General features: G+C 42.5%; 1 protein-coding gene across 1 annotated transcript; it reads right to left on the reverse strand.

Moving 5' to 3' along the window:
• Positions 1–6,593: 6,593 nt before the first annotated feature.
• Positions 6,594–21,881, reverse strand: LOC116455813. Its single transcript, XM_032134100.1, has 2 exons — positions 21,801–21,881; positions 6,594–8,639 (listed from the first exon to the last, which is right to left on the reverse strand). The coding sequence occupies exons 1-2, from the start codon at positions 21,879–21,881 to the stop codon at positions 7,626–7,628; spliced, it is 1,095 nt and encodes a 364-aa protein (XP_031989991.1). The 3' UTR covers positions 6,594–7,625.
• Between the last annotated feature and the right edge of the window lie 50,208 nt (positions 21,882–72,089).

Genomic DNA, 72,089 nt, shown 5'->3' on the forward strand with positions numbered 1-72,089 from the left:
GGGGCTGAAATAATAATGACTTGGTTAATAGTCTCTGGCAGTAACCTGCTGCAGCACTGCTTAGAGATGACAGCTGGATGATAGAACAAACTGGTTGATTTACCAAGTGAATTACCTCTGGAAATGCACCCAGACCTCAAACTGTGATTTTTAACTTAAGAACAAAGTTTGCTTCCCACCCACACAACGCTGGCTTGCTTACATTTTCATTACCTTCCGCTGACAGATCTCTAAAATGAGAAAACCACAAACAGAGGAAACGTGGTGATGGGAAAGCATTAATTGAATTAGAGGCATGAAAAAGCATGCTCACTATCAAGAGGAGAAATAAAAAATATCTTCCACACCTCTGTTCCTAATACAGCAGTCTTGGTTTGTTGGGACGAAGAGGTTATTAAAAGTGGTTGGCTTTACTTCTGTCTGCCCCTGCTGAAGAGGTTGCTCTGCTGGCTGGGTACACGTGGCACTGATGGACAAGGTGTAGTGGTGCACTTGGTGGGTCTGGGTTGATGTTTTGTTGGATTATCTTCAAGGTCTTTTCCAACCAAAATGATTCTGTGATTCTGTGATTCTCTGACTAGACCATGGATTATCGCTGGCATTCATGTCTAGGAAGAGTGTCAGGGCTTCTCTCTGTGCACCCAGTGGCACTGGTGTGGCCACTGGGACTCATAGATGGAAAAACACTCACAGCCAAAATGCAGCCTCTGAGAAGACAGAAAATCCACAGTGTGATCCGTTACCATCCATGTGGGCATCCCGGGACAACTCTGGAGTGTACTGGGTGTACCAGAGATGCCCAGGAGCTGCTGCCATGGAGAGTCCCAAGGGGAGCAGCCGTCCCTGAGAGGCTGCAGCCCAGGAAAAGGCCCAGCCTGGGGCAGGGGGGAGGGAGGGGCATCCCAGAGGGGCTGAGAGGGACTGACTGCAGTGCTATCCCACCAAGGGGCAGAGGAGTCAGGAGTGAAGGGGGGGAGGGGGACTGGGAAAGACCCTTGGGTGGAGATAAGGTGTTGCTTGAGTATTTGTGTCTCACTGTCAGAATCTATTTTAATGTATTTTTTTCTTTCTGTTTCAAATCTCTGTTGCCCTTAACAGTAATTAGTAAGGGATTTTCCTTTCCTTACCTCAATGGGCAAAGGGGAAATGCAAATATAAGGGAAAAAGCTCCTCCCAAACTTCCATTTTGCAGCAATTTAACAACAGGAACTCCACACTTCCTTCTCCACTAAGTAATTAATCATCAAGCAAATACTTTTCAGTAATTTGTCCCCCATATTCTGTGCTCAGTCTGCACCTACATCTTAAAATATGCAGCCTAGACAGAACAACCACAAGCCAGATAAGTCAGCCAAGTCACCTGAAGCTGGAAGTGTAGAGAGGATGTAGCTTACACAACCCGAGTGAATTCCGCTAGGACATTCTGGGGTTTGCTTTTCAGGTGGTTTTAGTGCCTCCAGTCTGAGCTGAGATATCTTCCCCTGTGCATTTGACTCATCTCTAACATTCTATGTAGTACTATCAGAACAAATCCCTGTCTAGGTGTCTGTCAGGAGCTGGATAAATGTAACTGCAGGAGGCCTAAGTAAAAAGGTTACCTCAGAAATTCATTGAAGTCCTGCTGATTGATTCCCATTGATTACTTTGCCACATAAAAAGTCTTGGTCACACCAAGGCCTCGTGTACTCTTTGCTCACCTCAACTTTATTGGACTTTTTGGATCTTTCTTGCTCTGAAGACATGGCTGATGCTTGCATGCTCTTTTCTGTTCCTTACTGGGACAGGAACACTTAGCGGGCCTTTCATAGCTTCTGTCCCTCTTTCCATCAAGAATTAGCAGGAAAAGAAATATGAGGAGGAAGAAGGCTCTGTGTGTTTTGTACCTCTAACAGCTCGTCTGGGTTTGCTTCTGGGTTTAGCTGGTGGCTCCACACATCCTTTATTTTAACTGAACCGATTTCAACTTCCACTGTTACAATAAATTTCAAGAGATAGAAGTGTCAGCAAGCTGCCTGGGTAGAAGACAATGTATTCAAGGAACAAAGTTAAAAGTACTCCCTGCTAAAGATTTTCAAGCACTGCTCCTTTTATTGCTGTTCCTGCTGCAATTGCCTGAAAGCATGTCACCCCTAGAGCCTCGGTGAATATCCAGAGGAAACAATTATGTTTAAAATCATGTCTCTCACACTGAAAATTAAGGCAACCTGTTGGCACAAACATCCTGAGAGCATCAGCACATGGATCTCAAAGGCAAACATAGTGCCAGCTCGTTCCTGAAGTTGTAAGGCAGTTTTCCAAGGGTTTAGTGTGCCCAGGTTACACCAGCAGGAGCAATCAGAGCCAGTGTTTGTGCTCTCCCAGCCCCACAGCAATAACTAGAAATCTCAATTTAGTATAGCAGGATTTTCCCTACTGCTGCTAATTGTTGAGCTCTTCTGGAAAGAACCCTGTGGCTGCTTAAAGTCAGGCAGTAGCAGTGGGATCACAGACTCCGGAGTGGGATCCTGCTCCCTGTGATTCACCCCAGAGAAGTGCATGGACAGAATCTTGTGCAGTCGTTGATTCATTATTTGTGGGCCTGACTCAGGCTCCTCCAGACTGGTATGAACTGCAAGATGGAGACTTTGGGATTTTTAAAACTTCTAGATTTTACAATTTGAAGAGATGGGAGAAAGTCTAGAGCAAGCACTAATGGCAGTCAGAATGAAGACTATCTCTGTAGTTCTTGGATTTGTGTTCTGGTTCTTACCTTTCCCTTCCTCTCATCTGTTGATGACTGTGTTGTCATTTCCTGTAATTCTCCACAAAATCCATATGACAATCCCTGAAAATGTAAAGGCAATTGCAAAGAGACTCTAATAATAAGCAACAATAGAGAATAAAAAAAATACTTTTTTTGTAAAAAAAGGGTGCTCTTTTAGATCCTCACCTCTAAAAGCTTTCCTGAATCTCTTCTCTGTCTTCCATCCAGGACTGAGTTATCCTGTTGCTGACTGAAAGGAGAACAAACTGCAAGCAAACACCCAAGCAGTGTTTTCAGGGACATTTCTGCACAGTGGAGGGGACAGCCAAGACATTTGGCTATTTCACAGTGTTCCTATCCATTACAAGTCGTGACTGGGATCCAGTTATCTCTGGGCTGTCCTCTTCACACTTCCAGTGAGGGACCATGTCTGGCTCTAGAGGTCGATGAATCAATCAAGAATTTACCCTTTTTTTTCTCATCCCAGTGTTATCCTGTTCTTCTGTGAAGCCTGTAAGACTCTGTGGGGGTGGAAGGTGCTGTTTGTGAAACATGTGCTGTTCCTAAATTAGGTGATTGTGACATTAGCCTGTAAATTTTGCTCATGACTGATTTGGAAGGGATCTCACTTGTCTGTGTTTGTTGTGTCTGCCCACTACCTCTTTATTTTACATTGAGGCTAAAATGTCTTTGGAGTGGAGACCATCTTTGTGCCCTGCTTTTTCACAGCCTAGGGAAAAGGGATAGAAATTGTTTTTGCATTATACAAAACAAATCACCCACTGGGTTCCTGAGCTGCAAAAACATTGGAAGCAAGAGCAATGGAATATGCAATCAAAGAGGTTTTCTCTTGGAAAAACCAACTGAACAGAGACATGGATATAAATCCTTAAAGCACATTTATTCCTTTATTAAATTTATTTGCATAAGAATGGATCTCCCTCATTATTAAGTTGCTACATTTTTTTCCTTTATTCTCAATATTTGAAAAGGTCTTTACAGATCAGTTAAATCTCAGCTCCACTGATTGCATCATCCACAGTTCAAACGCTGTGGTTTGAAGTTCCTGAATCATTTTCTGAAGTCAGTCTGAAGATAGGGCAACTGAATTGACTCAAGGGACTGATATTCCATGTACAGCATGTAAATGGGAGCAGAGCTTGGTTCCCCTTCCACAATACTCACCTTGACATAGCCTGAGTTAGGTTGAAAAAAACCCAGCCTCTTTTGCCCTAATCTTGCCTTTTCAATGGGATTCTTCTGAAATTGAATTTGCCCTCAAAATGTTATTTTATGTGTGAACAGCACTGCTTTTTCTCTTCTCACTTTACACACTAGCAAGCATTAGGTAACATTGAAGCACACTTTTTTTACTAGAAAAGGGCAATACTTTGGAAGCATTAGCTCTTTTTTGTATAGGCACCAGAGTTCCTCTGATGCTCCCACACTGATACAATTTGGTGTTACGGGAAACATTACTTCCATCATGTTTCAGACTAAATAGATTTAAAACCTTAAAAACAGTTGATCAGAAGAGTGAACAGATCCAGAACAGGGAGTGGAGCAGCCAACACTGGACAGGCATTTCTAAACCAAGCCACCATTATTCTTCAGTCTCAGAAGTCTGAGGGTGGAGCCCAGGTTGTTCAAGTATTTGTGTCATGTCACAGAGCCCACTGTGACCCTTGGCACTTCAGTGCAGTAGTTTACTGCCTTTAGAATATAATTTAGATACACTTCAGCATGACAGAAGACCAGTGAGTGAATGTGTGCTTCCCTGTCCTTGCCTCCTTCATACTGACTCAAGCACCAGTGAATCAATTCGCTAAATCAAGCCTGGTGCAAACCCCAGTTGAATACTCATCTTTTGGGGGAATTTTCTATGTTAAATTCACTGTTCCGGATCACTGTGCTGCTGTTTGAGAAGCAATGCCAGCATAAGGGGGTGGTGAGAAGGTCTAAGCAGTGCAAAGAGCCAGGGCAGGATGCATTTATATTGGACAGCAGCCCAACTTAAAATGCTGCACCCAATTCCTATATGAATTTCTCAAGATTCAATTTCTGCTAAATTATTTATATCCTTTTTTTCCTTCTTCCTAAAATACCTTGTACAAACTACAGCTCAAACTTTTTCCCTATCTCATGGAAGATTAAGTTTCCCAGAATTCAGATGAGCCCTCTATCACTTTTCCAGTAAATGAAGGTGCTCTTTGAAGCATGGGACACAGCATGAAATTCCTTGTAAAGCTGGATACTGAGTCCTGGGGGCTTCCATTTCCTCAATGACCTTGTTATGCTGGAGATCAAAAAGCTTTTAGTCCCTTTCCCCAATCAAAAGTCTTCTACCTGTTTATCCAATAACAATTTGTCATTGCAGCCACAGGAGAAAGTTGGGACCTCTAAGTTCTTTTCAGTCTCATTGGTTCACATTTTTAAAGCATCACCTAATCATTTGTTCCTTAAAAATTTGTTTTAAGGCATTTACTTGCATGAAAAGAGCTCACTAAAAGAGTAGAGGAATAGAAAGTCATTCTGACACCTGTAGTGGCCTTCCCACAGACAGCTGAAGGGGTTGTTCATCCTGGTTGAGTTGTCACTGTATTTCCAAGGCAAGAGACCCAACCAGATGGGCTCAAACACCCATTTGAAGGACCTTCTTACATCATGGCTTAACGAAAGGCAGCAGCTTCTCAGGTAAGCCAGACCAAGCTTAACTCAGCTGTTGCCTCATGCCATCCATCTACTGAAAACTGAAAGTCTTAGTAGCATGTTCTTTGGATATCCCATTAATACTGTCTGTCTGGGAACTTGTGAGATGCCAACAAAATGCACGGGAATTGCAGTTTCACATTCACAATTAAGCTGCACTGAGTCAGAGATGCAGTTGAGTTTATTAATTAAATTTTTATTTCTTCTCACTGCCTAGACATCACAAGGAGGACATACATCTCTTTTTTTTTTTTTTATTCCTGGTTTAACATCTCTTTTTAAGTCCAAGTTATTTGTTCAACTGCTACAAAAATTCTTATTCACCTGGAATTATCTGGCCTGCATAGTTGTGAGCCTCATTCCCCAGGTATTCTCAGCATAGAAAATTGACAGATAAAGGTGGTGGCAAGTCACAGGGTGACTGATTTGTATAAATTCAGCCACTGCTGCTGTGACAAGCCTGGGAAGAGTTTCAATCCTGGCAATGTCTGTTTTCTCTTCAGCAAGGAACACTCAAGCAAATTCCAAAAGAATCTCTGAATTGTGGGTCTTCCCTTACTAAGAGAACAATCAGGAAACAAACAATCAAAAAAAAAAGTTTCACACTTTCTGATATTGTTGGAATGCAGAAAAATACTCAAATATTTTTCAAGCCCTCATCTGCTCTTTCATTGTCTTCATCATGTACATAGAAGAAAGAATTAGAGGCAAAAAAGGCTCACTTCTTTTCTATATCAAAATGTCTTCATCTTCTTTTCTCATCTCCCACCAACCCCAGCATGTTTAAAGACTGAGCTCTGCTGCTTCTACCCACCTTTTGTTTCTCTAGACATCCATGTATTTTTACCAGCTCTTGGGGTTTTATGGCAAGTCTCACCATTGGTTTATTGAAGTCCCAGCCTCTTAAGATCATTTCACCACCTTTAATAGAAAATCAAACAACTGAAGAAGTGAACTACCAGAAGACATTGAGCATCCTAATTCTTTCTGTAAAAGTCATTTATAAAGCAAATGTTATCGTATGTTAACCTTATTAATAATATTTGCACCATGCTAGAAACTCTGCCACATTGTTATAATACCTGTCCTAAACCCCACGAAATAGGTTTTTCCTCCAAAAAAGATTCTAAGGGGGACTAAGTTGAGACTGCATAGGTTTGGTTTATTCCGTATTATACATAAACCCAATACTCAATCTTTACAAGATGACTAAGATCTTAAAAAGTGACCAAAAGTGAAAAGATAAAAAGGGCAACACAAAAAATATATGGATGAACTGTTCCTCCATTTACCAAGAAATTGTGAAAGAATAAACAGAAGTCTGAAGAAACCAAGGGAAAGCAGCACTAGATGCTTCCTTCTGAAGAATTCAGTTAATATCTTGGCACAAGCTGCAAGACAATGAAGAATCAGTGAAAAGTGAAAAGTTGCATTTATTGTATCTTTTTGCACTACATGGCTTAGTATGCAGCCCCACAGGTAGACAACTGAAAAGATAGACCATACAATATAAGAAAATTGAGACTGAAGGACATTACAGATCATCCGGTCCTTGTGTGTGAATGAAGGATTAATTCATCTGAAAACATCCTTGGCAGGTGTTTGCCTAATGCATTATTAAAAATTTCAGTGACAGAGATTCCCATCTTGGTAAACATCATTCTTCGGTGTCTGTTGTACCTAAAAGTTTTTCTCCTTTTCTGACTTGAATGTCTCCTGCTAAACTAATGCTAATTATTTATTGTTCTGCCAACAGTAGATATGAAGAACTTTTTAATCTTTTTTTCTGAAACAGACTTGCCACATCTGAGAGTGGAAGAGCTATATTCTCAGGAGCAAAAAGCCCCAGACATAGCACTTTCTACATTCCTGTTTTTTTCTTGATCCCTCCACCCAGTCCACATCCGTAGTTTTCCTGCATGGTCCATATGTGTCTTGAAAAGTTATACTCTGTGCTGGGCTCAGGATATTTGAGGCCTTTCTAGTGTTGAGCAGAGCGAAATGTTATTTTCTCTGAGCCGCTTGTTTGAGCATCTCAGCAAATGATAGAGTTGTTCAACAATATCGCCTTATTTTTACTTGGTGGTCTACTAATGTCTCCAAGCACTCTTCTGAAGACTTCTAGCTAAGCAGTCATTCTGAAACATTTTTCTGGGTATCTGTGCTGTAACATTCAGTCATCATCCACCTGTATGATGTCTCCCAAGGCCATCCTTCGAATGGACTGCCTCCTCCCAAGAGAGGCTTCATCTATTTCCCTTTGCTTTGCTCCTCGTTCCTTCTGCTTTTTGGATACATTTTCAATGAGCTTGCTGGCGTCACTGAGGGTTTTTTGTGTCCGCTGACCTGCAGTTTTCTTCGTGCCTTCTCCCACACTTGGATCTGTGGCCTTTAAGGGTTTGGCTTTCCCGTGGTCTTCCTGCTGCTCTTTCGTGTGTCTTAATCTGAATCGGCGCCGAGAAACATTTTGGCAGGGATCAGGGATGCTCTCGGGGCTGTTGGACTCTCCATGCATGTCAGACACGTGGAGAGTGGGGATTAATGGCTTACAGAGTGTCTTGGGAGCCTCCTCAGCACCTGCTTGTTTAGTCGACTTAGAGGTTGTCTCTGAAGGCAAAATAATTTGGATTTCTCCAAGGGGTTTGCTGCTTTTAGGGGGTAGGGGATCATCTTTGCTCTCCAGAGCAGCCTTCTCACTCAGCTTGATCTGTTGAAGGTTTCCCAGCTCCCCCTGTGCCAGATTCTTTACCCGTTTCACATGGGGCTCATTCCGCACGGAGTTGATCACCATCAGCTTCTGGGCAGCCATTTGGGCTTCTCTCTGGATGCTCATAATCTTTTGGAGCTGGGCTTCTTTTACTTCCACAGGGATCTCCAGAGGGGCCAACTTCACTGGCCTCTTCAGGCTAACATTCTCTGTGCTGCACAACTCACTTGCATGATGCAGGCTGGGAGACAAAACTCCCTCCTTTTTCATCTTTTCTGGCCACAATTTTTTCTCTCCTTGGCATAGCCTCTTCTCTGAAATCCTTGGAGAAGGAGGCTGGAAACCAAGGTTTCTATGTTCACTTCCTGGCTTCCCTCCTGGCAAGAGGAGAACTGGATTTTTATCAGGCTGCAGGTTCACAATCGTGACTTCACTGACAGTGCAGTTATACTTGGGCTTTTCTTCAGCCATTGGGGCACTCTGAAAGAAAAACAGATGTGGAGATCACTATCCTACATTGTATTAATCCTCAGTTAGGTTTTCATGCAATGTTTGGAAGTTTGAAAAGAGTGAAAACTTGGTGTCTCTTGAAATGTACTCCTCAAAACCTTAAATCCTAATCACTGTGCTCCTTAAGCTGTCTCACCCCAGGGTAATCCAAAATAAAGGGCAAATTTAGTCTCCATATCTGGACAACAAATTAACCTGTCAGCTGAAGAATCAGGGCATGTCTCCTCCATGTCTGTCACCAGTGCAACTCAAACATTACCATTCCTCTTCCTACTCTGTCCTAAATATTGAGTCCTTTCTAAGCAGTGAGCAGCACCAGACTGTACACTACACTCACTAATTTAAAGGAAGTTTAGGGTCTCTAAAACACATGGCAAATACCAGAGAATATCTATTAATTTGGGGAATCTCGTAGCTGAGGGTCAGGCATGAGGTCCTTCTCTTTTCCTCTGACATTCTGTAATGTGGACTTTTGCATATACTGACGTGCTTAATAGGGTAGGGAAAGTATCTTCATTTCCACCAAAATTCTGCCTAGTTTCACAAGGTACTTTTCCATAGACTGTCAAACTGGTAATGGTTTTGCTTGTGTCAATGGAAAAGACCCTGAAATGTGCCAAGATGCTGTTCAGAATGCTGTGGATATTGTTCAGTTTCAAAAACAGTGCATCTGGGGTATTAACTAAAGACACTGCTAAATGGCAGATGTGGCAAACCTGGAGTTATTTATTTGCCATTGTTCAGAGAAACTTTATGTCATGGTTGGGAAATAATATAAGAATCAATAATCAATAATCATTATTGTCAATAGTGTAAGAATCTCATGGTAATCAGGCCTCTGATGTTCAACTTTCTAGTCCTGCATAGGCAATGACAGGCTTATGGGCAGCATCAGGAGATGGGCTCTGTTCCTGCTTCTGCCCAAACAAGGAAGTCCTGTTCTCTAAGGTACCTTTTCCATTCCCACTCTGGTTTCTGTACAGACTATACATTTTATGGGACAGACAAAAACAATATTCTTGCCTGTATCTCAGACTTCCGGGCCTTATTATCACAAAGATATTTTCTTAAATTATAGTATTAACCTGCTTTTTGTCTGACAAACAGAGAACATGAGCTCCTTTCATCTCATCTAATTAAGTCTGTATTGGTAATTCCCGTTCACTGTTATTGGTGGGATTTTTATTTTTGGTTTAAGTACCCAAGCTTAGTATCATTGTAAATAAAAATGATACTTGTCTTGCCCTTTCTGTGTCTTTCTCTTTTCCAGGAAAACACTTAAAGCTGCCCATGACTCTGTAAATGTGAAGTGAAATAAAATAAACATAAATAAACCCTTGTCCTAAGATGTAGGCATATAAAGCAATGGGACAGAGTGAAGGTTCTAATGCAGATGGAGGTATGGGTGTGGAAACAAGAAATGGTAAGCAACATAGTAACAAAGTTTTGCCATTTTGGAAGAGATTTTAGTTAAAAAGCCTTTTATTTGCCTTTAAAAATCTAGTACCCATCTAAAACCCAGCCACCTAGCCAAGCCTACAGAACAACCTGCCTAGGCAATCTATCTTTCTGCTCATGACCACTTTTTGTTCTCCTGCTGGTTTCAGACAAGAGTGACCAAGTGATTGGTCCATTCCCTGTGCACTCTTCTGAGGAAAATTCAGACAAGCTAAGAAGGCTTGGAGAAATGTTACACACCACCTAAATCCAATTGGAGTCCTAATGTTAATACACTTAAACCTCACCCAAGGCTGATGTGCAAGATAAGCTGCATCCTCTGTTGTCGTGCACACATTACCCAGTACCTTCCAGAAATGTCCATCTGCTATGTATATCCTCCCACTTAAAATTTAATTAAGTAATTGGCCCAATCTTGTGTGGGTAATTGCTCTGTGCCCAAAATTCCCTTTGCAGTCAATGAGAGACTCGTGTAAAGAATGACTGCTTCAGGTTCTCTAGATCAAAGTATTATGATAGTGGTATTATCAAAGGGACCATCAGCCTTTATTTAGAAACCACAACCTTCATGTAATTTAAACAATTTCTTTCCCAGTCTCAGCTTGCTGATCCTTCTGGTATAAACTGCACAGTAATGGGACAGCAGAAACAGAAGGGTCACAGTATATCACTACTAATTAACTAAATTTATTGTATGCCCAGTGGCAAATTGGCGTTGAGTGGTTTCAGATCTAGGAAGCCTGGTGTCCCCCATAAACAGGAATCTGATGTCCCTCTAAAGCCAGTACCCAGACTGGATGGTACTCAGAGAGAGGTGCTCCAACTATTTTTAATTAATTTTGGTTACAGGAGTCTGCTCATTGCAGGGCAATAAACACTTGATTTTGGCTGAAAGTGAGATTTGGAAGAGTCTTATAGAAACCTTGTTCGTACACTTGATGACTGGATCAAGAGAAGGCATTGAGCTGAGGTTCCTTTCCAGTATTGGTCCTCACCTCTGTTGTTCTACATCTGAAAAAATCAGATACAAAGCAGCCTCAGGCACCCTGAGGTGTCCTATTGGCATGCATCTGGCAGAAATGGGGAACCAAAGTGAGCCAAGCACATAGCATGTGTTTAGATAACCTGACAACCTGCTGGACTTTAGCCAGGAAGTCAATCTGTCAGCAGGGAAAAGCAGCAGGTTGTTGTGCTGCCACAAAGCTCTGCAGGGCTTGAGATCCAAACCACTGTTTCATGCACGTCACTTCCCCATATGGCTCCAAAATACTTCACCGATTCAGTCCTGTCGTGGATATACTTGTCAGGAGGTAATATTTGGTTGGTAGCATACATGATTATAGATACATCATGAATGAAGGGAATCCTTTAAAAATCTTAAAGTGTTCAAGGTCAAGTTGGATGGTGCTTTGAGCAATCTGGTCTAGTGGAAGGTGTCCTTACCCGTGGCAGGGAGCTGGGAATTATCTTATCTTGAAGGTCCCTTCCAACCCAAACCACTCTTTTATTCTCTGATCTTCGCTTCCTTTAAAAATCCCTGTTTTCTTTATCACCTTCGTGAGGTTTCCTCTCCTCGCTCAATGAAAACAAATTTATAGTGCATTTCATAAGAGTTAAAAGAAAAGAAAAAACGTGCACACACACGCACACACGCGCAAAACCACCACTCTAAATCCCAAACTCTTCCTACATAACAAAAAGCTTTAATCTCATTGCTACAGAATAATCTGTAGTGATAAGCAGATGTTACACAACTCTGATGCTTTTCCTTTCCATCATCACGTGTATCAACTGATTGCTGCAGTTCAAAGGGGAGGACAGAAATACCTAAGAAAGGAAGTTCACAGATCAAATCCTCCAGCTTATCTGGCTGAAAGCTTCTCCCAGAGTGGATTTTATTTTAGTTCAGTTCCAAAATAAACACCAAGCCTTCAGTGTGCCTTAATTCTCCATGTGATGCCTGAAGCACTGCCACTGAAAACCCCTCTGGCATGTGGAGATCCATTACACATGCTGTCATTCATCAGGAGAAAGAAACAATTCAGTTTAAACATCTAGGGATGAATGGCTTTGCTTCCACTGCAGATTATGTATGTACAGTAAATAGCGCAGGTCACCATGAATGAACAATGCAGAAAACAGAGCCAGCACTTGAATAATTCCCAGAAAAGCCTTAAATATGCAGCCTTGCTGTTTGTCAGATGGCATTAATTATCACACCTGCAATGTGAGGGACTTATATCATCGTTTGCTGCGCTAGAAAAATTTAAGTTATATTATCTGTGAGCCAGTGAGTCTGAGAAGGTCAGAGGGTCCATTGGGCTGGGGAAGATAAAACATAACCATGTTCATAATCATCAGTACTGAACACGGTGCTAACATCACACCTGGCTGTCTTGGATCCCAAAACAAACAGGTACCAAGGTGGACTGAATACAGGAACTCCATACAAATAAATTCCTGCTGTGTTTCCTCAGTGGAGGATCCAGAGATCCTGTGTCATACTGCTACAACTCCCTTTGCACCATTGGTATCTTAAAACAGCAGTGGCAGCAAGAAGAGTTTCCAAAGAAAACAAAGAAAAGATATTTGAGTGGTCTGAAAAACAGCTCATTATCAGGGAATCTGTTTCAAATCCCTTTTCCACCACAAGCTGCTCATGGGATGGCAGGGAAGATGTTTTGTCCCTCCCTGACTGTATTTTTCGCCTGCAAATTTGTACTGACCCCAACTCCTGGACTATAGGGCACTAGAGAGCATAAGCTACTCAGCAACAGGAACTCACATTAGTTTGAAATGAAGTTACGTTAGTTTCCAAAATAGGTTCCAAAATAGGTTTGATTCCAGATAACTTAATTTTCAGAAAACAAGTGTTTTATAAAAGGTGGTACCTATTGAATGATCAAAGACCGAAAGAATCTATAATCACTCAAAAATTGTGTCAAGTACAAGTTTTGCTTATAGAGGAGTTGTTCTTACATTATGGGTTTTATTTTGTGAGTGACTGAAGGTTTGGGGCAAAACCTAGTATTTGCAATCATTAATCTGAAAATGCTTAGTGAAAACATTTAAAATTTGTGCATAAAATTTGGGGGATCTTAAGAGGAATCATCAGATTTTATACAGTTTAGAACACTCTTACTCCTAATGTTATTATTACTTTAATAGCTCCTCCCTGAATTAATGAGGAGACCAGTTTGAATTCTAGGAAACCCACAGCAGATTGTCCCTTGCAGGCACACTCAGTTTCCGAACCATGGAGTCTCCAGACTTCCCATATGCCTCCCAGATTTTACTGAGCAACCTCTGTCTTTGGAAGCTTCTTATTGGGATTTGCAGTTTTGCAGGAAAGAAGAGGAAGTGCAGAACTCCAGTCCTAATGACAAGTCATGTAAACTAACTTTTCCAACTTCCACATCTAAATAGGGACATTGTTCCTTATTTAGATCAAGACAAAGATTTATAAAAAATGAGCAACTAACATAGACTTCTAAATCCAGATTTAAGATATAAATAAATGACCTCTTTTTCAACAGTGGCACTGGATTTTACTCCTTAAATTCAGCCAACTTATTTAAGGATCTTGACTGTAACTCAAAATTCCACCTTCAGCTTCAAAACTCTTAGTGTCAGTTGTTAGAATAAGGTGATTGATTTCCCGAAGTTCTGAGCACCTCCAAATCCCTGCCATCTCAACAAGACTGTATGAGAAGTAAAGGCCTGTACATGCAGTTGGACCACTGCTGACCAGGGTGTGTGTCTGACATCACAGCACAAGCCTAAGTCTTCTCACTGCTGTGAGGGAAGAGGAGCAGAAATGAAAAATGCAGTATTTCCTGCTAACTACCAGCTCCTGCTTACATTACATGCCCAGAAAGATCACAGCACAAGCAGAACGTGCAGACAAAGCGATTGAGCTCTCCCCTTGATGTTTTTTTCTTAATTTAGAGCTTGGCACTGTAAAATCCAGACTGATGGAGCTATCTGCTGTGGTGGAAGCTCATACCTAGGAATTAATGTGGTACCCTGCCCTATCCCACTGATAACAGAGGCCAGCACCTTGGAGTCAGAGAGAGCAGCTCTGCCATCATTCAATGTCTGTTCTCTAGGTGCCACTCATCCACTGCACTCAGAAATACCAAGGAAGACAAGCACCTTTTCTCAGTTCTCCCAGGCAATATTTCATTCAGAACAGAAGAATGAGCATCCCTGTCTTCTGAAAAGGAGGTGTCAGCAGTGCAACTATTTTTCTTAAAACATAAGGGCTAGAAAATTCACTTTCTCAAACAGAGACCCTCAAGCCGACATATCCTATCTCTCCACAGAACCGGGGGTTCATATCTCCTGCCAGAATTGTTCTTTTGTGTTTTCTTTGGCCAATTAGACCAGAAGTGAAAAAATGACATGACTGCATGGTCTGGTAGTAAGGGCAGCTTTGGATGAACCCTTTGACAAGGACAATTTAATACAATTTGCTTCACTGCCAAAATCTTCTAGAATGTCCAGTTATAAGGCTAAAAGCTCCTCTCTCACTTTCTTACCCCTTGCTGCAACATGTTTTTATCTCCACATCTCTAGCAGAAGGATTTGAGGTTGTTTCTAGCCCAGGATTGTCTCATGTTTTCTTTAGGACATGCTGCTACTGGGTTGCTCCCGGTTTAATTTCATCAGAACTGTGGATTCTGTATAATAGGAGAGGCTTTGTGGAGGCATCTGGGAGCTATTTGAAGGCTATGAACAATGGACAGGAGCCAGCTCTGCCCTCTTGAGCTGAAAGAATCCAGTCTGAGGCAGATGCCTGAGGTGCCCTCCACTCCAGGACTGGAGAATGACCAGCTCTCAGACTCTGAAAGCAGATATTCCAGACATCACCTCAGACTATGAAGTGGCTCATTTTCCAGGAGATCCTGTCCAATTCAATGATTTTGTGGCTAAAGGTAAAGAAGGGAAGCTAAGACCAGGGAGCCAGCAGTGATCTGGAGCCTGCAAAGCAGACCCCAGCCCTTTAATGGCTGGGACGGGCCCTGAATTCTACCCTTTGTGATAATTTTCTTACCCACATTCCATGGCTATTACTGACTTCAGACTGTCACTCCTTAAATACATTTTTCACAAGTTCCTATTAAACTCTGAGTAGCATATAATGTTATACCAGTATTGATGTTAGAGAATTACCTGCTAGTCCTGCTAATCCACTGATGCTTTGACAGCAGGAATCTTACAAATAGAGATTCTTCATGAAAAAATGGTTAAACATGACCTGAAAGGCCGCAGCTTTCCAATTCTCTGAAAACTTACCATTTCCTTGTTGAATGCTGTAGCATTTAAAGCTAGAAGAATCAACGACAGCCCATCCTCTGATCCACTAATGACATGGATATTGAAGGATTTTGATGTCACTTTTTTTATCCTCAAGCCTATTATCTCTCTCTTCTGCCTTTCGCTCTTCAAACAGAGGCCGCTTTAGAGAGATTGCAGTGGGCGGGCAGGGAATGTAGGAACTGTTCTACTTTTTGTATGGACTTAGTCCACAGCTAGAGACAAGTCACTGAATATCTCTGAGCCTCACAATCAAGGGATGTCCTTTAGAGATCTTTTAGGAATTTAGTCTGTTAAATCTGCTATAACCTCTTTCAACCTCTTTAAATTGCTATAACCTCTTTCAACCTAAATTTACCTCTGGCTTCAGCAAGACAGTGTTTGGTGTATTCCACTTGGCCCAGTGGTCCTAAAGTGATGCAGTGTTGTTCAGTTCCTGTGCTCTGACCTGGGAAGGGCTACATTTCAATGGCATGTGGATCGCTGCACCATTTGGAGACCACTGTAGGACGTTCCAGATGGTAGGCAGAATTCATTCATCTATGTCATGAAAATTTAATTTATATGAAGGTAATAAATTGCTTATGTATAAAATAGGCAGGACTAATACATAAGCATTCAGGGCTGAATCACACCAGGATACAGTCACACACAGCTCACAGTGAACTCAGCTTTTTGGCCATTACAACAACAATCAATTGAACAGAATTATTAAGTGCAGATACTCTGTATTTGGGTAGAATATGCCAACACAATAGCTGCTGCACTGTTAAAACAACCCACCCCTCCCCATAGTAATTTTAACTCAATCTTAAGAAGCCAGCAGTGATGGAAGAGAGAAAAAAACATAATAATAGAGAGAGCATCTAACAGCCTGGGCTTGCTGCTGCATTTGCATTGACGTCAGAGCAAACAAGATTAAATGAAGGCAAGCACAGCTACAGAAATGTGACCTTAAACACAGCCTCAGAGTTGCAGATAATGCCAGAATCTTAGCTGTAACTCCACCTGGCTGGCTGACGTAGGCACAGAGATAAAATCTGTGAGAAGCAGCCGGAGACCCCAGTGGCAGCTGGCACGGTGAGAGTTCTGCTCACCATGGAGCTCAGGGCACGGTGCCACAGAGAGAAGCCAGGGTGGGGCAGAAGGGATCGTGCTGACTCTGTCCTCTGCAAGGAACCGTTGAGGTTGGCAGAATTTGCAGCAGCCTCTTACCGCTGGGGTTGCTTCAGTCTAGTCCAGGATTAGGGAAAAGATGGAAAAATGCTTGATCTCATTTTCCCAGTCAATCACACTCTTTCCCTTTGCCCAGTGTAACCTTGTGTAGTGGGTTGAACCTGAGTTGATGGACAGTCTTTTAGACTAATGACACTTCTCACAATTTACATATTTAAACCACACAGAAAGGTGGGAATGGTTTTTTGTTCCAGCTCACCTGCTGGAAGGTGGGGGGGCTCCGAGCCTCCAGGGCCTGCCGGGCCGGGCCGGGGCCCCTGCCCCCCCCATCTTTCCCAACGCCGCGGCACGGACCCTGGGTCACTGGGGGGGAACTGTCCCAGAGCCACAGGCAGCTCAAACCAGCCATGGACTGCCACACAGCTAAACCAGCCATGGACTGCCACACAGCTAAACCCAGCCATGGACTGGCACAGAGCTAAACCAGCCATGGACTGCCACACAGCTAAACCCAGCCATGGACTGCCACATAGCTAAACCCAGCCATGGACTGCCACAGAGCTAAACCAGCCATGGACTGCCACAGAGCTAAACCAGCCATGGACTGGCACACAGCTAAACTCAGCCATGGACTGGCACAGAGCTAAACCCAGCCATGGACTGCCACAGAGCTAAACCCAGCCATGGACTGCCACAGAGCTAAACCAGCCATGGACTGCCACACAGCTCAAACCAGCCATGGACTGCCACATAGCTAAACCCAGCCATGGACTGCCACACAGCTAAACCCAGCCATGGACTGCCACACAGCTCAAACCAGCCATGGACTGCCACATAGCTAAACCCAGCCATGGACTGCCACACAGCTCAAACCAGCCATGGACTGCCACATAGCTAAACCCAGCCATGGACTGCCACACAGCTAAACCCAGCCATGGACTGGCACAGAGCTAAACCAGCCATGGACTGCCACAGAGCTCAAACCAGCCATGGACTGCCACACAGCTCAAACCAGCCATGGACTGGCACACAGCTAAACCCAGCCATGGACTGCCACACAGCTCAACCCAGCCATGGACTGCCACACAGCTAAACTCAGCCATGGACTGCCACACAGCTCAAACCAGCCATGGATTGCCACAGAGCTAAACCAGCCATGGACTGCCACAGAGCTAGCTAAACCAGCCATGGACTGCCACACAGCTCAACCCAGCCATGGATTGCCACACAGCTAAACCAGCCATGGACTGCCACAGAGCTAAACCCAGCCATGGATTGCCACACAGCTCAAACCAGCCATGGACTGCCACAGAGCTCAAACCAGCCATGGACTGCCACACAGCTAAACCCAGCCATGGACTGCCACACAGCTCAAACCAGCCATGGACTGCCACACAGCTCAAACCAGCCATGGACTGCCACACAGCTCAAACCAGCCATGGACTGCCACAGAGCTAGCTAAACCCAGCCATGGACTGCCACACAGCTAAACCCAGCCATGGACTGCCACAGAGCTAAACCAGCCATGGACTGCCACACAGCTCAAACCAGCCATGGACTGGCACACAGCTCAAACCAGCCATGGACTGCCACACAGCTCAAACCAGCCATGGACTGCCACACAGCTCAACCCAGCCATGGACTGCCACACAGCTCAAACCAGCCATGGATTGCCACAAAGCTCAAACCAGCCATGGACTGCCACACAGCTCAAACCAGCCATGGACTGCCACACAGCTCAAACCCACCCGGCGCGGCCTCCTGGGACCAGCGGGTCCCTCTCCTCTCCACGCGGAGCCGGCGGAGCCAGCGGGAGCCAGCGTGGCCTCCTGTCTGCAGCCAGCACACTCCACGCTGAGCTGAGGACACCACACAGCCAGCAGCACAAAGGGAGCGAGACTTTCTCCACCGTAAAGCCTGAACAAGAACACTCTTCATGGTGGCTTCAGAGTCAGAAAGAAAGTGAGCCATGTGAGACGGAGCTGAACACGGCGATGGGAGAAAAGAGGGCGGTGCCGCGATTCTCGTGTGTAGCTTAAAAAACCTCCTTGCATGCCGTGGTAAGAAACTGTAATATCACAAACTGTTTGTCTCTTTAATCCATTTGGAGTACATGGGGGGGATGGAGAATTCACGTGTGGCCCATGAAGATTTTGAAGAGTGCCTATGCCAGGCTATATAGAAGCATTGAGAGGATTTTTAGAGACTTGTGGCCAAAAAAAGCCTTTGTGTTCAGGCCAAAGTAACTCATCCTTAAAAAGATTAATAACCCTGTGTGATAGCCTATGTTTGGCAGTGTGAAGGAACTGTGAGGTTTTTCATGGGAGAGATGTTTTACACCAGAGCAGATTGTTTCTTTCCAGGCAGGTCTGCTGTTGGTGGCAGTTTAGGAACCATGTGCAGCTGAAGAAAACCCTTTTTTCCTTAAGCATATGAACACTGACTAAAATTCCATGTTCTTTTACCCTTTGTGTGAGTTGGGTAAAAGGAGGAAAGTCCTGGAAAGGAGGAGGGGATTTGCTTTAATTTCTTGTTATTTCTCTTTTAGTTCTTTTAGTAATAAAACTCTTTCTTTGTGCTGCAACTGTTAAAGGTTTGTGCCTGCTTTGCTTTCTCCTAATTCTTATCTCACAGAAGGAAAATAAGTAAGTAATGGGTATTTTGAACCAAACCACTGCACCTTGACACTTCTGAGATCCAGACTTGGAAAGCCAGAGAGAGAACCAGGCCACTGGGAACAATGGCTAATGGCACCTTCAAACAGCTAAGAACAATTGCAGCTAGAAGTTTGTTACCATAGGAGCAAAGCCCATTCAAGTCTACTCAATCAAATAAAGCATGATTACATGGTGACATTGCCAAAATCTGAACCACTGTTCACTGAACAAAACCACAAAAAATTGTCCACAACCAATAAAGAAAACTCTCTGGCAAGAGAGCATCCCTTCAAAAATCCTAAGCAGGTAGATCCCAATCTTCCCAGACACTATGATTAAGAGTGGATGAAAGTATTTCCTTTGATTTGAAGGACAGGATTACCTGTTGGGCATCATTCAAACCCCTCAAAACCAGGCCGAACTGAGATACAGAAGATTTAATGACTTCACTGGATCTGACTGCTCTTAGCATTATTTCATTTTACATTTGCCACAAAAGAGATTCCACTTTGGATCTGTGGGGTAAAGCACCTTTCTAAAGGCTCAGATGGAATCAACCAAAGCAGCAATTTCAGGCTGTTTCCCTGATGTGGAGAAGATATCCAAACACAATGATAAGTCTTTTTTCATGTCTCTCTATTGACAACTTCTGGAGTGGTTCAAGGACATGGGGAGAGCTTTGGCAGACAAGTTATGTTGCAGGACCTTCCCCAATCAATTTGTCTCAGCTAAAGAAAACTGGAGATAGTTTATCTGTGAACTGCTGAGAATTCAATTTTTATCCCATTTTCTCCTTAAGGCATCTGCAGACAGCTGGGCAATTTTGTGTCACCTGCAGCTTAGAGTTCATAATAAAACCAGGTAGGTTCCCTGGTGGGGGTAGAGATGCAATAATTAAACTTAGCCTAATAACTACATTACACTCAGGGCTCCAACCAGATTCTCCTGTTATGGGCCAAGCACTGTGCAATGAGGAGCTAAAAACCCTTTCAAAATTTTGTCCCTGTGGCATACAGAGTTCATGGAGGCTTACTGCCTGTCTGGTCTTGTTTCAGGCACAATATTCAGCCAGTATTTTTGGGAAATGCAGGAGCTTTTGAGAGTCTTTTGGGTCAGATTGCAGGATCTTGTATCACTTTCTGATCCCAGCATGAAGAAAAGGAGATTGTTGTGTTATGTTGTTTTGGTTTTTTTGTTTGTTTACCCATGCGTCTTTGTGGGTACAAATACCTCTGCAGGGATATTTGGCTTGAATACTGGTAGGTTTGGAAAATCCAGTAAATCTCTGATCTAATCAAATTTCACCAAGCAATTGTTCCCCATCCTTTGGAGCCCAGGGATCTAAGCTGTATTATGCTACCTGGCTTATTACTGAAAGGTCACTGAAGACTCAATGGATCCTTTGCTGCATTTCTTCTGTCCTCTCTTTGACATGTCAAAGAGCTGTTGTTGCAATAATTGCAACCAGTCCTGTTTTAGGACCAAAAATCTTAGAATATCCCATGCAGAGTGTGCTGATCCTGCCCACATGGATCACTGGTGCTGTCCTGGAGATGCTTAATGTACCATTGAATGCCATAGAGCAGCAGTTTTTATTTCTTCTGAACCATGAGGTATGAGATCTTGGCACTTGTGACTTGTGCTTTCAAGCCTTTTCTAGTCAATCAGCCAAGAGTTGCTTTTTTGATTCAACATTTAGCAGCTGACTTTACTTAATTTGGAAGCACAAACAGACCCTTTGCTTCACTCTGTGTGTTCAACTCTTGGCCAAAAGACAACCAACTTTAAACCAGACAAAATTCCTTGCAACTACAGCACTTGCTCCCCCCTCTGTCTCCTGACTTATAAGGAACCATGTTATTGGAATATGGACCACCTAATCCACTAAGCCTGGGAGCATCTGAATTTTTATTTTTATGTGTTGGTGACATTCCAATGTGACCTTGCCAGTGAATAGGACACCCTTAATTGCAGATGCCCCCATTAGTCCAGGTGTTCATGTGGGAGGAAGATCTGTTAATTTCATTATGGAATTTCTGAATCTAGTCCTGCCAGCTCCATAGGAATTTTGATGACTGTACTCATCTCCACTAATTTATTTATTTTTCTCCTGGTTATCAGCATTGCTTTGTGCTCACGAGTTAGGATGGAAAGGAAAACAGCTTTTTGTAGATGCTAGCAGGGCCTGACAGAGTAATTTTCCTGTGAAACTTTCCTTTCTCGTAAGAAAGCAGTTAGAGAAATCCAGCTTCTCACAGCTTCTCTGTGAAAGCTTTAGTTCTCTTGAGAACTGGATGGACAACAGTTTGTAAGAATGTAAACCATTTCTGCACCTGCAGGTTGTTGTGAGAACACTACAATTATTTTCAGTTTTGTGAGAATGATATTTGGAAATGGGTGTCTTACTGCTCAACCTATCACCTCTGGAGGTGGTGGGCCAACAGGCCAATCATGTAATTTCTCTTTTGCAAACCATTCTATAAAGGTTATGAGTGATTAAACGAGGTCTCTTCGGCCATACCTTGCAACCTGGACTTGTGTCGTGATTTGCCGTTCTCTGGGGAATAACAGTGGCAGCTTTTCTCATGGAAGTTGAGCACATCTCACTGCACAGGACAAACAAAGCCTGGAAAAAGAGCAGCTTTCCAGCACAATGCCAGGACTAAGGCACCTGTGTGCTTCTTCAGGTAAACTGCTGTCCTTCAAATTCACAAGGACATTTTCTGCTATGTGAGCTGGTCATGGAGACAATTTCAGCTCTCCTGGAGAGCATAATTTAAAGTTAGACCTTCTCCAGTATGGTCCATACCACCAATCAAGGTAATTGTATTGTCCATAGGTTTCAAGACTCTCATAAAAATTTGGTTTTGTTCTGCCCTTGTGTTCAGAAATTCACCTCTCAGTGGAAATCTTTATGTTCACTTTGGTGGGTTTTAGCAGTAAACCAGCAAGCAAATCTTCAGTATTATCCACAGTTGGATGTCTGTACTGTAACACAGAGCTACACCCTGGGAAATCCTTCCAGATCCCAGAAGGACTTGATTCTGCTCCCTTCTATAACCAATGATGGTACTGCCCTTGATTTCAACAGAGGCAGAATCAAGATGGGGATTGTTTCAAATTCACCAGGACAATTCTACAAGTTGTACATAGTCTTCACCCCATTTTACATGTGGTTAAGGAACAAGGATACCTCCTACACATATTCCTCTTGGGCATTCCATATGTCTCTCAGCTGAGGATCCGGTGAAGCTCACTCACTACATATGTGCAAACAGTCCATTCAAGAATTCTTAAAAGTGGAGAAAAGTGAATATGAAGCCTGTCCCTGTTCAGAATTCCATGCAAGGCCTCAAATTCAAGTGTTAGTATACTGAGTCTTGTTTCCTTCTGATTTTCTGGTAAGACACAGGGTTTTCCTCATCAGTAGAACTGTGCACTCATTAGTTTGAGTAGGATGAACATCTTTGGTCTGTTAAAAGTATCTCTGTCTATACCAACAGTTTTATTTTCAGCTTCAAAAAGTCACCCAAACCAGCACTATCTCCCAAAGACTCAGATGCTTGCTCTTGGCACTGTTTAGCACCTCAGCTTGTTCTTAGCTCATGGACCTTGAGTCCATCTCCTCAGATCTGTGGCTCTCCTAGCTTTGTCTCACCACAGCTTCTGCTCCCGAGCCCTGCAATTTACTTGAGAAGGAGGCAATTTCTCCCTATAAGACTTGGAATGCTTTTGGGACTTATTTTCTCTGATGAGAGGTACAGTGGGCTACCTTAGCCATTGAGGTGGTGTGTCTTGGCACACCCACACATCTTTTGTGTGCCTGTATTGCTTATTCTAATTCAGCAGCCTACTGCCTTATCTAGTCAGAGTGCTTTGAAAGGCAAATCCTATCAGAGCATAATGGGAAGGGAAGTTAAAGCTATTAACAGCAGATTTTTAGCGGGTCAGGGGGCAGAAGAGGAGCTCTCTAATCATCTTCAGATACATTTTCTTTCCTTATAGGCTTGAATAATAACTAAATCTCAGCTCCTCTAGATAGCTTTAGATGCTATTAGCACATTCAATCAGTAACTCAGAAAGGGATAGAAAAGCACAAATACATAAAATCACACAATCGTAGAATCACAGAATGGTTTGAGTTGAAAGGGACCTTAAAGATCTTCTAGTTTCAAGCCCCTGCCATGGGCAGGGACACTTTTCTCAAGAACAGCTTGCTCAGAGCCCCATGTGAACAGGCGTGGCAGGCCACCAGCTCTGGAGGAGCACTGGCTGTTCATTCCCTGTCTCTAGAACATCTTCAGGGGAAAGGGCCCGCTCTCGATGGAGACATGTGCTGGCTGTCCTTCCTGATAATTGTGTTTCTGGTAGAAAAGAATAGAGGCATGGAGAAGCCTAGAGTGAGCTGGGAAGGGACATCATTCCTGTGAAAAGGAGGCCTCACTGAAACAATATTTGCTTCCCAGCATTATCCTCTGATCAGGTAACAGAGAGTCCTCCTTCTGCTGTCTCCTTCATGGCCCTGTACTGTATCCCCTGGCTGAGCTCCTCCCCTGAGAAGCTCTATCATAGTGACAGGGAGAAATTTTTCCATGGCTACTGTCATTAATTACCACGATAATTTCCCTCCTTAAACTTCAAGTCTGAATTATTACTCATTTCCCATCCTGCCCAGCCCACTATCCTGCCTAGATATCTCATTTGGCAGCTAGACCGTATGAGTGTTGCTCCCTTGATTAAATAGTTGGTACAATGTGTATCTTATTACCCTCAGGTAAGTCCCTGGTCAGGGTTTTTTTTAAGCATCTCCTTCCCAGGAATGGTTGGAGCAAGGGTGAAGGTATTCAGGGGAATCAGGGAAGGTTGTCAGCATCATTCAAGGTAATCTTCAGCCATTTTAGAGCAATGAACAACACCTTGCGTACTGGAGGTGTGTATAAACTGTATACTAAACACAGGGATTTTAGTTCCTCTTGCCATACCAGACCAATTTTGGGCGTAAGCCATACCTCTTACTTGTTTTGAATAATTAAAAATCAAGCCCTCTTGGTGCCTTGCAGGACATTTGGTCCACTCCATCATGGCAGATAAAAAAAAAAAAAAAAAAAAAAGGAAGGAATTAGTAGATATCAGCTCTTAATCTCCAAATGCTCAGACTCAGGAGCATAAGGAGACAACATCTTTTGATGTGGTTCCCATATTGCAAGCAAACTAAATAAATATCTCTGGGGTCTTAAGGCTAACATCCAACCATCATCTCATAAAAATAAGATGCTGACTGAAAAGTGTGTGTGTGTATACTGGGGAAAGGTGTTCTTGTGGATTGGTCTTACTTCTGTCAGTTTGTGAGGAAACATTCCCAGAACACCACCATCGTTGTCTATGTTGTGATAGCAGCACCACAGCCAGTCTACCTTGTATTATCCAAGAATTCGGATAGTACCACACACCTGCAAAGCCGCCAGCACCCCACATCCCACATGTGCAGGTTTTGTCTCACAACACAGTCCTGAAGGGCTTCTTTATGCTCATGAGCTGTGGAAGGCTTGTGTAGTTCAGGTAGAGAACGTCCCCTGTGCCCTCTGCCACACACAGATTCCCTCTCAGCGTTGAGCCCCAGGCCTCTCACAGTTTTTTGAGTGCTCTCCCAGTTGCTGGGAAAGCAGCATCACTGAAATTAGAATAGAAATGCCAGCTCTTTCCCCATTACTCCAATAAGCACCTGAAATGCTTTCCTCATTTGGAAAACCACCCAGTAAGACCCCAAGTTTACAAAATCCCTGTGTGTAATCACCTTCTTGTGGGGCTTTCCTCCTTATCTGCATTTTCATATTGTAGAAATAAGACCAGTATTCTCATTTGTGTCCCATCAATTTCTTTGCTCAATTCATTGATCTTGAAGATCTCCTTAAGGAAATTAGGCAAATCAGGTTTAAATTTCTCCTGAATCCTTTCCCTGATAATGAAAATCTGATGGTGGTTGTTATTAGCAGCTTGGCTTTAGAGTTACATAAGTGATGGGATAAGCTGGTCTATTTTAGTAGCTATTTTCTAATCTATCAGAAGATACTGGAGATCTCAAGACAAATACATCATGAAAAGCTATAAGCATGCTTTACTTATAGAAAAATCCTAGGGAAATGTCGTGAGAAAGGATACAGGACAGTTGTACTTCCACCATCTTTAAGATACATAGAGTTTAGTAGAGCTCTCCTCAGTTTTGCACCCATCCTAGAGGACTGAATAGGAAGACTAGACATTCATAGATTCATAGAACGTGTTGCAAGAGACCTTAAAGATCATCTTGTTCCAACCCCCTGCCATGGGCAAAGACACCTTCCACTAGACCAGGTTGCTCAGAGCCCCATCCAGCCTGGCCTTGAACACTTCCAGGGATAAGGAGAGTCCACGACCTCTGAGTGACCTGTGCCTGTATCTCACTACCTTTATAATAAAGAATTTCTCCTAATATCTAATCTTCCTGATACCCAGTCTAAGTCTACCCTTCTTCAGCTTTGCTAGGATTCAATGAAGTTGAGGGGAAGTACTTTGCTTTCACAGATACAGGCCTCTTCCTCTAAAGAGGATACCAAGTGGTCCTTCACGGAAAGATGCCAAAGGCTGAACAATCATATTGTATAATGGGAGACAGCCTCTGCAGATGAAGAAATTTTTAGAGCCTAAATATCCAGTTTCCAGCTGTGTGAAATTGTCATGCTGTTCATAATGATCAGAAGGATTGAGATTGAAAACTTATCTGGCATCTTTTTTGCCAGCACAATTTTCAATTTTTACATGCTTCAAAGATCACAGGTTCCTGTTCACAGCCCCTGTTAAATATCCTGAAATACATCTCTTCTAGAAAACTGTTTTGTTTTAGCCATTCTTTAAACTAGATGCTTCCATGAGGAGGGATTTTTGGCCCATTTTTGCTGTACAGTTCATTGTCCCTAATCTCCCCATTGCCATTGCTATAGCAATCAAGTGCCTGTCAGATGCCCCAACTAGAAAATGTTTTTTTTTATTTCATTAGCTCCCAAGTTGAATCCTATTACTTATTAATAACCTCATTCCACCCATGCTCTGCATTGATCCCTCTTATCAGCACTGGCTCCTGCTGACTTCTCAGCTTTCTCAGAGTAATGTTTTCAAAGGTAAAAATTTCCAGCCATCTCTCCAAGCAAGACTCTTGGGCAATCAATAAGAAGCTCATCACTTCCACACTTACCAGCCGCCCCGGCAGCTCTTGCTTTGCTCGTTGTTTTATCATTCCCAAAAGCGTTTCCTCCTCCTCCTGATGAGATGGATTTACTCAGCAATACTCAGCCTGCTATGGCAGGGAATGCAGGGACCAGGTGCCTTGCTTGCTCAGGAGGACTGAAAGGCTCAGAAATCTTACAGAGAGATAAGTGGGAGATTAGGGTCAGCATTACTGCAGGCACTTAGGGGCTGAACAGATTCCTGTGGCAAAAAAAAAGCGCCTGTGAATGTGTTGTATTCTTCTCCTTCCTTTAAAGAGAGGAGTATTCTTACTTTAAGTACACATCTTTAAAGAATCCCCCTCCTCCACCTTTCTCCATCATGTCCTTTTTCCATCCTTTCATTCTTCTTGCTTCTCTTCTGTGCCCTGCTTGTCCTTTACCTTGTCTTTGCTCTCTTCTTACAGGCCAATATGGCCCCAAAATCCTCACATCTTGTGTGCCCTGCAATTAAGGTGTTGATTCCTAAAATTATGCCCCCACATTTGTGTTTCAACATGTGAGTAGAAACTGATTTTCTGCAGAACCAGTGATGGGGATTCCAGGCATGTTTGGGTTCTGAAAGCCCAGTAATTTATGTTATATCCTAATTGCAGTGCATGATTTGGGGGGCCTAAGTCCAGGGAAATCTGGTAGCCTACAGTGAGGAATGTTGAGAGAGAGGTGCTTCAAGCCTTAGCAAACCTTACTTGCTCAGATACATTACGAACATCCATTGCATGGAGTATAAAAAGTTTTCTAAGATCATACTGAAGGTGCAGCAAGTTTTAACAGCCCTGATTCCACTGACAGCACTCCCAGCTCTGTGCCAAAAGGGAGCAAGGCAATATGAGTGGCCAATGAAAGCCACGAGATTGTATGTGTTCATTGGGTCAGGGTCTTCACTTGGAAGTGGACAAACTAAGAGGTGTGGTTTTCACAATATAATGAGCTAAGTCCATCTAAAGGACACAATTTTTTCTGATTTATCTAACTTGCATAAAACTTATGGTACATTGCCAAACACAGAATCGAGTGTCTAATTCAAGGTCTCTGTTCGTTATCTTTTCACTTGTTCCAAAATGGTTCTGCAAGACCTTACTGGTTAGTTTCTACTGTTTTCTGTGATTCACTGTGCAAAATCTTTTCTTATACCATTCATCTTTCACCACCAGCGGTCCTTACAAAGCACCAGTTGGAGGCATGACATGTGAATCCCTGCTGTTACTTGATAGCTCCGCTGCAGCAAGATGGGCACCTGAGTTTAGGCTGATCCTTCCCACTTCTTAAACCAGCCTCAGTTTGCTGTATTGTTTGGCTGTGTTTATTTGGTGCTGCTTAACTACCCCTGAGTGTCACTTATGCCCAGCTCTTCTGAATTGTCCTCTTCCCGTGTCCTGCCACCTCCAGGCTTTGCTTTCCTGTAACACAGTCCCGGTCAAGGTCGTCAGAATTACATGGATCTCCTGACAGTACACAGATGCTTTGGTCTGTGCTGCCTCACATCATGAGTCTTTAAAAAAGAAAAGCCTGATCTTCAGAATTTTTAAAAATTTTTTTCCACCGATCCTCATTTGGAGAAGATGCAGATGTTTCCCATTTGGCCAACGCCTCCACGTATCCACTGACAGATGCTCGGCAACGTCAGTGCTTATTTCCAGCCTCTCCTCAGATGTACTGATGAATGTCATGTTTGCAGCAGTCTTGTCTCCAATGTTTTTCTAAGCCATGCTATTGTGGCAAGCAAACCTATTCACAACTGCTGTCAACCAGTGGGTATAGCCTTAGAGTGGTTCCTGAGCCTATTTATTTTTGTTTCTGTCTTGAACAGCTACAGGAGCTGGGGTTTTGTCAGCACCAGCAGAAATAGATAAATTCAGTACCAGGCATCCAGCCTAAAGGAAACATGAGAACTTCAGAAACATTCTGGAATTTAATCAGGCTGAATATACACTAATAAATTAAATACGCTTTGGTTCATTTTTTTTCAAACTGAAGCCAGCTATTCAAAGTGCAACCTGCCAGGCCTGGACTGCTGATCACAGTGGTATTGTACATGGAGAGAATTCAGTTATACAGCCAAGGACAATGTCTGTTGTCACTAATGCCACTGGGGAGACCAGTGCCCTCTCTCTTCTGGTTTGAAGAGTCCATGATCTTAATCTGAAGAGACTTTATTGCTTTTGTAGGGGAGTGTTTTACAGGGAGATAAATGAATATCCAACATTTTCCCTATATTCTCTTTATTCTGAAAGGTCAGTCACCTTCTCTGCAAATAAATAGAGGCTATATCATCACTCCTGCTATGGTATCCACCTTTCCCATCCATCACTGGGTAGGAAGATTACTCTGCCACAGGTATGCAAGCCAGGGAAGCTGCGAGTATCTCTGAGTAGCAGCAGATGAGCCTTGACTTTCACCAATAACCACAGTAAACCACATCACCCAAACAATGTGGGACAGCACAGACAGGACCCATAATATTCCTCAAATTAGGACTCTGAAGAGTAACTTGCTTAAGTGCATGTTCCTTCTGTCTTCATATCAACCTGGGAAAATCAGGGCTAATGATACTTTTGTTCTTAGACAGTTTGATTCAGGAATGAAAAATTCACAGCAGTACCAATTCCTAAAGGCCAGCTTCATCCAGTTCACACACCCAAACATGAAGAGCAAGAACGATTTCAGAACCTGAATGTCCAGCTGTTGGCTGATGTGGGATCAGTGCATGCAACCCCCAACTTTCCTGTGGTCAAGTCGGCCACCAGGAGTTCCCAAAAGCTCCTGGGCCCCGTCATGCTGGGCACAGTCTAAATACCACTGAACAACAACCTCTTGAACATTTACAACCCAAATAGAAAATGCAGAGTCTGGGGGAGGATGTGGAGGCAGCAGAGGGGAGGTGATCCACTCCAGTCCCCACAGGAGGTTAATTGTAGCCATTCGGCCAGCCCAGATGATGCTGCCTTCCAGCTCCCCAGCTGATATGGACTGTGTGTTTCTAACCCTTTGGACTCTGCTTCTTACTTGTCACAAAAGCATTTTTCTTTGGATTATTATAATTACTATTATTATTGTTATCATTATTATTGTTGTTATTATTATTTTATCCTGAATGAGCTGGATGGTGCATGATAACCTTGGAAAACTCAATCCTGGGCCAGCCCTGCCTCCAGTGAGGACCTGATGCTCCTGAAGGTTCCCAGGGCTTGGCTCTCCCAGAAGGACCAGAATGACTTCCCAAGCTATGTTGTAACAGATCCTTCCAAACAGTGGTGCTTAATGGCTGTAAAGATTCAGTAGTCCCCGTGTCACTTTAAAAAAGCAACAAAACCAGGATATATGATTTTTCCAGAAATAAAGATCAAATAAAATACTGCATTTTGCTGTTAACATGATGATTTGAGCTAAGCACAGCACTATGGAAAATGGCTGTTTAAGAGAGTATGTTCTTTGCTACAGGACTTTCTATTTACTGTGCCAGGGTCCTTTCCACAGATAACAGTCCATAAGACAAGTCCTTTAACCCCTGTGAAAATGGGCTATTGATTTATATTTTAATTTAAAATGATGTACTTTTTCATCCCTGATGTGTTTTTCTGTTTTTTGTCCAGAGTTCACTAAGTTGCACTGAAGTGAACAGATGAGAGATATGTGCTTACAGTTTGGCAGGGAATTGCTGAGGTGGGGAGTTTTCAATAGCAAAAAGAAAGATTGAAATGCCTAAGCAGTTATTTTAATCAATTGTTCTTTCTAATGAGAGCAGCTCAGGGGGTGAAGTAAGCAATTCAACATTATGCATTAATGTTTAAAATCCTCCTAAATCAAAGCTTGGAACAGACTCTCTGGATTGGGAGCCAAACAAAAATAATCAAGACATGCCAATGCATTTTCACCAAAACTTTTTGGGAATCCTGGCTTGTGTAAATTAACATGAATGTGTACGTTAACATGGATGTGTATAATAAAACGATCTCTTTTTTTAAATCACAGGCTTTAAAATATCTGAAAAGCATTGTGGAAACAGCAGTCAGCATCTCTGGGTCAGTGCAGAGGGTTACTGAAGGCTTTACCTTTTTACATGAGCAGATAGTGATAGACAAGGGGGAGAGGTTTAGATTAGATATGTGCTGGTTTGGGCTGGACCCAAACCAGCACAAGATACTAGGAAGAAATTATTTTCTGTGAGGGTGGTAAGGCACAGGTTGCCCAAAGAAATTGTGGATGCCCCATCCCTGGAAGTGTTCAAAGCCAGGAGCAACCTGGTTTAGTGGAAGTCCTGCCCATGGCAGAAGGGTTGGAATGAAACGAACTTTAAGATCCCTACCAACCCAAACCATTCTATGATCCCTTGGTTATGTGATTCTTGCTGGCTCCTCACAGCTTTTTCAGAAACATCAGCAGCAAACCCACTCCATCAGGCACACTCACTCTCTTGCTCGTGCTTGTGTGGACACACACAGAGCAACAAGAGCTCAGACACATTTGGGCGTCTCAAGACAGTGCTCTTTCCTGGTTTTTCCCGTGCCTTTGAGAACTAAATATTCAGAAATTGCCTCAGGCACAAGTGGGTATGGCTCTCAAAAGATTACATGGGGGAAAAGAAAAGGCTTTTGCAAGAGAAGTTAGAAAGAAAAAGATTTCAGTTTTTCAAAAGAAACACTATACACAATCTTGTTCCAAAGAATATGTGAGGAATAAAGGAATAGCAAAAGACAAATTGCTCTGAAGACTGAAATACAATGAAGCTGGGGTTAATCAGCTTATGGGCTGCTTTCATACAAGAGAGAAAACCACGTGTAATTTTCAGAGACATTTTCAATTCTCACTACCTTCGAACAACATCCTTATGTAAGCAGAGGCTCTTCAGAGCAGACCTCTTCTGTTTTCTTCTTTCATTTGCACCTTTATAGACATTCGTGACAAATCTGATCAGAGTCTTCTATTATAATGAAAATGAGAAGTAATTTCAGCTGCATCTGTTGCAGACTGCATGCTAAATTACAGATTTGTTACTATTTGCACAAAAGAAGTCTAGATGACCTCTTGCACCTATGTACAATGATTAAGTTAACAAATTATTATATACACATGAATTTTCTTTTCAAGTCAAGGACAGTTTTTTATGTGGGTTTGACTTCATGAACTGCTTGCTCAAGGAAGGGGGACTTATTCTCTTCCTTTTCTAAAAGCTTTGCTCCGGCCTAAATGTTGTTGCAGCCAGAAGTTAGGAAGTTTGAAAGCAGGCGTGAAGAGGAAAAGCAGAATCAAGTGCACTCTCCTTGGCTAAAGTTCACACTTTTATGGTAACTAATAAATTAAACAGAAAGCTAGCCAGAAATATCAACAGAGTGTCTGCACAGGTAGATTTTTTCTGGCTAAGACTTCATACAATATATTCCCACTCCCCAGAACAGACAGATCAGATTTAATCTCCCATACAGTTTCTCTCCAGGCCACTACTTAACTCACAGGTCTCTGGTGTGAAGCCCAGGGAACTGGAAAAGAAAGAACCAGAATGCTCACTGGTACTTTTTATAGATTGATGATGGACTTCTAAGCTGTCACACTCAGAATCCTGCTACGGGTAAGGAGAGAGCATACCTCACACAGACAGGGAGCTACATGAATCCATTGTTAATCCAGTCAAAATTTTCATAATTTAAACTAAAACAAAACTCCATTTTTTTTAGTATCTGTGCTCATTCTTTCAATGCCTGTCTGGCTCCTATGGCTGACCCTCTCATCCTTACTCAGGAAGAATGGGAGATGGGTTGTGACATGTTGCCAGTATCCTGAGATGTCTGTCACAGGAAGTATAGTATTTGTGATGGGGCTTTCTCCACCTTTTCCTTTGGGAGATGTGTGAGGTTGATGCTGATACTTTGCTCTTCCTCAGTTTAGGGTCTGCTTGGGTTTATTTTTATACATTTTCTTAACACAGTCCTTCTTCTAATTATGCTCATTATGCAGCTTTTCTCTTTTTGTTATCTCCAAAATTAGCCTTTACCTGAGCAACATAGGGCTGCATTTCTGCAGTGACCACTGACTGATCTTTGAGATTTGTGCTTACAGTTTGGGATCTCTGTTATCATCCCATGCCTGTAATCTTTTACACCGCATTTTATTTCGAACTTACAGGCTGTTGAATCTGCACTGTAACTCCTTGTTATCACTGTGAACTGAAGCTGATCTGAAACAGACATGGGCCATACTTACCTGACTGTTAGACAATTGCTACTGTTAAAAAAACAAAGTTAAAATCAACTCAGCCTGGCAAGAAAAGACTAGCCATCAGTCTGGACTGACCAAGCCTCGATGGTAAGGTCAGGGCAAAGCCTGTCTTTAACTTGTATCAGCAGAAATCAGAGTTACCGGGCTGCAAAGTCTCTCTGCTCTACATATGTCAAGACCTGTCACAGAAAACTCTAGAAGAACACATTTCTTGGGATGTTGCCATTTGTAGGCCCCAACCATCTGATAAGCCCTGGCAGCTCCCACCAGCTCAGCTGTGGTACCAAAGCATCCCTGAATTCACATCAGGTGGCTGCTCCTTGGCTGCTCTCTTGCTGCTTGGCTCCCATTCACAAGATCAGGAGGAGGATTTTAAAATCTCCCCACTTTCTAAGTGTTTATCTGCAGCCTTTAATCACTGCAAAAGACCCTCTCTAACCTAATGGATTAATCATAAGGTTGGTTTGCCAGAATTTTATGTTACACTGCCATGCTTTCTTGTACTTTTAGCATTGATCTCACCTGTCTCTAATTGCAATACAATTCTGTGGTTCTTCCTGCATTTCTGTGTGTCTGTAAATCGTAGAATCAAAAAATCATGGAATGGTTTGGGTTGGAAGGGACCTCAAAGATCCTCTTGTTCCAACCCTCCACCATGGGCAGGGATACCTTCCACTAGACCAGGTTCCTCCAAGCCCCATCCAACCTGGCCTTGAACACTTCAAGGGGCATCCACAGCTTCTCTGGGCAACCTGTTCCAGTGCCTCACCACCCTCACAGTAAAGAATTTCTTCCTTACATCTAATCTGAACCTACCCGTTTTCAGTTTAAACCATTCCCACTTTTCCTGTCACTACATGCCCTTGTAAATTATACCTTTCCTTGTATTACAAACCTAATAAAAGAACTCTTCACCTCATAATCCTCTTAACTAACTCTTGCTTCTGTCTGTTTCTGTCTCACTACAGTACTCCAGTCTTTGTGTGGGTGCAAGCTGCCATGAAGCAGACACTGACTTTTCAGCAGTTTCTTTCATTTCTATTCATAAATTTGAAAGTGTTACACAGAACAGCTCCCAAAGTCTTTGACCAAGAAACTTCTCACTGAACTGAAAGGTTAATTAAACATCATGTACTTTGGCTCACTAACTGCATATGAATTCACAGAATCAAAGCCTAAGCTGAGTTGGAAGGGATCCACAAGGATCATCAAGTTCAGCTCCCAGCCCTTCACAGGACCTTCCCCAAGAGTCACACCATGTGCCCAAGAGTATTGTCCAAACACTTCTTGAACTCCAAAAATTAAATTTCATTTCCTAGACCTATTAAGTTCTTGGTACTTTTCTTCTTTTTATATCAAAGGAAAGTCGAGGTATAAAATAAAATTCTTAAATGAGACTTCCCATGCCACAGATCAAATCGCACAAACAAATAAGTAAATAATAAATCAAACCAAGCTAGTGATTTGGAAGTTTCCTGAAACTTTTTGATGAAAGTACCCAGAATTACAGAATCACAGGACCTCTAGAGATCATCAGATCCAACCTCGTTGCTCCAGGCAGGGTCAGCTAGAGCAGGTTGCTCAAGGCTGCATCCACATCCCTGCACTGTCTGACTCACAGCACAGCTCAGCTCAGAGCTCTAGGGCACTGCTCAGGCTGCTGTGCAGTTTGGCCACAGAAATCCTTTCAAAAAGCAGTTCCTTTCATACTTGAGGGCAGTGCTAATATTTTGTTTCATATGTTCTTGTGTGGATACTTGCAGAATGTAGGAGAGTCAACAGCTTTATGAATCCCTGAATGCCTTCGCTCATCCTTTGGTGTGGGGCGTGACCTTGCTGTTGCCCTCTGCATAAGGACTGACTGGGACCCTGCCAAGCCCAGAGCCTTCTGACACAATGTCACTCTGGTCTTCTGTGCTGTGACTTCTTCTGATCTCATATTGCATTTTGGTAACAGCTCTGGATAACCTCCTCCCTACCCTAAAACAATGCTGTCATTTGCAATCAAAATGCCTGCAGGACTCTCTGATGGCTGGTACAGTGTATATACAGTGTATATACAGTGAGTGATATACTCAGGAGACGGGCTGGTGTCCCCAGGCTTTCATTCTCCTACAGTGCTGCTTTAACTGATGTAGTGATGTCTCATTTTAGAGATGACAGTTTCCCCTTCAGTGGGCTCACTGGACCACATCATATTCTGGTTTTTTGAGAAAGCAAAAGAGTGTAAAAATTTGGCCTTCTTCTATTTGCCATGTTACTGTGCTGTCTTTTGAAATTATTGCTTGCTGCTAATTATCCTTAATGCTAGTATTAAGATATCACACTCAAGCTAAGTTAATTAGGGGAAGAAGAGCATCTATGTTCTTATTAACTAAACCAGCTAACAAGCACAAGCAGATGCTCACTTGTTCCAACTTTCTCCTATTTCCTACAATTTACCAGTTCAAATGCTGTTTGGTGGCCTCCAGGGCACACTGGACTGAAGCTGAACCCTTATCCTTTACATCTCTGAGTGCTTTATCAATGTTCACACTGAGAGTGCTCACAAGCACCCATCCTCTTCCAAATTTCCCACACTGAGGAGGACTCTGGGACTGTATGAGCTGACACAAAAAACATCCCCATCCAAAGTCATTATTGATGAGTGTGCAAACAGCAGTTAAATCACTGTGGGGATCCTTGAGGGTTTATAACATGTCCCATGTTTGACATCCAGATACTTTGTTATTTCTTAGTACTATCTCAAACATGTCTTCTGTGATAGCAGTTATCTCCTGGAGCTGTTTTCCTTATCTTTTGTGGAGGGTTGGACTAGCTGGACATCTACAAGATGCATCCACATCTGATGTTGGTCAGATCTCAAGCCACAGCTGTTCATTAACAGGCACAAACAAACTTCTCCATGTTCTGGAGATGAAAAGTGCATTTATTCTTATTAATTGTACTCTGGTCCTCACAACCAGACATCCACGTTCTTCATCAGTATTTTTTTACTCCACTAGAATGGCTGGATGAACTTCCAGGTAAATAGGGCACAGCTTCTCGTGCCCATCTCAAAAGACCTGAGAAATCCATATTGCAGCTTTTCTCTACCTGACAGTCTCAACACCTCCATCAGGGCTTCTTTATGCTTCTAGAGCTTTACCTTGATGTGATTGTGTTTCTCACCTGTTTTCTCCTTTGCCTGAGTGTAGCTGAAACTGGGTTTTGCCTATTTTTTCTCACCCAATTTACATTCTTGGCCAGACTACTTATTTTTCCATCTCCTCTGTTTCCTTCAGCCTGAGCCTCTGCATTCATTCCTCATTACTTGTTTATCACATTGTTTAGATAAAATGTCCAAGGTTTGATCCCTTACCAACTTGATTCTGTTATCAGGAAAACAGTAGACCAACAATTGATCCAGCTGTAGTTGAATATAAAGAGCTCTTGGCGTCCCCATCATTTTTTCCCTCCTTCCCCTGCCCTCTGCTCTTTTAATTCCAGCCAAATCTGTGCTGTCTCAGGAGATGTATAAAACTCCCTTCACAAACTTCTGCACTTTCTATACAAAGAAATGCCCTCTATCCATCTTTGAAATTATAGATGAAAATCACTGTCCATTCCCATTGGACTAATACAGGATTGATTGTTCCACACAGAATATTATCCAATCTGACCAAAGAGAACACAAATGACAGCTGGTTTAGTGATTTTCCTGGGAGACTATGACACATCCTGATCAGTGTCTTTGTAAAGAGCTTGTGCTGGTAATCAAATTCATTTTTTCAATTTTAGATTCAACCTGTTACTGTGAGTTATTTTCCATTGTACAGTCCTTAGTTAATTCATCATTATTATTGTTGCTGTTTACATAATGAAGTGAGGAGAGGAAATTCTTGGCTCCAGTAGAATGTTTGCTGGTTTATATGTGTCAAATAAAAGTCTCCCTTACACTGAAGAGTTTATAATCTCTGTAGGATTTAAGATGAGGCTGTTGCAGTGAGGACTCATGTTGTAATCGCTGGACTCTGCCTAGCAGGCTGCTGCGTGTGGAAGCTCATCGAGGGTTTCCTAGGGCCGTGCCATCAATCGCATCCCGGAGTCCATTTCGGACAGCCCTGCAATCTGGCTCCGGCAGCCGGCAGCGTTACAACGCAGTGGATGGGAAAGAAGGTAGAGAAGGGTCTCTCATGAGGGTTTGAGATGGCTTTAGACACATCTTGTACCGGCGATGTTCAGAGGTGGAGGGACAACATGGGCTGGGTGTGGGGTGGTTTTGTCAGGGGCCCAGGGGTGGTCCCTGGGCGGGGTTGGGGAACAGGAGCCAATAAGGAGAAACCGAGGGAGCGGCCAAGGCTAGGGCAGGGACAGGGGGAACATACAGAATCAGGGGGTTAACAGGCCACCACAAACTCATAGTACAAGGATAGCAAATTCATATAATATCATATAATGAACCAGGCTCAAAAATAGGCAAATTATCCTTTTGAAACCTGATGTATACTAATTGATTATGAAAATATTTAAAATACTTCTAAAAAAATTTAGTTCTATTATTTTCTAGGGCCATAACTGCTATTCTTTTGTGTTTACACCTAGATAGTCTCTGCCCCAAGATGTCCACAGTGTAAATAAAGGGATTTTCAAAGATACAGAGAGAGATCCCAGCCTCAAAAAAACAACTTTCCTCAGTATTACCTCTGAGTCTTTATGAAACAAGTGAATCGGTCTTCAAATATCTTCATGAGGAATTCAATCTGACGTCTAACAGAGTAATCCACATTGAAGCAAAACACAATTGGGCAGCTGTGGATTTTTGGAACCAGATGATCCTTGAGGTCCCTTCCAACTCAAACCATTTTGTGATTCTATGATTTCGAGTTATAACGATGTAAGATCAGAGAGAGTGATGCAAGGTCACTGTTTCTGACTTTCTTGCATAAAGAGTGTCCATTACACAAAAACTCAGCCTACACATACGAAATCTTATCAGTCTAAGCTCTTAGCTGAGCTGTCCCGGGATTCCAGTGTCGTGGTAAGTGGCTGAAGGGCTTGATGAAGGGCTTGACTCCTTCCCCATCTCCTGCTCCCAAAAAACCAATGGCATTGCTTTTCTGGGTATCCTTCTCAGCCCAAAATCTTCCTCAGAGCCTGCAAGTTCTCATTTTGTCTGCCTAAATAGGTCCCTCAGGTACTTGGACCCTGTAAAATTGCCTTTTATCTGCCTATGGCTGCATAGATCTGCAGTGACAAAAGCAACTGCTTTCAGCACAAAACATTATTTATTTATTCCTTTAAGGTACAAAGCTTTCAGAACAAAGTATGACAACCACAGTCAGTCTAAGAGCAAGTTCACATTCATAAATTCGCATCCTTTCATGCCTTAGAGGTAGAAATCTCACTCTCTCACCACACTTTTGTCTCCCTGACTTTCTGTGTGACAGGAAAACTGTCAGCCTTTTACTTACTCACATTAACCTTACTTACCCAAGCTCCTCCCTTCCCTCCAAGCACCATTAAAATTTTAGACCCCCTTTGATTTTTATGTCAGTTTTAGCTTTGGAAGAGTAACACTTTCCAGCTGAATGGAGCCATCTAGAATGGAGCCATAGAATTTCTCCCTGTAATTCATGACCAGCTGTTGCTATGTAACTCCTTAACCATGTACCTGAGCTGCTTAATCTATGTGATGGTTTCATCTTTCTTACTTGGTACAGTGTCTTTTTGCTTCAACCAGACTGGAGAAAAGGGAAAAAAAACCTCAAAACTATCTACAATCAGATTATCAACTTAATTGACATAAATGGTGCATAGAAAGAATAGCAGGTCAGCATAAGTTAAAGAATATTTAAGTTAGGTGCCTGCAAGCCAGGGGGGACTGACAAACTGCGCTGCAGGGTGCATCAGTAACTACCAAAAGGAATCACTGCATGATAAGAGATTGTCTTTAAGATCTTGTGGAGGAAAATTATCAGGAGAGAAAAAAAGGGCAAACAGTGCTGTCATGGAAAGAAAGGTGAATTCCAGATGAGTCAGCCTAACTTTGATGCTTGGAAAGAAAATGGACCAAATAAAAAAAACAGTTGATACATAGGTACCTCAAGGAAAGTGATAAAGAAACATTCAACACTGATTTGTCAAAAACAGATTGCTTCCACTCAGCCAAAGACAGGACAACATTAGTTAGTAAGGAGAAGCACAAATGTTTGACTTTTCTCACAGCTATGCTCCACCATCATTGTTAATGTTGTAAATTCTCCAGATTCTCACATTGTAGAAATGTAGCTACATGACTTTCAGCAACCTCCTCTGGGTAGACTGTAACTTTTTCATTTAGTTTAAATTTTAAGGGTTTTTTTTTCTTTTAAAATTTGCTGCCTAATTTCCCAGTTTATTGCAGTTCTGAGTTAATGTAATGGTGATTAAAGTACTGGCGCTGCTTCCTTGAGATCTACCTGTTTACCCAGTCAGTGGTGCCAAGGGAATGATACAGCCTCAGCATTATAAATAAGTCTGAAACAGATGCATTTCTTGGAAGGAGAACATTTCCTTGTCCACAGAGAAGAAGCATGCACATATTCCTGGACAGAAAACCATCCAGAGGCAGCTCAAACCACACTTATCATCCATGTGTGGACAATGGAGCCGAGCCCTGGGTACCCTGTGGAGAACCAACCAATATAGTGACAGAGCAGAGCAAATGGGGGAATCACTCATTGCCCATGGGGCTGTGCACATTTTTACCATTTGGGTGATGCCCTGTGATCTGTAAACTGCAGATTGCTGTTGCCAGGGAGGGGAATCAAGGGCATCTCAAAGGGAGGCAGACTTCAGGCAGGGTGTGTGCTATCTCCATCAGATAAATTAAATGTAATCTTAGAAATTTAACTTACACAGTGGCAGAAACACCTCCGCAGGACTCTATGGCTCCTTAGTCAACATAGTCCATGGCTCCTGGCAAGAGATTCAGCTCACCCTACTGCAGACACCACGGTTCATCTCATTTGTACCCAGAGACATGATACAGAACCTAATAAAAATCCTACCTGCTGGGACTGGTGGCCAGAGGTGAGTTGATATTCCCTGGGCAGCTTCAACAGTCCTGGATGGCTTTCCTTAGGCACTCAAACTTTGCCATACCTCTGGAGTGGCTAAATTAAGACACCCTGCTGACAGTCAGACACCTGTCTGTGGGCACAAAAAGGTAGGACTTCATCTGGACCGAATTCCACCTTCGTTCACAATTTCACTTTTGAATGAAATCAGGCACTTGCTGTTAATGCAAGCCTGGAGAGTCCCTGCAGGGAACTGTTGTGGAGAAGCCAGAGTATCGCATACAGAAACAGATTTCACAGTGCCTCTATTCCGTACTCAAACCCTGTGACACTGCTGCAAACAAGGTACATGGCACTCAGGGACTTCTTATACACCACCATTTACCTAGGGCCCCTGGTGGAATTATTGACTGAACCTGACAGGGTGGAGACTCCAGCAAGAGAACTGTGTCTGGTACTCAGCACTGCTCCACGGTAAAAAATTTGACAATTTGGAGGGAGCCCAGAGCAACAAGAGTGATGCAGGTGCTGAAAATATGGATGATGAAGAAAGAATGAAATAATTTGGTTTGTGGGTCTGTGGCTGTGTGTTAATCACCTTCAAGTGTCTAAAAGGTTGATATCAAGACATTTCTGATTCATTGTTCTCAGTGTCCATGGAGGGAAAGAAAACCTGAGTGGTTTTCAGCACAGGGATAGGCTAGCTAACAAGAAAGGGAAAACAGGCAAGAAATTTTTTAACATGAAGGACAGTGGAGTTCTTACACTACTTGCCTCAGAAGGCAGTGGATTACAAGCTAAGATTCACCTAAGATGTTACACAAATTTCTGCTAGTAGTGGCCAAAATTTATTTCATTTTTCTGCAGTGTGGAAAGGTGAATTCTTCTCATCCACCCCTTCTCATTCTACTTAATTTATAAATGTATTTCAAGCCTAGTCTCTAACCATTTAACTTTGTTGACTTAGACAGATGAGAACACAGAACTGAACAGGGAAATGGGGGTGCTCGTGTGTTTCATCCAAAATAAGAAAATCATGTTTCCAATTTAATGGTCTTTCCTACAGACTCTATCATCTTTACTACAATGTAATGAACTCCTGATAGCACCAGTGAAGTTGCCTTTTGGCCTGCCTCTTCCTTACAGCACAAAGAAGAGGATGGACATGGTAGGACATCAGGGAAATGCATGAGCAGGGGAAAGAAGAAGAGGAATAAACAGAAAGTAAAACTGGGTAAAAAAAAGGAATTGGTGGAAGGAGAAGTGATGTGGAGACACAGAGTAAACAGTGCAACACAAAAGATGGTAACAAGAAGAAACGCCCTGTGGCAAAAGAAAGCAGAGAGAAAGCAAAGAAAACTGCAGCAAGCAGGTCAGTGATGTTGCATTAGCACAATTCAGTGTATTTCCCTTGATAAGGAGGGAAACAAGAAGTTAAGCACTTTTTTTTCCATTCGAAACAGGTTTAATGTACATGGCCATCCACTTTGCTTTATTGAGCAAGACAAAGTCTGCAGATGAAATGTTGTCACTGGTTCAAAGGAGAGTGGGAGAGAGCATGGCAGGTTTAACCATCACATGGAAAAAGGAAGACAGAGGAGTGCCAAGAAGGCAGTGCAGGTGCCTGAGCTTGCTCCAAGGCCCATGAGGGTCTCACTGAAGGACAGAACCTGGTGGCCCACAGTGTATGGCCCAGCACAAGCTTGACAGTAAGCTCACACACTTGTGGCAAGAGAGGATGTTTTTTCTTCCTGTAACTGGTGAGGAGACTCATTTCTGTCAGGCAGAAATTATTCATCTTAGCTCAGTGGCTTATATTCCAGCAAGCACTGCCTCTCTCCAGGGCAAGCATGACTGCAGGGTGCACCATTCCCATATGCTTTCCAGAAACACATCCATTTTTCCAGGAAATTATGACGCCCAAAAATGCAGCCTGTATTGCTGTCTGGTGCAGAGCAGCAGCAGCAGCAGCCAAAAGGCAGATGGGAATAGTGACTGGAAGAGAATGGTACCAGGCACTGGGCTGTTACCTTATGTATATTCAGATGTCATATACAGTTCAGGTTTGCAAATCCCTCACACAGGCTACATTAAAAAAAAAAAAAAAAAGAAACAGAGAAAGGAAACACTATGAGAAAGAAATCCCCAACTTGGTATTTGGAGATGGAGCAGTAAGTAGGGGGATAGAGGGTTGTGGTCACCCTCCTCTGTAAAACCGTCTTGAAAGCAGAAGTACCAGTACATGAGAAGTCCAGCATCTCTATTAGAAAATATGCAAAAACACAATTTTTTCATTCTCAAACATTATCCTGCTGTGTGTGTATACTGATCTCCCACTCATGGCAGTATTTCTGTATCAGGCATATGGATAGTACCAGATCATTCTCAATGACTCAGTATTTACGTGCAAAATGTCATGAACATCTGAGAGTGTTTTACACCTGGAATGCTATATTTGGCAGCACTGAGTGACTCAATTTTGCCAGCAATGTTAGCAACAGTGAGAAAAATAATTGGCAATTTTAATTACATTTTATAGATATTTTGCAGCAAGAATTTTGATTTTGGCAAATAAAGACATCTGGAGTCTAAATATTTTACCTTCTCTGCTCCCACTGCTTTAACATGGCAGGGAAGGGATTCTGTACATTGCTGTTCCCATATGTATTTGCTTTGCTATTCACAGAGGCATCAGAAGTGTAACTCCAGCCAGAAACAACAGCAGCTCTGTACAGTAGTCACAGGATCTGCTGAAGGCAGATGATGGTGCAGAGGTGTTTTTAGGGTGAGGTTAAGCCGTGCACAGGACAGGGAGGATTCATCAACTGCACGTGTTCATTTTTTGCCTTCCACAGCTTCCAATGACAAGGCACAAAAAAAAAAAAAAAAAAAAAAAAAAAGATATGGTTTTGGGCTTTATTTAAGCCATGGTCTTTCTAAAAGAAGAGCTCACAATTTTTCTCTCCTTCATTGCTAAATATACTGAGTACTATAAAAAAAAGTCATTCCATGTGCTGGAGACTATCCATAAGGGACATTACTTTAAATGCTTTCTCTATTGTTGCAGCAAAGAAGCCATTAGATCCCACTGCAGAGCAGGGAGGGGGACAACACCTCCTCTCTTGAATTTATGATCTGGGAGCTAATGCTCTGTCTAATAGAAATGGTTAGTGACTAATGAAAAAATAGAGAATGCAGACAAGCTTGGCCATACATTGGGAAGTTCATCAATATGCATTTTCCCATAATGCTCAAAGACATTTCCCATAAGAAGGCAGGAATCAGGCTGTAAGATATGAAAGCATGAAGCAGATATCCCTACCCCATTTACTCTGAATACTCACCATCACAAAGTACCCTGGACATTCCAGAAACCGTAACTCATACTTTAAAGTCTGAACCTGGAATAAATATTTCATCATCCTCCTAAAATTTCTCCTCTAGCTTCAGTGAAGCTGTGCTTTAAGATCTGGTATATCAGATTTCACATGGGAAAAAAACCTTCCCTTCAGAGATGTGGATATATAGGTTCATTTGCTTTTTAACCATGGATGTGGGAAGAAGTAGGTCTGCTTATACAAAATACTCTTTTGCAGCTAACTGTGAAATCGGAGACAGCTGATTTTAGCAAAGTTCGACAAACTGTGTTAAAGGACTAAATAAATAAATAAATAAATAAATAAATAAAATATACTGTTCCCCACATTTAGTTAACTGAAATTGGGGGAAGAGACACACATGAATAGCAGAGCGACTAATTTGCTCCTATTTGACTGAGTCAAAGCCCCAGCAGCATCCTGTGTGTCATTTACCCGGCTTGGTGTTGCTAGGAAGCCTTTTGCTAAACCCAAATTTTAGCTGAAAACTTTCTGAAGCACATCAGGTCACGTAATGGACAGAACTTGAGTTGAGCAGGGATAAGTTAAAGTCTTTAATTTGTTCATCTTACCCCTGATTTAACTTTTCCTTAAGCAAAAACAGGTCAACCAAACCAAGAATATGTGAACTAGGAGTCACATATTTAAAAAAGAAAAATTTTAAAAATAGTATAGAGCCTTGATTACCTGCCTGTACACTCGAATTCTCCATGTCCAGCTGCAGGGTGGTTGCCCAAGTCATTTCCCAGATTTGGAGACTATCCACCGCCAGACAGCTGAAGGTTCTTTAGTACCTTCCACTGGAGGTTTTCACACACACAAACACTACCAGAGCCTGATGCAAAGGCTTCTTCTCTGGGCTGAGTGTGAGGTGAAGGTCTGTATCTGTCAGAAGCTTTAGTTAGTAGGTCACCAATGATCTCCTTTGCAAAAAAAAAGTGTCCTCTTTGTTTGGATCTCATACAAAGGATGCTGAAGACCAACAAACAATCTCACATTAAACTAAACATGTCTTTAGCACAGACTTGAACATGGCCCATCCCTGTTTACCTGTTGCCATGATGTCCATCACAGTTTTGACCACCCTTTCCCAGACAAAGCTGTACTGACTTTGGAGCTCGCAGGATCAAGGGATACTTCCAACAAGCAGTTTGGACACGGCCACCCTGCTCACCCACAGAAGCACATCTCAGACACTCACCAGAAGGCCAGAAACAGCCCTCGGCTCTTTCTACTTGTTGACATAGATGGAGCTAAGGAAGGTGAGTGGTCAGACCAGGTAGTTAGGATAGTATCCCTTTCATTCCCCAGTCTGGTAAATAGTAAACTAAAACTGTGCTTCCCCTCCCATAGGATGCTGTCAGGAGGCCTCTGTCTTTCCGTATTCCAAGCTATTTGGTATCTCAGCCAGCAGATCTTCCCCCACCATCCACTTCTGCCACCTCTCTTTCCAAGCCTGCTATCAGGGGAAGCATTAGCATTGCAGTGCCACACTCAGTATCCAAAATGAGGGCTCAGGGCATGGAAGGAAGGAGGAAAATACTGTGATGTGACTGGACTGGATGAGAAACTGGTAAAGCAAAACCTAGTCAATCTTCTGAAAGGCATAGTTGCAGGTAGAGGTAGGGTTAGTGCCAGAGTAGAATAAATATGCATAGTTTTTCATGCTTTCAAAAAATACTCTCCAAAAGTGCTAAGGGACTTTTCTTGCACAGACCCTGACTGGAGCCATTCTGATGCCAAGCAGGTAAAGACCTGCTGTGGGGTTCAAGTTGCTCTGGGCTGTGTTTCTCCCAGCTGTTCTACAGAGGAAGGCTTCAAAGTCAAAGCAATCCGAGCATTGAAAACTGCCATGAGTGCAGAAATATTCCTGAGTCTTCATGAGCTGCTGCTCTGCACTGACTCTCCACCATCTTCTAGAGACACTTCCACTGCCCACAGAGAAGCAGAGGGAACTGGGAGATGAACTTTGTGTGAAACCTCACACTCCAGACACTACAGCTGCTCAAAGGATCTGCTGCTGCTTTTAAATCTATTCAATAACCAAGGTAGCAGGGGTTTTTTATCAAAAAAAGGAGGATTTTTGTATATCCAGATTAACTCTTCACTACATGTGCCCTTAGCTCAAGTGCCCCAGATGCATCAATATGCATCATTGGACATGCAACTTCTGGGACACACTGAGCCCCTTAGCAGGATAAACCTGCAAGGCAGGAGCTTGTGCGGAGTGCAGATACTCTGTCAAAACACCAAATCAGCCAAAAATAATGGAAATGCAATCAGCCTTGCTAAGATCCTCCCTGCTCTTCCACCACATTTACACTGGGCACAGTATTGATTGAAGCCCATTATTTTCAAGCATCATTAAGAGTACAATGAAGAGTGAAAAATTATTATTTTAATGGGAATATAATGGCATAAAGACACTTTTGAAGTAATTAGATTCTCGGCCTTCAGAGTTTGGAGTGCCTTTCTCCCATCAAGCTCATGCAATGCTGACACTAGTGGGGCTTGGGATGTGCCAAGGGGGATTGAGTGCTGCGTGGAGAAATACCAGCAGAGAAAGGCTCAGCTCCCAAAGAGGGAGAAGCTGTCTTCAGGATTTCTGCTTGGTCACTGCACGAAAGGAGCATGGGATAGGCAGGAGGGGAGAGCAGGAGACAAAGTCTTGGTTACAGTGTTGGTTAAGTGTTACTGCCCATGACTAACAGGCCCAAAAGTGTTCCCTGCTATTTGCACAGTTCCCTTTCCCTTCCTGCCACAAGAATCATGGGAATATGTTTCTGAAGTGAGGTGCTTATGGCTTTAAACTCCATTCCCTGCCTAACACAGAGCTGCTTATGACATCCTACAGAGCACAGGCTACGTCTAGGGAGCCATGCTCTTGTGGGCCTCAATTTACCAAAAGCAGTGACTGGGACCTTCTAACATCTCTCCATACACACTCAACCACATCAAATCTAGAGTATTCCTGCACATGAAATGCCCTTCACATTCCCCTGCACCCAGAAATCCCAAGAACAAGCTTGGGTTCTCCCGAAAGCAATAAAGGAAGGTGTGAGCACAAGGGAGAGCTTTCCAACAAAAGCCAGGCAGCTGCTCACTCCAATACCCTTCAGGCCCTGGATGCTGCACTGGCAGAGAGGTAGTGCCTGGGTAGACAGAAGCCAGGCTGCTTTGGGGTCAGCATGCACTGATATGATAAATAACCTTGTGGCCATGAGTACAGGGTACTGGTGTCACCAAGTGCTCCTGCTGAAGAACCTCTGCTTTTCCATATTAAACAGGATGAAAGCATCAATCAAGTCAGGGATGGGAAACATAAAACTCACTTCAGTAAATGGCTCCAGAGCAGACACCTTGTGCAAAGCTGGCAGATGTTCAGGTGGAAGGTGCTGTAATAGAAAAACAAAGTATTATTAAAAAGTCTAATTGTTTAGTTGTGGGGATTCAGGACACCAAATTGAGTTCCTCCTTTCTCCAAATCATTGTAAACAGACCTCTGCATCTGACCAAGAATGTCTTCTAAGTTTTAAGTCTTCTAAAAAATCAACTGCTTTTCTTGTTACACAGTGATTTATACAAGGATTATCTCCTCTCATTAGTCTCTCATGATGATTAAAGACTAAAGTAATGGCCACTAACTCTGGGATTAAAGCTAAAATGTCACTGCCTGGAACCAAAGACAGCAAAACATGGCTGCAGGAATACTGACATGTCATTCTAATGAAGATAAGGGAGTAGCAGCCAAACAGTGATTAGTACATGATATGGGGGGGGGGGGGGGGGGGGGGGAAGAGAGAGACCAGAAGGGACCATGTGCCAATTAATTTAAAATTAGATTGAAGAAGGCTTGAGCTGCAATCTCTTTTCTGTAAGTACAGCAGCTGGTTGGCTGAGGAGAAACAGCTGACATTGCATGAGAACTAGAATTTTTTTAATGCAGAGTCCCTCAAGAACAGCTAGTGCAGTTCACTTGTTGATGAGATGTTTAATCAGAAGCAAACCCATTGGTGAGCCTACACAGAGAGGTTTCCCCTCAGTTTAGGCATAGTATAGCTACTTGGCACTCTTGCAGCCTTACAGATTGTAAGAGCAGTGAACTGCAAAACAATGAGGCTAGAGGGGACCTCATAAAATTTAAAACTGTACTGTGCAATTCGTGGCAGTCACATTTTAAGCTCTTAAAATGGGATGGAGCTGGTAATGTTATGGTGGTTTGTAGAGAAGTAACAGAAGAGAGGTGTTTGCCACATAGCAGGGGTTAAGGCTAAAGAACCATCACATGTCCACTGTGTCCAGAGCCTATCCAGGGCCCTACCAAATCCTTAGGGGTCAGTTCTGTCAGATTCCATGTGCTGAAGTCTATCCCTGAACCATCTAGCTCAGTGTTACAGCAGCACCTGCAGACTGCAGTGCCCCTTGCTATAAACCCTCTGGGACAGTCTGAGTTCTGCAAAACCTGGCACAGATGGGTCTTGGTCTGTAACTGAGGTGTTTACTTGCTGTAGTGGGGCAGAGATCTCCCAGTGATGGTTTGAAAAACATGATGTGGCAGAGAGTTCTAGCACATCTGTTGTCCTGTAGTACCCAGGTAGATGCAAGGTCCATAGCACAGAGGTTGTCCTCTTAAATAACATTTTCACCAGTGGGTAACACAGTCTTTGCCATGGAGATCACTCTGACCTTCCCACACAGAGAGGACCTTCCCAGTCTTGCTGCTTGGCCCTGTGCTGGAGATGCTGTTTCTTCATAAGAAGGGGACTAGGGGGTTGGGATACAGTTTTTCTCTGGCAAAACCATCTTTTTCCGGACACCTGCCCTTTGTGGAGTTCTTATTTATTTAACAAATAAGACACAGCCCTGTCATTTGGTACATTCAAAATGTAGCTTCCTCAGAGGGATCTTTATTAGCCAGAGGTATAAGAGCATCTCTAGCAATGAAGGATGACAAATTAATTGCATTAACGTTTTCAAAGTGCCTGGAAGGTTTAAACTTCTCTATATGTTCAAGTAAATTAATAATTAAGATGATCTGAAAGAAGAGACAAATGTCACCACAGGCCAGGGCATTATAGAGTCCCACTCCTTCACTGGCACTCATGATCTTCATTTGAGTGGTGAATACCCAGCTGGATGTGCACACACCACTGGGTTTGTTGGTGATGCTGATCACTGGAGATTTTCCTTTTGTACCAAATGGAATGGTTCCAATGACAGGGACAGGGAGATGTTAAAGAGAAACAGGACTTCATTTTTGTTGGAGTCGTTTTTGGTTGGTTGAGGTTTTTTACGTATTTAATGCAGGAAACCAACATGAAACTTTGAAAGGGATGTAGCAGACAAGGTCAGGACCGTTGAATTTTGTGTGGAAGATGCTGTGAGAGTTGGTACAGGTACATGGGGCTGGAAGAAGTGGGAGAGGAAAACAAAGCTGGAGACAAACATGTTCAACAGTGGAGGGAGAAGCAGCCAGAGCAGGGGTGAGCAAGAGCTGTGAGTACACACACAGCAAGGCAAGCAGGTCCTTCTCTTTGCTCAGATGTAACTCCCTGCACAGCTCTTGGCAGCAGGAAGACACATGATCAGCCTTCCATTTCACCTCTGCACACATCATTTTCCCCATCTGCAACATGACAGAAATGAATATTCCCCTATGGCTGGGGAAGTGAATTTTTGATTGCTGGAGGATGCTACAGGAATGCAAAATGGGTTGCTATGACAAGTGTGTGCGTTTATTTTGTGGCTGACACACTTTCCCCAGGCAAAGCGAAGGAAAGGTGACTGGGTGAGATGTAGGACACAGAGTACAGCACACATTTTCAAACCAGACCAATGCTGCCACATTTTGCTGACTGCTGGCACCCAAGAGAGTGTGCCAGATGCCCATGGAGGGCATGGCCCCCTCCTTTCCCTTCCACAGAAGTGCCTTGCTCCTGTAACCTTGTATTTCCCAGGAATTTTCCACCTGCCCAGGTTGCTGGAACATACACAGAAAAGAGGTATTATGGAGAGTTGCTAAATCAGAATGGAGAGCCAGAAGATTTGTATTCCCTGCCAGGAAATATTTTCAGCGACTCCATAAAACATAGTTCACAGAGCCACAGGGAATGACTCAAGGGTGGCATCAAAGGTTTGGTGCATCGGATACTTCTTGTGGCCTGGACCAGCCCCTGTGGTGTTCAACAGGAGAAACATTTTAGATAATTTAAAAATTTTGGTTTATACTGTGGGAGCATCAAAGAGACTGAAACAGATCATGGACACACTGTGCCCATGGAAAGGCTCCTCTGTGGACCACAAACTTAGAGCATGTTCTGAATATGAGGGCCCAGCCTCTTCCCTCCCGGTCTGCAGTGCTTCTAGAATTTTCTGAACCTGGTATTTCTGACTGGGGAAATCCTTCAACGTTTTGAGTGCTTCTCCCCATCTTCCTGCCTTCTGTGCACAGGGTTCCCCAACACCTGGGCTCCTCAGGAAGAAACCTCTGACCAGTGCTCAGCCTTTTAGGCTGCCAAAGGACCTTTCAGCAGGGCAAAGAAACTTCACTTATTCAGATTTATAGGGCATTAAGGACAGCTTTAGGTGCCTTTGCCATCTATACAAACCCAGATCACATAGACTGGAGAACCTTTGCAATGGAGAAGTGGTTTGGCAGCAGCTCAGGTCTGTGGGGATATGTGGAGGGAAGGGGGGGGAACCAGACCAAAACTCTTACCAAAAGGAAAAAATCTGAATCGATAACCTTCCCTCCCTCCTCCCAGGCAATAGTTCCCTCCCCAAAGACATCACCTGACATTTTTGAGCTTTTTTTTCAACCTCTCCAATCAATTCCCAACTTCTGCCTGACTCTTAACAGGAATCTCAGAGGTTTTCAGACACAAGGCAGAGAGTTGGCTTTGGATGACGAGCTAACTCCCAACAGCTCCTGCTGAACAGGCATGTGGGCAGCAGTTAATGCTCTTTTCCAGTGTGCAACTGCACTGTGCTTTTGCTCCCACCAAAAGGCTGCACTCTCCACTACGTAGAGATTTACAGCAGGGCTCAGATAAACGGAGATGAGTGGTTTTATTATCTATATGAAACCATGCAAATGCAGAGTGCAGGTTACGAGGTGATGGAAAAAGGCTTCATTCAACGAGACAGAAGAGCCAGTTCGGGCAGTAAATAAAATGTTAGCACTTTCTCTCGCAGATATGGTGATAGAGGGGGAGGATTATTTCCACCTCTGAATGTGGTTTCCAGAACTGACAGTAAAAGACACCAGGGAAATGTAGTGGTAGAGGTGAGTTTAATGAGCAGAAATCTCATCAGAAAAATAGAAAGACTTTAAATAAAAACAATGGGAAATGGAAAGACACAGTTTAACCCCTGGAGCTCCTCTGACTGTGGTTAAAAGTTTCTGTTGAAGTTAGGTAGTGAGGCTCACACCAAAAAAAAAAAAAAAAAAAAATAGAGAAAACCAAAACAGTCAGACCCTGAGGAATCAGACATTCCACTTAAATATAGATATTTCTGCCAATTCCCTGCATTACAGATCAAGAGATGGCAGATATTACCCAGGCTTTTTGAAAGATAAGACAGAACTTGCCCATGCAGGAAGGCCTGGGAACTGAAAAAAACTCACGAGCTCTGGCTTTTACCCAACACAAAATAAGGAGCCGCAGGAACCATTGGAGGAAGAAGGCCGGTGAGATACCAGTGCTTCCTTTGAAAATCAAGAGCACATTTTTTGTAGCTGTAGACTGAGAACCCAAAAATGGGATCACATTTTGAAACAAGGCTATGGAGGGAAAAGAACTTGAAAGTTTGTTCCTGGAAGCAAGACTTATACAAGTCACACAGTGACTTCAGCAGGACTGGTCATGTGAATAATCAGTACTCTCATGCATGGGAGTAAGCCCCTGGATGGATAAAAAGCAAGTTAAATATAGGATTTGTTAGGGTGAAGAAATTGAGGTTAATTTAATTTAATCTAAAACAATTTTGTACCCAGTTAAGGGGCAAGAATACATCTCTACTGGCAATTTCTCAAAAGTGTCATCAGCAGAGTAGTAGTTTAAGAGATTCATATGATATTATCTTTAGACATAAATAAAGTGTTTAAGGATTTTAATGGAAATTAAGGCATGGTCAGGGACATTACTGAAGACTCTTGACTCTTGTTGACTTGGCAAGTCACTAATGCTTAGCACCCAGACCTTGGTGTGTGATGGGATCACACCCTCCAGAGGCAAAAGCCAGTAAGTAAATTGTCAGCTGAGTAGACACACTAATGATTAACTCCTATTAATGTAGTAGTTGTGAAGCTATAAGCAAAAATGCCCAGAATCTCTTAGTCTGGCACTTTTAAAGGTAATCCTTGGAGCCAAAAACCAAATTGCTTTGCAAATTAGGAAGATTTGGCTATAGAAAATAAAACTGAACTCATGTATAATCCATGTCTCCTCCTTAAAGTGGGATTGGATACACATAATCTATTTCTACCCAGTATTCGTTCACACTGATTTTAAAAACGCCCCTCTCTTTCCCAGTTCTTTGTTATCCTTACTGTTAGAAAACATTTTCCTCATCTAAAAATCTTCTATGATTTAAGCCCTCTACCTCTTGCCCTATATACCCTGGGAAGGGGAGTAGTATATTCTGTTACTTTCTGCAGCAAGAGTAATTTCTATTTTCAGACTCTATTTCTCCAACTTGAGAAAACCCAATTCTTTACATAATTTTTTTTTTTTTTTTTTTTGCCACTGTCCCCAAAGGAAAAATGTACCTTAGAGGAGCCTGGTCATTTCTATAATACTTTTTTTCCAATATTTTTTCCTCTAAATCTTTTTTTCAAGGTCAGTGGTAAATGAAGAGCAGTAGGAATGGATTGGTCATCATTGTTGTGGATTGACTCCATTCTCCCCTCTAACATGACTCCGTTGGCCTCCATGGGATTTGGTTCCTCACTCATTTCCTGTCCTGCTATCCTCACACACCATTGCAACCATGGCTGTGCCTAATGGACTCAGATTTGGGGAACTTCCAGCCCTGCAGATCTGTTGCTCCCCATGTTTGCTGCCATTGGATCTCTCCTCGCTCAAGCCTTAAAGCAAATTTCATCAATAATTTGGGCTTGGCTCAGCAATTGCCTACTGGGCACTCTCTGATCTCCAGTATTTCACCACTTAACAACATAAAGCAAACGTGTTACTGGAGCACCATCAAACCCAGTTTAGCCATGTGCAATGAATGGCTGACAAAAGGGATCTGGTGAAAGAATGAGACTCTGCTCACCAATAATTGCATTTCTTGCAAGAATTATGAAATGTTCAGCTGTAAAGAAACTCAAGTTATTCCAGATTTTCCCTTATTCTGTTTTATTTGACCCATTTTGTCATGTTTTTTCCTTCCCCTTTTTGCATGTTCCTAGCAGAAGATTTTTATCTATAGAAGCGAGACCCTCAATATCTTCAGCTGAAAAAAAAAAGATATTTCAATAAAAACTAGAATCCTTAAAAGTTATGAAAGGTAAAATGTTTTTGAAATACTGCAAAGCTTCACAGCTAGTAGTCTGTATTTTAGAAGCTAAACATGTCTCTGTGAGCAAATTTACAACCACATTTACCTGCCTGATTTGCTGCTACGATGAGTTTAATAAAAAAGAACAGCCAAAGCAATGAAAATTCCAGTAAGAAAATATATAAGACCCTTTATATGGCCCTGTGTGGGCTTGCTGAAGCACTAATATTTTTAATTACCTTCACCTAGGCTGATTTGATTCATTATGATTAGCTCAGAAACAGGGCAGTATGTCATCAGTGACTCTTCAGGAGCAAGAGAACAAACAACACTTAATTTTTATAGACTCTGAGGACCCTGTACCAATTGTTTGCTTCAGTGTTGAGACTTTCAGGCCTCAGCATCCTTTGTGCTGCACCATGCACATAGTGATAGACTGTCCTAGGATACTCTGGTCTGCAGAAGGTGTTTGCTCTCACAGCCCTGAGGTGGGACAGGGTGGGTCAACCAGACATCAGGAGATGTTGAACAAAGCCCATTCCCAGTGCCTGGGGACATTTGTTGTGCTCACATTTGTTGTTGGATTTCTTCTTGGTGCAGCAATATTAAACACCCCAAATCATAGAATGATAGAATCCTAGAACGGTTTGGGTTGCAAGGCACCTTAAAAATCATCTTGTTCCAAGTGCCCTGCCATGGACAGGGACATGTTCCACAAGACCAGGTTGCTCAGAGCCCATCCAGCCTCATCTCTGAATGAGAACAAAGATTCATTGGGCCAGAGAGTGTATGGGCACATGAGAAAAGATGGAGTCTACCCCAAACAGGCAAAAGGAACAATTAATATTTATATTTCACTATAGGGAAACAACATCTAGCCCAGAGCAGCAGGGGGATCCTGGAACTATTTCCACCATAAACCTGCCCTTTCATGAGCGTTTCCCTTCCATTTCAGACCTACAAACTGATGGAGTTCATTTCCCCACCTCTGTGGGCTGCACTCCACACCAGCTCCTAAGGGGTTTGGTCCTACTGACAGCAGAGAGGAGCAGTGGGTCTCCACCATGTCACAGACTTTTTCCTGATGAGACTCAGGCAATTACAAGTGGGGAACAGAGCCTGAGCATCATCAGAGCACTGCTGACTCCACTTTGTTTGTTGGGTCTGTGCTCACCAACCTGGCACTGTGGTGCAGAGACTTCTGACTAATTCAAGGAAGCATCATCCAGCAAAATTTATCACCTTAGGGCGAGCACGGGTGCAGCCAGCCCCCACAGTAGGGGTGTGCAGAGGAGGCACTGACATCAAGGAATTTGTTTTCTCATATGAATTATTGGTATAAAGAGACTCCTACACTGCCAAGGACCTGATATGAGAACCACAAGCATGGTGACAGCTCCTCTGTTATTCCCCAAGGGTTCCATGTCTGCATGCCCAGCGCTCACACTGCTGCTTCTGCAATGAAAGCACAACCCGAGACTGGCATTTGCCAGCAGCTGTCTTATATGGATATGCTTGGCTTGATCACTTGCACAGTCAGCCTAAGAATAGCTTCCTCTCTAACATCTGATTTCTCTTAAAGGATAAAAATAAAACAATCAGAGCCTGGATATAAAAGAGCAAACCGCTGAACACTGCACTGCATGCATCTATGTTTAATGAAGGAAAATTTCACTTTACAAGGGGCATGAGTTATTTGTGTCAACCATATTTGGCCTCAAGATCAGTATCTAAGCTGCCACTTCTTCTGGTCTGACAGCTAAATGACTTTTCATATTACAGAGCGCTTCAGTGCTCTGATCGTCGCAGGCAGTTCAACATTTATCACGACCCCAGTGGGCCTGCAGCCTGTGACAAGCTCTCCTAGCCGATGCCCAGGAAGGATGCAGGCACTGTCACAGCCAGAATCATGTTGAAACAGCTTTTTGGAGGCAGGCATGTGTCTCAGAGCATGGTTTGTGCCATGTGTTTGACCTCAGTGGCCAACAACAGACCTTGGCTGGTGTTAGCTGTAGCTTGAGAGTCCTGGGGCCATATCAGGCAGCCTGAGAAAGCTGCTTTGTTTAGACATACAAAGGTCGTGATGTATCTGTTCAAGAGCACTGTGGACAGCCCAGTTTGGGCTTCCCAGTCCAAGCGCCAAGGTCCACTGTCACTGGACACAATTAGTCACAATACTTAGCCCAGACGAATTGAATGTAGGCTATAAATAGCACTTGGTCCCTCTCCTTCTCCCCTCCCTATTTGCAATCTGTATTCTGTATTTCTCCCATATTGAATCCTCACAGGAGATCTGCAGTACATGAAACCACTTATAAAATTGATTTTTAGTTTTCTCTTCAGAAACAAACAAACAAAAAAACTAAAAGCCAAACCAGTGGGAAATTAAATGTGATCACCATTTTTCCCAGGATAGTAAGACTGAAGGATTCACAAAACAAGGAGGAAATGATGAAATCAAGATAAATTTTTATTGTTTGGGAGTTTTTTATGCCACAAGCAACAGACCTGTCTCTGCTGTGCCAGACCACCTGTCACTTTAATAAGATATGTTTCCTGGTTCAAAAATAGAATAGAGCCTGCTGAAGTCAGACACGAATTAGCATGTATGCTGAACAACATGATTAAAGTCAAACCTTCTACCAACTGCTGGGGGCTGTAGAGGAAAAATGTGAGTGTTCAGAGCAGGGTACATCAGTGCCAGGCTCCTGACAAAACCTGGTCCTGCCGTGTGCTCCCTGACAGCGGTGACATCAGGAAGGGGTGAGAGCCCTGAAGGACAACCAGCAGAGCAAGTCAGCAGCCCAGCATCAGCTCAAGCTGTGATGCTACGAGACAGGTTTGGGAATATATTGAATATGAATATAACTCAGATTATAGGAGTGGGGAATGTGATACTTGGGAATCTGAGGATCAAAACCTGTTGTTGGCAGGAAGAGGTCTTATCATCTCAGATACCTTGCAACCAAGCCACTTTTTGTCTTATCAAACCACAAGAAAGTGCTTCTAATCTTACCAGCTTCTCGTCCTGAATCTTCTACACATTTGCCACCAAAAGCAAATCAAAATCAGCAAGACCTTCCAAAGGTGGGAGAAGGGAATTATCACTATCTCCACTTCATTCCTGAGACACTGGATGTCAATAAGCAATTTGACAGATGTCACATGAATTGTTTGTGTCAAAATTGGGAGCTGGGTGCACTCTTCCTGAGTGCCAGCCTGATCCCCTCAGCAAGGGTCTGGTTGTACCCCTTGAAACCTGTTCTATGGCAGCTGATATTAGCTTGATTTTGGTTGGCAATTCTTCCCCTGTTCTTCTCTTTGTCTCTTCTTAATTAGATTTGATTTTTCTTCAGAAGAGAATTCTTTTCCACGGTCACATTTTTATGGGAATTTTAATGAGTCACTTGGCATGACATTAATCACTGAAGTTTTAAAGTGTCTTCAAATTGTATTTTCCTTCCTCTTGAATACCAGCCACACATTTTTGTTTACAGTGAAATGCTAGGGAAAAAAATCCTTCGACCTATTTTCCTCAGTATTAATTGGGGGTTTATTACTGCTTCATTTGCTTACAATTGAATCAAACGCAAACCTCCATCCCTTTTTCATGGTGCTGCTAATTGAATTGAGTGGGTTATAATGATATTACTGTATATACACAAATGAATATTTTTTAAATAAATAAATGAACATTAAAATTATGTCTCTAAGGAAAGTGACTAAATAGTTGCCTGCATACTTTTCTGAAGCAGATTTTATATCTATTCTCAAATAAGTGTTCACAGCTCATTTCTGCACTCAGCTTAATGCAGAAATCAGCCAAAGATAGTACTGCTGTAAAAGTCCAAGAATGGGATTTTCCAGACAACCAGGGAAGCTGAAGTGACTGTTTGCAATGAAATTCTAATGGGATTTTGGCACTAAATTTCCACAGATCTCAGGGAACAGCAATGCATTACAATGGGCTGATCTGAACAACCACAGACAGGACCACAGTCTTTACCTGATCAGTTCAGCACTTCTCATTAGTTATAAACTCAGAATTTATTTTGTAAAAATTGTTATTTATAACAGCCAAGGTTCCCAAAAGACATTCATTGTATCTGGTGATGATTCATGGACAGTGTTTTGTAAGGTTCTTATCAATGTAGCCCCAAAAGAGCATCTTGCTGCTTCATCTACATGAAGATGAACTGTTGATGCTGATCTCTCAGGTTCCTCTGTAGGATGTTGGGGGAAGGTGGGGGGGAGGGGGTGGTTCATATTTCTTTTGATCTGTAAGATTTTTTGTTCAGCTGATGTGTTTTTAGAGAAATTTTTTGCGAATTCATGGTCTCATTTAATCCCTACCTAACTGTAGTGTTTTTACCTAGACTATATTACCTAGACATTTAAAGCAGGAATATAATAAAGATACCACACTTTTTTGGGTGAAAAATTGTGTCCATAGCCATCTTTCCATTTGGTATAGCATTTCTTGGAGCAAACCTATTTTTTATCTACAAATGCACTGCAGCTATTTCATGGACAATCATAGCCGAAGTCTGCCCTCATGTATCTCCTTTTAACTCCCAAGAACTCCAAGAACAGCAAAAGGAATACTTGAATTATACAAGCATACACATTTAACAGAAGAAAAATTGGGATCATCCAGCCTGGAGAAGAAAATGTTTAGAGGAGACCTTACAGTATCCTTCCAGTGCCTAAAGAGGCCACAAGAGAGATGGAGAGGGATTTTTGATAGGGGCCAGGAGCAACAGGACAGACGGACTGTCTTTAAACAGAAATGTAGTAGATTTAGATCGGATATTAGGAAGTAATTCTTAACCCAGAGGGTGGTGAGGCACTGAAACAGGTTTCACAGAGAAGCTGTGGATGATCATCCCTGGAAGTGTTCCAGGCCAGGTTGCATGGGGCTTTGAACAACTTGGTCTAGTGGAAGGTATCCCTGCCCATGACATGTGGGGTGGAACAAAATGTTTTTGAAAGTCCTTTCCAACCCAAATCATTCTGTTTCTATGACTCTATGAAACATGGTGCCTGAAGCAAAAAAAAAAACAACAAACCAACCAAAATTCATGAACGGGTAGGAGAAAATTATTTGGAACTACGTTCAATGTACAAGGATTAAAACCACCTGAAATGTTCAAGCAGTAGATTTAAAGCATATTGCCTCATCCCGCAGCCATATGGAGGAGGAGAGATATCCAGCAGGCACGAACTATGCAGCAAGATTGATTTATTTAATTATTTTAAAAACTCTTTTATAGACTTTTTTCTGAAGCCCTATCAGTGGGGTCCCCTTCGGGTATCTCCTTCACTCGCCACCGAGACAGGCGAGCCAGCTCTGCTGCCACAGTCAAGGTCTGTCAGCAGAATAAATAACGAACGCCAAGTTTGGAATAATTCTAACACTGCCAGGTTCCCAGACAGGAGCTCATGCCGTATGGCACAGACTTGTTCCTGCCACAGCCCAAAGTCCAGGGCAGTGTCTCTGTCCGGGGAAATGCCATGCAAGGCAGCCTAGTCTAGTAACTCACAACGTGAGTTTTCAGGAACTGAGATGTGCATTATACTGAAAACACCTTTCCAGACCGTTAGCACAGCGTCGATTTGTGAGCCGCTGTTCGCCATTTTCTCAGTCCTGTCAGACTTCCCGGTCCTGGGGTGGGGAGGGGAAGTGTACCTCTAGAGAAATTCGGCTTGGCTCGTAGCGTGCAGTGTTGGGTCCCTCCCCCCATGCCATGTAGTCCTGGGAGAGGGGCCCTGGGGGGGAGACACGGTGTTTCCCTGCCCCTGGTCAGCCTCGTTCCCCATTGGTTGTTTTGTGTTCCCCTGCATGGGCAAGGACCCTCGGGTCCCGTGATTGCCACAGTTCCTTGGCAGAACCCAGCAATGTAGCTGTAGAAATAAACATCTCTCTGAAACATCTATCAAGAATTGGTCCATATATATTTCTTTCCACGGGCCTCGTTGTCTGATACATCGTGTTGCAGTATCTGCACTGTAACAGTGCAGGACACGCTGCAGCGTGCAGATCACGTCAGCGTACACCAATTATTACCTCATCCTGTAGCCGTATGGAGGAGGAGAGATATCCAGCAGGCATGAATTGTGCAGCAAGATTGATTTATTTAATTATTTTAAAAACTCTTTTATAGACTTTTTTCTTCATGGTCTAATTGGAGAAAGGATCAGCCACCCCTTGGGGGGGATTGGCTAAAATCCTAAAACATCCATTGTCAAAATATTTTCCTACTGTACTATTAACAAAGCTCGGCAAGGTCGCAGGAGTTCATGGTTTATAAACTCTGAGAATATCTTCTGTGAGAGAGAAAAGTATCCCATGGACTTAGAAAGTAGCAAGAAAAATTCTTGCTAGCAGCATTTTTGTATCCACAAAAGCAAACCAGTGAAGGTACTTTTTCAGAAAGCTCATGACCAAATGACCAACTTATTGCCACAGGACAATAAAATTGTACCTAAAATTGGGAAAATGTCCATGTGGGGTTTACAGATATTTACAGGAGATACTTGAAGCTGCTGAGTACAATGATCTGGATGAAGTCAGTCAGGTTATTGACTGCTACACACCAAGAGGGAAAGACTCCCTTGGTGCTCATTATGTTTGAAATATCCTTTCTCTGAACTTCCCTGGGGCCATGAACCAGGCAGCCCTTTATTGTGGTGGTTCTTATATGTGCTCTCATGTAGTCTTCATCTTCAAATACAACAGATGAAGGGCACTCTCTTGAAGCTTATTTAAATGCAGAGGTTCTAGGTCAGTAGCTTTTTAATCCAGTCCTCCTGAGAGATTAAGTGTTGGGTTGGTTGGGTTTTTTTTATTTGAAAGACGTAGCATATTTGCAAAAATGTACCTTGAATATAAATGAAAAATATCATGTTAAATAAATTGCAAGAGGATTTGCTTCATTGAGTTTGTTTGTAATTTACTATGGAATTACTACTAGAGCAAATCTATCGGTGACACTTTATATTTCACTGCAACAGCGATCTAAATAAGATGCAATAGGGTACATTGAATTTTTATGTACTTACCTGTAGTTGGATAATAAAGCATGAATTATGACATGAGTGTACTTATGTACTGTAGTTAATAGTTAATCGCGTCAATTTTAATAACATGCTCCATAGAAAGATGCAGCCTGAGTGTTTTTAAAAATAAAGCATGTTTAACCTAATGTTCATATATTAATCCCTTAAAAGCTTGTCACTAACTTATTACTAGCCCTCTTTCCTTGGGTACATGTATAAATTATTGTTTAGTTATTGAAGGGCTGCTCATCACAAGTGCAATGCTGCAGGCATTAAGGTTTATTTTACACCTGCAAAAAAAATATTTCTTTAAAAGCAATTATGAGCATTTATATTTCATAGAAGTTTGGAGAAGAAACACATTTATGCCACAGGATAAAGACTGACATATACTTTGTTCCTGGTTTTGTCCTATCTGATTGTAGGCACCCAAATCATAGAATCACAGAATGGTTTGGGTTAAAAGGAACTTAAATATCATCTAGTTACAACCTCCAACGGGGGCAAGAACAGCACCTACTAGACCAGGTTGCTCAAAGCCCCAGCCAACCTGGCCTTGAACTGAATTGCCCAGAGAAAGGGCCTTGTTGTGCCTACTGATTAAGGAGCAAAGACAGGGAAACAGGAGGAGCAGGTATGAAGCCTCTACACCCTCAAGGCTTTTCTTCTACCTAGATGCACAATTTCCTCAAACCTTCCCCTGGAAGGGATGGATAGAAAACCAGACCTCACCTGAAGCAGCAGACCTCCAGTCTTGAACCCTGCTCCAGGGTCTGGTTGTTGCAGTCAGTAGCACCAATTTAAAGGCTGCTGCTTTGGAGCCTCTCTAACTGGTCTATCAACTGCTAATGAGGTAATCTGATGATATCATGCACTGGGCTCAGCCATGTGTTATGAGAAAGAGGTGAGGGAACTGCTGAGTAAAGGTCTTTGTGGTCATAAAGAAGCCCTGCTTCTGGCCTTAGGTGCAATTCATTCAGCTTAAGGGCAAACCTCCTCATGACTGCAGCAGGGCTAAGTTTTCATGCTGCAAGTTTATTTTTCTGACCAGTCATGAGCCTTGACCACAGCCTTATCTCCAGAGGGAATCCTGATTCAACACAGCTATAGGTAAATGCTCAAGGGCAAAAGTTTAACATCTGGTTGAACAAGGGATATACAGCCTGGGCAGATCCATCCCAGATCCAAGATCTCTATTTTTCTCTGCTTCTGTTCACCAAAACATTGTGTTTCTTCCTAAGCAGGATGAATGAGTTGTACTAGTGATACAGAACTGTCACAAAGGTAGGAAAGCCTTTACACTGCTCCTGCCTACTCTCGTCGTAATAATTTCACCCAGCAGACAAAAACTTCACAAAAAGCTTTTTCACACTTTTCTTCAAATGACGTGAAGCCGGAGTTGCACGAAGCCAAGGCACGGAGCTGGTGACACAGGTGCTGCTGGCAGGAGGTCCCAGGCACCAGCTGAGCAACTCTTGTGGCACTGTTTTGAAGAAAATATGCTGTCTCATTTGTTTTCACCTCCCTCTGCTAAGACTAAACGGTTTCGTTTTCTAAGGCACCAAGGCTCCCTGGCTCCTACTGACTTCAGCTGGAACAACATCTGTGTCTCACTTCTGGGGCCATGGTTTCACTTCCTCAAGGTAGAAAACTGACTTCAGGCACCTGAATATGCAGACTCTTTCCTTAGTCTCTCTTCCACTGAAAATATCAGACCATAACTCCTTAGTGATCTTTCCTTCCCGTAAGTCGCACCAAGTTAACCTGGACATTAATCACATTAATATTTGTTCCCTTGAGTGCACAGCTCTAAGACAGAGAATTGATCATGTGCTAAAACCCCAGCACAATGGCCTGGCCAGAGGACCCAGGCAAATGTTACAGACATTTGGTGTGACATGGATTTAATCACAGTGAACACACACATCTCCTCAGCTAACTTGATTTCCCCTTGGAAATGACTGCACTGTTTATCCAGATACCAGGATCTGCTTGGAGACACTGTGGGTGGCTGGCTCTGTGGGGTGCCAACACTGCTGACCATCACCTTTTTCCTGTTGTTTGTAACTCGTAGCAGAAATCCAGACCCTGTGAGCTCCCAGGCACCAGGCAGCTGCACACAGACATAGCTCCCCTCATTTCTTTAATCATACAGAATAGTTCCTCCCATGCTGCACTGTCGATAGAGTATGAGTTTCAATGTGATCTCATCAAGTCCCTCTGCTAAATATTGCTCCCAGAAAAACCACCCCCACCTCCCCCAAGAGCAAACTGAAGATGCCATTAGCGTAATCAAAGCTGCAACCAGCAGCCCACTGTGGCTTAGGGCCTTGTCACATTAAGCAACACAAAGCAGACAGATTAGGTGCTATGTTTAAATACAAGGAGGTATATACAAATAAAGAAAATCATTAGTAGCCAAGGCAACTAATTGTGATGGAACTTTTTGTTCATAACAAATACCAAAATAAGCTAAAGAAGTGAAGAGACAAAAAAAACCCCCAAACAACCACCCAGCCACAAAGGACACTGTTTAGTAAAAATACTCCTTTAATGGTACTCGAAGTGTCACATTTCAACCTCCACACAGAAACACAAGGAAATTGAAGGACATATGGACAGCCACACTGTTCATGACAAGGGCCCAGACAGCAGTGGTAGGACAGACACACAGACACAGAGGCTGTGTATCCACCTCATTCCCTGATCACCACTGTCCTGGCTCCTACCTGTTCCTTGATAAGGGGGATTCATCTGCATAGAAAATAATTTTCATTAACAGAATTAACAGAGCAAAGCAAGGACGTATGCCCTGTCCCCTTAGCACTCTTAGCAGTCTTTTGTCCTCTCCTCTCCTCTCCTCTCCTCTCCTCTCCTCTCCTCTCCTCTCCTCTCTTCTCCTCTCCTCTTTCTTCCAAGCATTTTTCCCTTGAACCCATGCAGATTTGCACACAAGCACCCCTTCTAGTGAATTGTGCAGGTCTCCTATCATTCCATGAAGAATCACTTCCCATTGATTTTTCCCTGTTTCCCGTGTTCCTCACCTGATGGCCCCCATTCTTTCATGGGAAGAGGGTGATGAGTCAAGTGCTGTTACTTACTTTTTTTTATAGCAAATTCTCTGCACATTCAGACGTTTTAACCACTCTTTGAGAACATGTGGGTGTAAATAGGAATTACACAAGGTTGCTGTAAAGGAGGCTATAGTGCAGATCACACAGAGACACAAAACCATCAGCAAGGTGCAGGCATGATATGTCAGCTCTGATTCAGAGCAAGGTGCCAAATGGCACTGTGATGCAAAGGATGATTTCACCTCTGAATGGGTCCTGCTTCTGCACAATTAATATCTAAAATGAGATATAAATGCTTAGGAGAGTTGAGTGAAAGGCTTGTGGTACCGGGGAGGAGATCCATTCAGAAACCCAGGGATCTCTGACAAACTTGTGGCTCATTGTTGTTACTCTGTGAGGTCTCTTGAGTCTCTTAAGTTTGAGCGTCAAAGGAGCCAGGAACCCAGTTCCATGTGATATTAGGCAAGTGCTTATGTCTGGCTTTTCTACTGCCAGTCCCATATGTGCCCCAGAACAACACTGAGTCACAGAAACACAGAATATGCCAAGTTGGAAAGGACCCACAAGGATCATCAAGTCCAACTCCTGACCCTGCACAGGACAGCCCCAAGAGTCACAGCTTGTGGCTGAGTGTTGTTCAAATGCTTCTTGAGCTCTGTCAGGCTTGGTGCTGTGACCACTGCCCTGGGGAGCCTGTTCCAGTGCCCAGCCATCCTCTGGATGAAGAACATTTTCCTAATATCCAGCCTAAACCTGCCCTGACACAGCTTCAGGCCATTCCCTCAAGTCGTGTCACTGTCACCAGAGAGAAGAGATCAGTGTCTGCCCCTCCTCTTCCCCTCATGAGGAAGTTGAAACTGCAATGAGGTCTCCCCTCAGTCTCCTCCAGGCAGAACAGACCAAATGTCCTCAGCTGCTCTTCATAAGGCTTCACCTCTGGGCTCTTCACCATCTTTGTTACCCTGCTGTGGACGCTCTTTAATAAGCTTAATGTCTTTTTTATACTGTGGTGCCCAAAACCTCACACAAGGGTGTGGCCATCATTCAAGGTGAGGCCATCCCAGTGCAGAGCAGAGTGGGACAATCCCCTCCCTTTCCCAGCTGGTGATGCTGTGCCTGATGCCCCCAGGACAGGGTTGTCCCTCCTGGCTGCCAGGGCACTGCTGACTCCTATTCAACTTTCCACTGACCAGGACCCTCAGGTCCTTCCCAGAGCTGCTTTCCAGCCTGTCATTCCCCAGTCTGTCTGTACATCCAGGGCTGCTCCATCCCAGATGCAGAATCCAGCACTTGCTCTTGTTGAACTTCATGTTTGGTGATTGCCCATCTCTCTGATTTGTTGAGGTTTCTCTATTAAACAGGAAAAAAATACCCAGAAATTCTGTTCTTCATTTCTCTCAGAGGTCACTTGTCTCAACCTTTTCTCTTCTCCTCAACAGATTGAAAACTCTGCTGCTGCCCAAGAAGGGGATCTGATATGAAACAGTAGTGAGAAATGTGAATTTTCAATAGTAGTGAGCAATGTGAATGCTTGAAGCATTCAAGCATTCAGTTTTTTTCACCTGCCTTAAAATATCTGCTGCCAGACCCAGACACAATCACAGCTGAGAGTACAAGGCTTCTTCAAAAGGAAAAATAACACAGGGAATATCACCCCTGTTTGCAACTATCTGAAAAGGGTTGTTTTCCAGTGGGAAAAAGGGGTAGGAACCATTTAAAAGAAGATCGTTCCATCAATTATTATTGCCCTGAGACTTGATTCTCTCAGACCCCAACCCAAGCTTTCACTGACCTCTCCCTGCCTTCCCACATAATAATTCCTATTATTCCTACACTCCTTCTGCTCTGAACATGTATTCCTTCAAATTTGCTGTGGAGACCTGTACACAGTGTCTTCAGACAGTATTTCACCAGTGTTTTAAGTCATAGGGTTTGCATTTGGCTATGGTGAATCAATCCACTCTTCTGACTAACATCTTATCATGTGTTTGCCTTTCCATGGCCACATCAAATCGTTGACTTGTTGCCCAGCTTTACTTGTCAGAGCCTTTTTCCCCTCATCAGGCACTCTTACTGTCTAATTCTTTGATTTCTTACTCCTTTCTTTACTCCCACTTTTTCTCCTTAAAATCCATACTGTATCTATAAATGCAGCTCCAAAGGTGAACCTGAAGCAAACCAGCCATGCTCAAAGAAAGTGCATTTCTATATTTAGCAGCAAACATTTAGTTGTGCTGCCGCAGAGTCTTTTTGAAGAGCTGCACCTTCAAAGAGGTCTTCACAGAGCCACTGAGCCAGAAAGTACTGAAGGGGTGTTGTCTACAACTCAGCGTTGTCAAGCTTATAATTCTTAAGCTTATAGCCGGAGGCAGAGCACAGGGACATTTACATGGTTATATCTGCTTCTTTTCCTCCTAGAAATTGAAAAGAAGGAACACAGGGTGAAAAATTAATGCCAGAGCTAAAAAAAAAAAACCCAGTGCCTGCCTGTAATAGCACTCTCTCTCACTCCCATATATATTTTTTAAATAAGCACCAAGACACATTTCATGTCCATTGCCAGGACTGGTAGCTTTTAACACCCTTCTGAGTCTTTTTTTCCCCAAATAGATGTGAATATCTATATCCACCCTACTTACAGCAATATAACCACGTTCAATTGCATTCTGCTTACTTAAAACTGCCCCTGACTCTTCTACTGGCGAGACCAGACTTTATAATCACTCCTGGCTGATCTCATGGAAAGTGCCACATGAGCCCAGCCAAACCCTCCCAGGAGAGACTGTAGATGTTGGAAGAAGTTTCCTTGACACAGGCACTGTACAAACAGGGTTATAAACCCTGTCCTTCACAATTTATTAATTTTAGTATGGTTTGTTGATTTTTATCAGCATCCACGGGGTGTTCTTTTTGAAGATACCTTGTCTGATATGAGTCCATGAAATTCTGGGTTTGCTATTCTGCAGAATGTTAACAGGGCAGTTCTAAACCAATTTTAAAAACATGACAGCTTCAGCACACTGCACATTGAATAAGATGGAGGAGGAAAGTGGGAATTATGAATATTGTTAATTCTGGAGAAATTCATAATGTAGAAGTTTTACCAGGTGGTTTTAATGTAGATAAACATTTGTATGCTGCCAATTATTTGCATAGTGGTTGTATGCGTCAGACACAAAAAGCATAAACAGACTGTCTAAATCCTCTGAAACTTAAATCATTTTATATTTACTAGTTAACAGCTAGTTAAAGAGAATGAAAAAAATTATATTTTCAAGTAAACAGTCTCTGAGATTTTTCATAAAGATAAGCATTCGGTTTTTAAGTATCATATATATTTTCTTTTTCCTAACTTTACTCCCTATTCAATATTTGTACCATTTTTACTTCCCTTTCAATTATCACCCCAAATGTGGCTGGATGTGAGCAGAATAAAAATATCTGTACACTTCCCATATCCCAGTGAAGCGTCACCTTTGACTAAGTGGCCATTGATGTCAATGAGACCTTTGCCTGGATTTGTTTCACAGCTGGCAAGGCACTCCACAGGCTTTGCAGGAAAATAACACTGCAACTACATAGCCAGGACTATTGGCTCAAACATCCCTTTCCCAAGAAAAAGAGTGTTTCCCTGGATGTAAGAGCTTTGAGGAGATTTCAGAGTTTTCTGACCGGTTTTTAGCTTTTGCCATACTTAAGGTGAGGAACATACCAGTCTTGATTGTTGAGAGGTCTTCCAGCAGGAGAATGGTGTATTTGGGGGACACATGCTAGCAAACCAGCTCAGATATGCCAGTATTCCAGCCTATTTCCAGTTGCTTGTCACAGGTGATGAATCATTCCAGTGGCAATGGAGAATAGGCTGTGCCAGCAGAGTGAGTTGTATGGTACCCACTTTAGAGAAGTCCTGCTAGTACCCAGCTGTTTTTCATTTTCCCATCCTGTTTTACATATAAGTCAAAGGGTAGAGAAGGCACAACGAAATTTCCCTGTTGTCATATGGATGATTTGTGGCTCTTTCATCTTAAAACCTACACTTGATCCCTAAAACAAAGAGAATATTAAGCTTGATGAGCCAATGCTCTAAGCTGGCCTGTGTTGTTGTGCAAAGATAGGAATCTGCTGGTATTTTCAAATGCAGAAACATCTGCGGAAGTGGGTGGAAGTGCTTTGGGTGCACAGATAATTATTGGGATTGTTACATGATAGATGAGGTTATTTTCTCAGTTCTGTGTATGAGTTCATAATGAGTCTAACCCCCTGAAGTGATGTGACATCCAGCCACTGCAAGAAAAAGGAAAGACCACTGCTACCTGGCTGTCAGACAGAAGATTCAATGGCCTTTTCACTCCAGAGAGGAAAACAAGAATTGTGTATTCAATATTAATTTCTTTTTCCCTGCCCTGTAAAGGATAAGGATCAACACCACCACATTCCTGTTTATGAGATAAAGTAGGTGCTGGATAGGATTTAGGAGCCTGTGATTCCAGTGTGTTGCTCTTCAAATCATTCCATAAACACTTCAATTACAAAGACGGTTTCTTTTGCTTTATTTCAATACTTTTTTTTTTTTTTGAAAGCTGAATTTCATATATTTTAAAAAGTAATTTGAAAAGAATATAAAATATTTTAATTGATTTGCTGTTCAATGGAAGGACACACATATAACAGTGTTCTTCAAATCCATTACAAGTGAGGAAAAAAAAGGGAGAATTTTCTCCCCATCATAGATCAACATTTTGAGTTCATTGTCCTTGACTTTGTCAAAATGCTTTTTATCTCCTGTTACCTTACTTTTATGCTTGGAATGAGACCATATTTCTGAAATTCAAGTAGATAAAGTTATTGAGTATAGCCAGTGTGAGTGGAGAGCATAATAGAAAACTATAAAAGTAGAAAATCTGCTTGTATGAGTTATGTCACTGCTCCCCTCATATCCTCCACCCCTTTTGGAGGACGGCACCAGCTCCAGATTATATCACACTGCTGAATGTACTCGAGCCCACTCATGGTTATAAAGGTGCTTGTTCTCCTCCATCTTGTGTTACTGACGTGTTGAGCTGGCATATTTCTGGCATATTCTATGTCCTATGATTCCTTGGAATTTAGGAATAGGATTGAGTCCTGGCATGTTGATAAAGTGTCCACCAGTTTCACAGAAAAATTCAATTAAATTGACATCCGTTGCACCAAGTTTCATAATCAACTCCGGCTCCTCTACAGTAGTTCCAGGTCAATAGTGCTATAAGAAATTGCTTTAGAACACCAAAAAAACCCTGTTGCAGCAGAACTCCCACATGTTCTTGGCTTGGAACCCATGCCCTCTATTGCCACTTTCCCATTTAAGTTACATAATTTTGATGAGGAACCAGTTACATGTCATAATGTTCTGGTTTAACCCCAGCTGGCAACTCATCCCCTCACAGCTGATCCCTCACTCCCCCACAGCGAGATGGAGGAGAGAATCAGGAGGGTAAAAGTGAGAAAACTCGTGGGTTGAGGTAAATACAGTTTAATAGGTAAAGTAAAAGCCTCATGTACAAGCAAAGCAAAATAAGTAATTAATTCACCACTTCCCTTGGGCAGGCAGGTGTTCAGCCATCCCCAGGAAAGCCAGACTCCATCACACCTAACAGGGACGGGGGAAGACAAATGTGATCATCCTGAATATCCCTCCCTCCCATTACCTTTTTCTTATTGAAAGCAGATTGCTGGGTGGTGGCTACCAATGTCTAATGTGGGACTTGGAAATACTATCCATGCATTTTTTCACAGATATTATTACAATTCTTCAGGGGACTATTTGTCAAGGTTGTCCATAGTTATACCAGTCTGTAGCCTCTGGGAAGTGTTTTCCACATGCCTTGTAAATCATAAGCATTTTTCAGTTATTTCAGGAGAGAAATCTTTCAGATTTGAAAATCCCTCGTAAGTTTCTTCCCATAAAAGATACACAACATCAATGTTTTATCCAATAGAGTGGATCAGGGATCCTGGTGAAATTCTGGCTTTGTCAGGGTGATTGTCACTGAATCTTGGCTTTTTTCCACCTCTTTGAAAAAAGTAGAGAAACTCAAAGAGACAACTCATCTATGACTGATTGTGGTTCAGATCTGCCTTCACACAAGGTAGCAGATAGAAAGAGAAGGTTTAAGTCACTTTCAGCATTATCTCTTGTCTCTTAAGATCCAGAAGAACAAGAGGTTCATGCTTTCTCCCATTGGTTATAAATAACTCCGTGAAATTTAGCAGATCAGAGATATATTTGAAGCTTAAAGTCACTATGCATTCAGGTCCTTGAATGTACAGTTCCCAGATTGTTTTGCATTAAGGTTCCACCAGGACACCCATAACTAGAAAATTGCTTCCCCACTTTGGAAATGGTGTGCTCAGAGTTAACTAAAGGCCACATATAAGGATTTTAGGTATGTATACTCCTAAAACTTAAATTCTCGTCCTGTTTATATTCAGATATGAATAAATCATATATTTCTTAGAAAATAAGTCCTACATGGGAGCACAATCTTTCTCTTTAAATCTGTGAGTGTCCTTTTAGATCAGAGGAAAATCTGCTACAGAAAAGTTTGCTTGAACCCTCATGGCTCAAAAGCTCTTGCTTGGTATGCACCTCATGCACAGAATTTCCTTCTGCTGAGAAGTGCGTGGTGCACAGGCTGTATCTGGTTTTAAATAGTTTGATATCACTTGCATTGTTCAAAAAAGATTTTATGACATGTCCTTTTGCTCTGGTGATGATTTGTTGCTCTCTTGTGTTTCATTAAGCTATTATTTGTAAAGTGTTTTGTGATGCATTGCATGAAAGCTGCAATCTAAGCAATTTTATGTGCTGGAGTGACAATTCAGGTATCAACAGCCAAGGATTAATGATGCTAATTATTCAAAACAATTGTTTCTTTCTTTAAGTACTTTGTTTAGAGGGAGGGGTAAATTAAAATGCGTGGATGTTGTGTGTAAGAGGTGTAAGCACTTCTGCAGATGGAAGATAAAAGAGGAAATCGAAGAACATGAAAAATAGCTCAGAATAATATATATTGGAATATGACTCCTATATGTCATGTAAATTACTCAATAAAATAGGACTGTGCAAGCTACAGAGCAAAACTAATAACACATCCAATAATCCATTTGCCAAATACGTAAAAAAGTGTAAAAAATGCATCCTTTATCACCTTACTTCTGACTCTAAACTGCAGCAGGTTTGCTGAAGTGGACTGTGCTATCCTAAGATTTTCAGATGGAGGCACATGTCTACTGAACCCAGCTCTTCACAGAGCAATCTGTTGAAGAAGTATTAGCCCAGTGAAGAAAACATAGTTACTGGTTTAAAAATATCCCGGACGTTTCCTGTCTCTGGGACAGGGACAGGCTCTCCAGGATCAACAGTACATTTTAATCCACAATCCTAGATACTCATTGTGTTTTCTTCTTCACAGCAGCATGGTAGCTCCATGTTAAGTAAAATCTATAATAACTGCCAGTATTAAGTGCTACTCAAATATAAGGTGAAATATCGTTTATTTTTCTACTTCTGCTTTGCTTTGGGGTAAAGGATGCTCCAGCCCCAATGTGCTGGTTTTTATCCTTGATGGTAGGATTCAGTTTCTATGAAATCACCTTTTTCTAGAGAATATGATTTTTTAATTTTTATTAATAATGGATTTATTAGATTGTTACCTAAAAGTGCAGGTTCTCTTATTTCATCCAGAAGAGTGCACATCTAGCTACAGAAACTTGACAGAGCAAATCACCTCCACTTACCACATGAGAAACAATTTACAAGATGAGGACTAAAACAAGCAGCCACCAAGCAGCACAGGAATCTCTTTTCACTGATGTACATGCTTGTTTCCCTGTGATTTCCCCCAAGAATCTAGGTACTCACCAGCTTTATGACAGATGAGATCATGCACGTTTCAGTACAGAAAGAGAGTACACAAGAGAAAACTTTTTTCACTGTGAGGGCAGTATGGAAGGCAACAGGAACAGGCTGTCTGAAAATGTTGTGCAGTCTTCATCCCTAGAGATATTCAGAACCAAATCAGACACAGTCCTGGACATCCTGATCCACTTCAGCAGAGGAGTTAAGAGGAGATCTCAAGAGGTTCTTCTTCATTTCAGACATTCTGTGATTCTATGAAATAACACTTGAAGGATTCCAGTCATTACTGACCTGAATTGAGTGATGGGTTGTGGGGTGCCCAGGATTCCACACCTCAGAGATTTATGTTATTGGATGTTGTGATTTAACCTCAGTGGTCAGCTGAGCACCACACAGACACTCACTCAGTGCTCTGCTCAGTGCAATGGGGGACAGAATTGAAAGGGCAAATGTGCAAGGACTGGTGGGTTGAGATAAATTCAGGAAAATACAACCAAAACCTGAAGAATAGTGCATATTTTTTAAAGTTTCAGATGGTGTGTTTGTAGGATTCCAATGTCTAGCACTTTAAAAATACTCCCCAGGAAAATTACCTTTTTTTTTTCACTTTTTTTCATCCTGGAATGAGTTCTACATGTGTTGCTTCTTTACATGAGAAAGCAAGGATAGATCCCAACCTAAACTACCATCTACCTTGTTGCTGAAACTTCCCATTCCCCTGCAGTGGAGTTTTACCTGTGATGATCTTATTTAAGGCAGATGAATCCACTCTATATCAGGCTACAGGACAATAATCTTTCAGAATCGAGTGCAAGTCCCCACTCCTGCTTGTGTTTACCTCACCAAGGTCCTCTGCAGAATGGAAATGTTTACACGGAGGATCCCAGTTGCACTGGCTGCTGTACTATGTCCTGTACTGCCACTAGGATTAGCAAGTGGAGAAAACATGAAGCACTTTCTCTGTTAGACTGCAGCTTTAGAAAGCCAAAAGCTGTGTAAGTGAAGTGCCTTCTCCTTGTGGTTTTATTTATTGCCTGTGTTAAGCAGATTTGGGGAGACAGCTTGGGGAGTAAGCACAAACTCTTTCTGTATTACCCTACTTCACTCATAGCTTTTCTGTCTCCTGCAAGTTCCCTAGGCAGTGTCTGATACACCAAGAGATTTTTCTTTACTGATGAGACTGCAGCTAAGAACATCAACCTGCAAGAAATGTCAATCTTCTTTACATAAGAAAATGCCTTCAGCAAAGACACGTATGTTTCCATACAGTGGGACTTCCAGTTTCACCTGTTTACCCCCTGCTTCCCAAGCATGCACAAGAGACTCTGTATTTCTGCGCTGTCATGAGAATGATTTATTCACATTGTTCATTGGAGACTAAATC

The sequence above is a fragment of the Corvus moneduloides genome, chromosome 1 (assembly GCF_009650955.1).
Source record: "Corvus moneduloides isolate bCorMon1 chromosome 1, bCorMon1.pri, whole genome shotgun sequence".
NCBI lineage: Eukaryota > Metazoa > Chordata > Aves > Passeriformes > Corvidae > Corvus > Corvus moneduloides.

Coding starts and splice junctions, on each gene's coding strand:
- LOC116455813 (XM_032134100.1), bottom strand. CDS start 21,881: ATGTGCTCAACTTCCATGAGAAAAGCTGCCACTGTTATTCCCCAGAGA. Junction 8,640..21,800: donor ACACAAGTCCAGGTTGCAAG/GTATGGCCGAAG, acceptor TTTTTCTTTCAG/AGTGCCCCAATGGCTGAAGA.